This window comes from Anomaloglossus baeobatrachus, chromosome 4 (genome assembly GCF_048569485.1).
Source record: "Anomaloglossus baeobatrachus isolate aAnoBae1 chromosome 4, aAnoBae1.hap1, whole genome shotgun sequence".
NCBI lineage: Eukaryota > Metazoa > Chordata > Amphibia > Anura > Aromobatidae > Anomaloglossus > Anomaloglossus baeobatrachus.
Window position 1 is genome coordinate 438760653 of NC_134356.1, and position 72089 is coordinate 438832741.

At 45.5% G+C, this 72089-nt stretch overlaps 1 protein-coding gene across 1 annotated transcript; it reads right to left on the reverse strand.

The window, feature by feature from the left end:
• Nucleotides 1–399: 399 nt before the first annotated feature.
• Nucleotides 400–48471, reverse strand: LOC142302490 (uncharacterized). The gene is made up of 7 exons (XM_075343562.1): nt 48359–48471; nt 42109–42198; nt 28699–28864; nt 27178–27243; nt 24666–24800; nt 8513–9241; nt 400–593 (listed from the first exon to the last, which is right to left on the reverse strand). The coding sequence occupies exons 1-7, from the start codon at nt 48469–48471 to the stop codon at nt 549–551; spliced, it is 1344 nt and encodes a 447-aa protein (XP_075199677.1). The 3' UTR covers nt 400–548.
• Nucleotides 48472–72089: the final 23618 nt, after the last annotated feature.

Sequence of the window (72089 nt, forward strand, 5' to 3'; positions counted from 1 at the left end):
CCATGGATAACGGTGGACAAAAACTATGGCAAAATGCTAAAATAAAACATCCAGTGGTCTATCAGGATTCTGTTGAGCTTTTCAATTGACTTGTATTTGAGATTACACAGTGTCTTCCAAGCAGAATCGCTGGAAAAACGAACATATAACTAAGACGTTCAAATAAACTGAACATATGCACAGCAAGTCGTTTTTACATGGAAGTGCTTATTTACCTTCTTTGAAACTTTTTTGATCGTTTTTTTTTCATGCGGTTTCCACAGCGGAATCCACCTGAAATTGACGTTGTGCGCACATATCTATATACTGTGAATAAAATCATTGAGAATCAGAGAAGCAGCCAAGATTAATTTGTGTTTCAGTCAGCCTTTATTTTAATAGCTAACACATTTTATCTGCTATATATTTACATTATTACGAGTCCTCATTGGTTGTGTATGGGTTGTTTTTTTTTTTTTTCTTTTCCTTGAGTAAAGTTCTCATTTTAATGATACATTACTAATATTTTCAAAGAGAAATGATGAACAACTCTACTTTGGACAAAAATATTATTTCTTCTTGTCCCCAAAAAAGAATCTTTTTTGTTTTTCAACCTGTACAACAATAAACAAAAATAATATTAGTTTGTCTGTTTTTCGCACATAAACATACTTTTTCTAATATTCTCTGACTTTCGCTGCTTCTTTTTATCACATTTTTTTATGCGTTTTTGAGTGCAAATTTGTCACAAAGTGTCATCTACACGTTGCTTATTTGTGAGTTACAGATTTGGTGCAGAAAATAATGTGAAGCGTGCCAATTCTTTCAGCGGTTTTGCAGCATTTTTTTTACCCATTTACTTCAATAAAGTCAGATAAAAATGATTGTGAATTTGCTGCAGATTTTCTGCGTTTTTGTAGCGTTTTTGCCAGCGTCTGTAGACAGCAGTGAATGCTATAGATATAGATAATAAAAACCTAATTGGCCTCCATGTCAATATGAGTGTCACGTGCCCCTTGGCATCCCTGGGGCACATTCATATGGTAACTATCCTCCTGCATTGTTTACAGATGTATTAAACATATGATCATGGTTATGTGTAGTTATTTGATTTTACACCTTGGTCTGCTCATTTGTTAGCCCTGGCTTATTCTCCCTTTGTGAGACTCTTATACTTGGGGTGATTAGTCAAACGCACTCTGCTTAATTTCTTTTTCTCTTATGTTTATCTATTTACTCTATGCATCACACTACCATTCATTCTTGTTATTTATTTTCTATGTGTGTATACTTTTCAATCTTATATTTACAACCAATGTGGTGGTTTGGTTCAGACAACAATGTTTTTATATTGTGCCCTGCTTCTGATTTTTGCATCCTACACATTCCCCTATTTTCTCTTTTGAAATTGATTTATATGTATATCTGTCACTCTAGGTACAGGGAAGTACCAAATGAACGGCGAAAGGGAAGGGAAGTGAAACCCTGTGTCTAGGGGAGGGGTAGATGGTGACCCCTGATCAAGTTTACAACTGTTCCCTGGGCTCCTTCACCGTCCTAGAAAGGTTCTACACCTATGCACCGAGCCGGATACCTGGCCCTAGGCTGAGCCTGGTTGGGCCTTAGGTACAGGGCGAAGGGAATGAGCTTTTAGTCAACCCCAATAGGCGCTAAAGTGCACACAGGGATAACAAACAAGGGAAAACCACAAACAACTTGTCTCCAGTAGACTCAGAGAGAGAAACTGCAACAACCACCAAGATTCTCCAGATGAATGCAAACCAACTGCTAGCACTGAGGACTTGATAAAGCTATATGAAATATCACCAGCACCAAGTAATAGGAAGTGAGGGTATATAAAGACAAGGGAATTACTGACGAACAGCAGCTGATAGGCTAAGGAAATCCATCGGGTCCTGGGAAAGGAATGACAACAAAGCAGAAATAATAGAAAGTCAAGGGAGCAGTTTGCACAGCAAACACTGTGACCTGCTATAGCTGGACACCAGATATGACAGGTTTTTATGGTCTATGATTACGGTAATGAGATGGACTGCCCCCTCCAACCAACTACGCCACTCCTTGAAAGCCAACTTAATCACCAAGAGTTCTTAATTGCCAACATCACAGTTTCTCTAGGCTGAAGACAATTTCTTGGAAAAAAAGCTCATGCACCCCATTTACCAGGAGACTGACCTTGTGACAAGCCCAACCCCCACCTCTGATCCATCAACCTCCACAATAAAAGGCTTTGAAACATCAGGCTGAAAGAGTATAGGTGCTGTGGCAAAACATCTCTTTTAAAGAGAAAAAAGCTTGCTGCGTGGAGTCCGACACATTAGCGAAATCCGACCCTTTTTAGTTATGTTACTGAGAGGTTCACAATAACCGAATAATTCTGAATTAATTTCCATCAAAAGTTGGTAAACCCCAGAAAATGCTGCAATGCTTTCGGGTTTTCTGGACGATTCCAGTCAAGTATCGCACAAACCTTCTCTGGAAACCCTGATGACGACAACAGATACCCTTAAAATTGTACCTCTTGGACAGAAAAAAAACACTTCTCCAGTTTGGCATACAGTTTGTTATCTCTTAAAATCTGTAGTACCTGTTTTACATGTATTTGTTTTGTCTCCATATTGGGTGAGTAGAGCAAGATATAATCCACGTAAACCACCACAAACCTGAAACCTACCCATCAAATGGTGAAAAATATCATTCAAAAAATGTTTGAAAATGGCAGGGGCATTAGTGAGACCAAATGGCATATACCAGAATTTCAAAACACCCCGCAGGTGTATTGGAAACTGTTATCCATTCACCCCCTTCTCTGATTCTAATCAGATGGTAAGACCCCCTTAAGTCCAACTTTGAGAACCATTTAGCTCCCACAATCTGGTTGAATAGATCTGTAATAAGAGGAAGAGGATATGGGTCTCGGATGGCAATCGAATTCAATTCCCAAAAATCCAAACAAAGGCAGAAACCCCCATCTTTCTTCTTAACGAAGAAGAACCCTGCTGCCACCGGCAAAGAGGAGAGCCTGATATGTCCCTTCTCTAGACAATCAGCAATGTAATCTTTCATGGCTTGTCTCTCTGGACCAGAAAGATTATACAGTCTGGATTTGGGTAGTTTAGCTCCAGAAAGCAGATTAATGGGACAATCATATACACGATGGGGCAGCAAATCTTGACACCCCCTCTCTGAAAATACATCCTCAAAACTTGACAAAAATGCAGGTAAGGCCTCCGTAATGACCGCAGAGAAGTGTTGAGGCAATTATCAAGACAGTAATTTTCCCACTCCACAATTTCCCTGGATTGCCAATCTACCACAGGATTATGTTTCACCATTCAGGGTAGACCCAGTACTATAGGAGTAGGAAGGATCTCCAAGACATCACAGGAAATTACTACACAATGCAGGGGTCTTACTCTCAGGATTATATCATGTACCATCTGTGACACGCATCCCTGAGCAAGCAGAGCAGAGTCGATAGCATAGATGGAGTTGGGGTTAGCCAACATACGGCAGTTAAGCCCATGAGTCTTAAAAAACAGAGCATCCACCATGCTGAGTCGTGCTCCACAGTCCACCAAACAGAAAATTTCTCAGTCCTGCTCTACAGCGCCACCTCTGCTGTCATGACAAACTGAGAATTACATGTAAAAGACAAACACACACTCCGATTGTCCACCCCCTCCACCACCAAGGATCAGCTGAGCCCCAGATGTTTATTTTTGAGTAGGAATCGAGGGGCAGCCTCCAATAAAATTATATTCTTTACCACAAAAAAAACCCCCTTTTTTTATAGCGTATCTCAGTGGAAACATATTGAGTAGTGGCTCCCCCTAACTGCATGGGCTCCTCCAAACCCATGAATGATGGTTCTCCCATAGATTTCTCCCTCAACAATGGAGTGCTGCCCCGAGGTAGGGCCTCCGGTGAAAGAGGTCTAATCATTCTTTCTCAGCAGCATCTAGCCGCCACATAGCCAAGGACATGGTGGCCTCCAAGGTCTCAGGGGTTTCATAAATAACTAAGGCATCTTTCAACCTCTCAGAAAGTTCCCGACAGAACTTCTAAGAGGCGGGTCGTTCTACTTAGTGTCGCTTCCCCATCTACGAAATTCAGTTTGTCTCTGCCGACCATCTCCCCTGCTGGAGGCGACGCAGCCTTTACTCTGCCAAAAAGACTCGGTCAGAATCGTCATATATGAGACCCAAGACCTCAAAAAATCCATCCACTGACTGGAGGCAACCAGAGTAATTTGACAAAGAGAAAGCCCAGTATTGTGGATCCTCCTGTAAAAGCGAGATCACAATCCCCACCTGCTGCTCCTCCTCCCCAGAGGAGTAAATACAATCTACAGGCCTCCTTGAACACTAAGCATTTATCGCTACCCCCTGAAAACCTGACAGGGAGAGCAATCTTGAGCTCTGAGCTTGCAGAATCTCCAAAATCGGGAGTCTGTGATGGCTGTTGCTGCACAGCTAACTTAAGGTCTGCAACCTCCAGGGACAGACCCTGCAGCCGCTGAGCCAGGACAGTGATGGGTTCCATGGGGAACAAAAACCCACAACAACCAAACAACAAACAAACCCAGAGTGTTAGTTCTTTGGGATTTTTTAATATCTTTTTCTTTTTTTGTGTGTGTGTGTAGCTGGTGATAATGTACGGGGAAGTACCAAGCAAACAGCAAAAGGGAAGGGAAATCCTGTGTCTAGGAAAAGGGGAGATGGTGACTCCTAACCAAGCCTAGCACTGGGACCTGGGTTCCTTCACCGCCCAAGATAGGTTCCGCACCTATGCTGGATACATGGCCCTAGGCTGAACCTGATCTGGGCCCTAGGTAGGGAGGGGATGGGATGAGCTCTTCGTCAACCCCACTAGCCGCTAAGGGGCCCTTTGCACACTACGACATCGCAGGTGCGATGTCAGTGGGGGTCAAATCGAAAGTGACGCACTTCTGGCATCGCTCTCGACATCGTAGTGTGTAAATCGTTTTAACTACGATTACCGAGCGCAAAAGTGTCGGTATCGTATGATCGGTGTAGTGTCGGTCATTTTCATTATTTTGGCTGCAGCTACGGTACAATATTGTTCCTCGTTCCTGCGGCAGCACACATCGCTCTGTATGAAGTCGCAGGAGCGAGGAACATCTTCTACCTGCGTCCCGACGGCAATGCGGAAGGAAAGAGGTGGGCGGGATGTTTACGTCCCGCTCATCTCCGCCCCTCCGCCTCTATTGGCCGCCTGCCGTGTGACGTCGCTGTGATGCCACACGACCCACCCCCTTAGGAAGGAGGCGGGTCGCCGGCCAGAGCGACGTCGCAGGGCAGGTAAGTGCATGTGAAGCTGCCGTAGCGATAATATTCGCTACGGCAGCTATCACAAGATATCGCAGCTGTGACAGGGGCGGGAACTATCACGCTCGGCATCGCAGCATCGGCTTGCGATGTCGTAGTGTGCAAAGGGCCCCTAACGAACACACAGAGATAACAAGGGAAAACAACACAACCTATCTCCAGTAGACTGAGGGAGAGCAACTGAAACAACCATTAAGATTCTCCAGATGAATGCAAACTGACTGCTAGCCCTGAGGACTTGATAAAAATATCTGAAATATCACCAGCACTGAGTAATAGGAAGGGAAGTTATATAAAGACAATGGGAGTACTGATGAACAGCAGCTGACAGGCTGAGGAAATCCGCAGGGCCCTAAAGGGTGAGGGATAAAAACCAAGCAGAAATAATAGGACAGGGAGCAGTTTGCACAGCTAAACGCTGTGACCTTCTATAGCCAGATACCACAGGACTGTCTGTCATCCCTGACACACCTGTGACAATATCCCTTTGAATTAATGTGATGCACCACTTCTGGGGCAGCTGTAGGCTGGTATTTTAAGGGAAAGGGATCAAAGGGATGAAAACCAAGCAGAAATAATAGAAGGACAGGGACCAGCTTGTGCAGCTAAATGCTGTGACCTTCTATAGCTGGAAAGCACAGGACTGTCTGTCACCCATGACACACCCGTGACAATATCCTTTTGAATTGATGTGATGCACCACTTCTGGGGCAGCTGTCAGCTTGTATTTTTAGGGAAAGGGTTGAAAGGGATGAAAATCAAGCACAAATAATAGAAAGAAAGGGAGCAGTTTGCACAGCTAAACGCAATGACCTTCTATAACCGGACACCACAGGACTGTCTGTCACCCATGACACACCCGTGACAATATCCCTTTGAACTGATAAAATGTGCCACTTCTGAGACAGCTGTGGGCTGGTATTTTTAGGAAAAAGGATGAAAGGGATGAAAACCAGCACTAAGTTATAGGAAGTGAAGTTATATAAAGACAAGGGGAGTACTGATGAGCAGCATTTAACAGGTTGAGGAAATCCGCAGATTTCTAAAGGGAATGGAATAAAAACCAAGCAGAAATAATAGAATGACAGGGAGCAGTTTACGCAGCTAAACGCTGTGACCTTCTATAACCGGACAACACAGGACTGTCTGTCACCCATGACACACCTGTGACATTATCCCTTTGAATAGATGTGATGCACCACTTCTGGGGCAGCTGTGGGCTGGTATTTTTAGGTATTTTTAAGAAAAGGAATGAAAACTAAGCAGAAATAAAAGAAAAGGAGCAGTTTGTGCAGCTAAATGTTGTGACCTTCTATAGCCGGACACCACAGGACTGTCTGTCACCCATGACACAATGACACACCCATGACAATATCCTTTTGAATTGATGTGCCACTTCTGAGGCAACTGTGAGCTGGTATTTTTAGGCTGGGAAGGGCCCAATAACCAAGAACCTTCCCAGACTGATAATATCAGCTCTCAGCTGTCTGCTTTACCCTGACTGAATATCAAAAATAGAGAGGACCTCACATTGTTTTTTTCATGTATCTATTTTGTTATATGTCAGGTGGTTGTGTAATTATATACAGTATTTATATGTCTGCCTGTCTGTCTATATCTTTATTTATTATTTATCTCTAGCTATTATGTATCTCTGTAGCATTCATTTCTGTTCAAAACTCTAGAAAAATGCATTGAAAACAATGAAAAAACACACGTGTTTGCAGCTGTATTTTTTTCTGCCAAGAGATTCAGAAATGGTGCAGTCATTTCTGCATCTAAATGCTCAACGTCTTCACATACCCTATGGTTTAAGTTACACAGATAGACCAAAGTACAGTAAATGATGCGCACTGAGTGATCTATACTACATCACTCATATGCACATATGTGCACATATGTCGCCATTGTTCTTGGCAGTGCGAGTTCTGTATACACAGGACAATGCACCGCCAAGAACGATGATCTTTTATGTTGTTTAAAAGATAATTTCACCTGATGAACAAACATTTTGCTCGTTCATTTGGTGACTGTTAGGCTATGTGTTTACGCTGCGGATTTACTGCGGATTTTACCGCGGATTTGCTGCAAAAAATGGGTGTAACATTTCTGCAGTCATTCCCCAGCAAAACCTAGGTACCTGCAGTTTTTGCCATAGATAATGGTAAAAATCTGCAGTGACCAACCTGCAGAAAAACCGCGGCAAATCCGCACCAAAACTGCAACAAACAGTGGCATAACCGCATGCGGATTTCGTTGCGTTTTTTTACCGCAGGTGCGGGATTCTTTCAGAGGGTCCGGATTTTCGTTAAGAAATAGTCAATTTCTAGTGCGCACATGGCCTTAGCCTGTTTTTACAGCAAGATACTCGTGAAACAAGCAGTTTTAACAATGCTCTTTCACAATAATCTTGCAGCCTAAATGCCCTTTAACTAATTAAGAGAAGTTTTAATAAATACATGATTCTATGTAAATCTTTTTCTTTTGAGGTCACTTTTTCTTGTGGAACTGTATGGCATTGCTTATTTTAAAGATTGACAACATTGTGAATGTTCAGAACAACAAAAAGTGATCCAGGCACCATATCTACTGCTATAACAAATAATCAAGGTCTTTCTTCAATATAAAGATAAATGGCAGTCTAAAGTACACAGGAGTTTGGGCACCATCAGTCAAGCTTCCCATGTAATTATAACCCAATGTTAAAGAGGTTGGTCACTACTTTTACAATTATTGCTTATCCTTGGGATAGGTCATCAATGTCTGATCAGCTGGGGTCCGACACCCTGCACACATACTGATCAGCTGTACTCGGTCCCGGCGGTGGCAGCAGGCAGACGAAAATGCTTCCGGAGCCAGCCCATCAAATGTAGGCGGTCGGGTAATGCACATCCGCCTCCTACTCAAATCAATAAGAGGCTGATGTGCAGTACCCGGCCGCCACCACTATCAGAAAACGGGGGCAGATCCGGAACTAACTATTCTTGTCTTCCTGCTACCACTGCCAGGACAGGGAACAGCTGATCAGTGGGGTGCCGGGTGTCAGACCCCAAACCATACATTGATGACCTATCCTAAGGATAGGCCATCAATGTAAAAGTTGTTGCCAATCTCTTTAAGAACATAAGGTCATTTTTAAAGAAAATTAGGAATAAACATACCTTTGCAGCATTCTGTTTCCTCACAGCTAGCTTTGAAATATCTCTTGAGATAGTTTCATATGCATTGTCTTGTGCAGGACTGGCCACTTTCTTGTTAATTTCTCTAGAAGTCATTTCTTTGGACGTCCGAGTGGAAATATGATCAAATGTGTTTGTAGTGCACATAGAGAAGTTTGACATCTTGTCCACTGTATGGTATTCATTGGTGTAATGGGGATCTCTAAAGGGTATTTGTGCATAGGTTTCCTCATCATCACAGTTGGACATAGCAGTAGGAAGCAAAAATGAGCTGTCAGGACTTTCGGGTCTAGCATGTAAGAACGATGTTTTACTGTTAACTGTCTGAATTGATGTTGCAAACCTCATTTCCAGAACTTCACATTCAGAAAGTTCATTTAAGCTTGAAATCAGTCTGGGTTTTCTACTTTCTGCTGATAATTTTAGTCCTTCTTGATTTAAGAACTGGGATGAGCCCTGTAAATGTGCCAGGGCTGAGGGCAGGCTATGGTCTAATCTAACTTCAGAATAAAGCACATTTTGTGGATTGGTTTTCACCATATTCTTCTTATTGATTTGTGTTTCTTTTACATGGGAATAATGAACATCTTTGTTAGTACTCGGAGAATATGGATTTCCACTTGTCTCTCTTTTAGGCTTTGCATAGATTTGCTCATCAGCATCATCTTCGTCAAGATAACTATTTCTCTCTGGCAATGGTGGTGCAGTGTCCTACAACGATTTATACAATATATTTGTTGTTAGTCATAGTACCACTTGTACTGGCTATAAAAAAAAATGCCTGCTCTCCTCATATTTCTTGTTGTTACAGAGTAAAGGGGGCTTTACACGCTGCGATATGGCTAACGATCTATCGTCGGGGTCACGGTATTTGTGACACACATCCGGCGCCGTTAGCGACATCGCAGCGTGTGACACGTACGAGCGACCTTCTATGATCGCAAAAGTGGTAAAAATCATTTGTATTGGAGAGGTCGTCCAAAAACTAAATATCGTTGTCTGGTGAGTAGCGATGTTGTTCGTCATTCCTGCGGCACCACACATCGCTATGTGTGACACCGCAGGAGCGACGAACATTTCCTTACCTGGGTCCACCGGAAAAGAAGGAAGGAAGGAGGTGGGCGGGATGTTACATCCCGCTCATCTCCGCCCCTCTGCTGCTATTGGCCGGCCACTTAGTGACGCCGCAGTGACGTCGCTATGACGCCGAACGCACCTCCCCCTTGAGGGAGGGATTGTTCGGCGGTCACAGCGACGTCGCTGACAAGGTATGTGCGTGTGACGCTGCCGTAACAATAATGTTCGCTATGGCAGCGATCAACACATATCGCACATACGACGAGGGCGATGTCGCAGCGTGTAAAGCACCCTTAACTCAATTTTTTATTTAATTATTCTCCAAGTAATGCAAAGTTATTCATTTTTGTAAATAACCTCTTTATCTTATTTATGTTCATGCCCCTTCGTGCACCTTTCATTTCACAGTTTTCAGCTCATTGCCTAGTTTGCCGGACATCTGTACAGTGGTTGGTTTCCTAGGCATGGAGCCCGTGCTTCTACGTTGTTTGCTATACAGTTTGCTAGCGTTGCCCAGAAGCTGGCTGGATTGCTGGACCCAGACCCCCTGTGCTCCACCGATGTTGCAGACAAAGCTAACTCTACTATAAGCACTGGAGAGCACACAGTTCGGGCCAGTGACACAGCCATATGACAGCCCGATGTGTCAATTTTTAGGAGCTCAAAGCACCCTGTTAAGCAGGAAGCTAGGAGGCAATGGAGAGGTGCACTCTTGAAGAACAAACATGAAACAAACCATTGAAAGGGAGCCTGTCACCAGATTTGTCCCCAAAAGCTGCAGCAACCACCAGTAAACCCTTATATACAGCATTCTAGGATGCTGTATGTGTTCAGGTCAATCTATATAAAGTAAAAAACAGCTTTTATTATAAAAGTAAAAAACAGCTGTCCGGTCTGATGGGCATCGCTTGTCTCGCTCTGGTGCCTCATCTATTTTTACAATCGCTGTCCTACCTTTTTTGTGTGAATAACACGTCCTACACAGGGGCGTAACGATCGCGGTCGCAGAGGTCGCCACTGCGACCGGGCCCGCAGGGTTATAGGGGCCCGGCAGCCGCTCTGCAGAGCCGGCTGCCGGGCCCCTATGTGTAGTGCCACTATGTAGTGGCCGACTGCGCGACCGTTAGGGGACCGGCCTGTGAGTCAGGGGGGTCCAGTGTCTGCAGGGGGCAGAGGGGCCCCTGACCTGGAGAGGCCACCAGGCGTTCCTGACCTGCTGCAGAGGAGATGTGCTCCTGCACGGCAGACGGAAACCATCCCTACCAGGACCTGCGATGACGTCACGCCCATGTGACTGTGTGGGCGGAGACACAGGATGCCGGGGAGAAAGCAGGAGAAGATACTTCGAACACATGAGTGGTAATGAGAAAAGAGGGGACATGAGGGGAGGGGCTGCAGGGTGAGTGGGATATTAGGGCTACAGACTGTGACAGAAGCATGTGAAGGGTGCAGAGTGTTTGAGAGGGGTAAGTTGGGGTACGGGCAGGGTGAGATATGTGGGTCAGGGTGTGTGTGTGATATGGGGTGCAGGCTGTATAGGGAGCAGGGTGTGTGACATATGGGGGCAGGGGCGTAACTACCGCAGTCGCAGGGGTCAGAAGGAGCTGAGAGGTACTTGTTTTTTTATTTTGCTGGCTGCATGACACATGGAGGCCCTGGGGGGGCTGGCTGCATGACACATAGAGGCCCTGGGGGGGGGGGGGCTGGCTGCATGACACATAGAGGCCCTGGGAAGCTGCCTGCATGACACATGGAGACCCTGGGGGGGCTGGCTGCATGACACATAGAGGCCCTGGGGGGGGGGCTGGCTGCATGACGCATAGAGGCCCTGGGGGGGCTAGCTGCATGACGCATAGAGGCCCTGGGGGGGCTGGCTGCATGACACATATAGGTCCGGGGGAAGCTGGCTGCATTACACATGGAGGCCCTGGTGGGGCTGGCTGCATGACACCTGGTGGGGCTGGCTGCATGACACATGGAGGCCCTGGTGGGACTGGCTGCATAATACATGGAGGCCTTGGGGTGCTGGCTGCATGATACATGGAGGTCTATGGGACTGCATAATAAACATGAAGGACACCTTATACATAGACTATAGCAGTGCATTATACATGGAGGTCTATGGGTCTGCATTATAATACATATAGGACTATGGGGGCTCCTGAGGAAGTGGTGATGGCCAACTCACTGAATGAATTTAAGAGAGGAATGGATGCATTTCTTGTTAGCAAAAGTATAGAAGGTTATAAATAGCATAATCTTACAGGTAGATAGAAGAGCGACCTAGATTATTAGAGGAATGGAGGGGGCTGCAATACCAAGACAGGTTATTAAACTTGGGGTTATTTAGTTTGGAAAAACAAAGGCTTAGGGGGATCTAATCACAATGTATAAATATATGAGGGGACAGTACAGAGACCTTTCCAAAGATCTTTTTACACCTAGGCCTGCGACTGGAACACGGGGGCATCCGCTACGTCTTGAGGAAAGAAGGTTTAATCATAATCACAGACGAGGATTCTTTACTGTACGAGCAGTGAGACTATGGAGCTCTCTGCCGTATGATGTTGTAATGAGGGATTCACTAGTAAAATTTAAGCAGAGCCTGAACGCATTTCTTGAAAAATATAATATTACCAGTTATGTATATTAGATTTTATGACAGGGTATTGATCCAGGGAACTAGTCTGATTGCCGGATGTGGAGTCAGGAAGGAATTTTTTTCCCCATTGGAGCTTATTTGACACATTGGGTTTTTTTTGCCTTCCTCTGGATCAACATGTTAGGCTAAGGCTATGTCCGCACGTTGCTTTTTACCTGCTTTTTACCTGCTTTTTTGCTGCTTTTTCAACTGCAGCGTTTAATGCCAAAATGGTTGTGTTCTGCTTTTCAAGCAAAGTCTATGGGAATTTGGGTTTCTTGTCCGCACTATGCAGTTCAAACTGCAGCCTTTTTGTTGCAGAACTTTGGTCAAAAACTCAGCTTTGCAGTGCAAAACCCAAATGGCAAAAACAATTCACATGTCAATTGTTTTTGCCATTTGGGTTTTGCACTGCAAAGCTGAGTTTTTGACCAAAGTTCTGCAACAAAAAGGCTGCAGTTTGAACTGCATAGTGCGGACAAGAAACCCAAATTCCCATAGACTTTGCTTGAAAAGCAGAACACAACCATTTTGGCATTAAACGCTGCAGTTGAAAAAGCAGCAAAAAAGCAGGTAAAAAGCAACGTGCGGACATAGCCTAAGGGTTGAACTAGATGGACTTAGAGTCTCCCTTCAACCTTAAAAACTATGAAACTATGAAACATTATAATATATGGAGGACTATGGAGGCTACCTTACACATGGTCTGTAGGGGTGCATTATAAAGCATGGGGGACTGTGGTGCAGTATAAAATATGGAGAACTATGGGAAATGCATTATAATACATGGATGACTATGGGGGTGCATTCTAATATATAAAGGGTTATGTGGGACCCTTTATACTATATGGAAGGCTATGTGGGGGCCATTATAGTATTTGGAGAACTATATACAAGGGGGACAAAGATACAAGTATGGGATGGGAATGTTTTGTGCTGAGGGAAAAGGGCTCTTTCCCATGCTCTGCTATACATCTCTCAGCACCCGGCTTTCCCATGCTCTGCTATACATCTCTCAGCACCCAGCTTCCCCATACTCTGCTATACATCTCTCAGCACCCAGCTTTCCCATGCTCTGCTATACATCTCTCAGCACCCAGCTTTCCCATGCTCTGCTGTACATCTCTCAGCACCCAGCTTTCCCATGCTCTGCTGTACATCTTCTCTCAGCACCCAGCTTTCCCATGCTCTGCTATACATCTCTCAGCACCCAGCTTCCCCATGCTCTGCTATACATCTCTCAGCACCCAGCTTTCCCATGCTCTGCTATACATCTCTCAGCACCCAGCTTTCCCATGCTCTGCTATACATCTCTCAGCACCCAGCTTTCCCATGCTCTGCTATACATCTCTCAGCACCCACCTTTCCCATGCTCTGCTGTACATCTCTCAGCACCCAGCTTTCCCATGCTCTGCTATACATCTCTCAGCACCCAGCTTCCCCATGCTCTGCTATACATCTCTCAGCACCCAGCTTCCCCATGCTCTGCTATACATCTCTCAGCACCCAGCTTTCCCATGCTCTGCTATACATCTCTCAGCACCCAGCTTTCCCATGCTCTGCTATACATCTCTCAGCACCCACCTTTCCCATGCTCTGCTGTACATCTCTCAGCACCCAGCTTTCCCATGCTCTGCTATACATCTCTCAGCACCCAGCTTCCCCATGCTCTGCTATACATCTCTCAGCACCCAGCTTTTCCATGCTCTGCTATACATCTCTCAGCACCCAGCTTTCCCATGCTCTGCTGTACATCTCTCAGCACCCAGCTTTCCCATGCTCTGCTATACATCTCTCAGCACCCAGCTTTCCCATGCTCTGCTATACATCTCTCAGCACCCAGCTTTCCCATGCTCTGCTGTACATCTCTCAGCACCCAGCTTTCCCATGCTCTGCTGTACATCTCTCAGCACCCAGCTTCCCCATGCTCTGCTATACATCTCTCAGCACCCAGCTTTCCCATGCTCTGCTATACATCTCTCAGCACCCAGCTTTCCCATGCTCTGCTATACATCTCTCAGCACCCAGCTTTCCCATGCTCTGATATGGGAAAGCTGGGTGCTGAGGGAAAGATGTATGACAGAGCATGGGAAAGCAGGGTGCTGATAAAGGTATTTTAGATCATGGGAAACCTGGGTGCTGTGGGTAAAAGCCAAGTGTCAGCATCATTATCCCGTACCCTAAGTGTTGTGTACATGGAGGGGGGCCCCGGTCCAAAGTTTGCACCAGGGCCCATCAAACTCTAGTTACGCCACTGGTCCTACATCATCTGCACAAAGTCCACCATTGTGCTTCTGTGTACTTCTCTCTGCCCTGCTGAAGGCAGAGCAAAGTGCTGAAATATACAGGTATGGAGAAAGGTCAAAGACCGTATGCACATGTGCACTATAATACTTTGATCTGCCCTCCGCAGGGCAGAGAGAAGTGCGGATGCGCAAGAACGCAATAAAGGACTCTGTGTGGATGACGTAGGACGCATTATCCACACAAATCAAGAAGGAGGACGGCAATTGCAATAAGATAGGAGGCGCTGGACAGAGACCAGTGTTGCCCATCGGACCTGACCGACAGGTGAGCATAATAAAAGCTCTTTTTTACATTCTATAGATCAGCCAGGGCTCTTATACACAGTATTCTAGAATTCTGTATATAAGAGCTCACTGGTGGTGGCCACAGCTCATAAGGAACAAAACTGGTGACCGGTTCCCTTTAATGTCATGTAATGTAAAGAACATTAAAGTTTGTATTTTATCAAATCGATAAAAGTAATGTCCAACTTTAAGAACAACCCTTTAAAACCCTTTTAACGTTTTTAATCATGTCACCATTTTTCTTCATATTTAAAGGGGCAGTCCCATCTCCAAGATCCTATCCCAATATGAAGTAGATGTAATAGGAATATTAGCAAATACCTCCAATTAGAAATGTAGTATAGTTCTCTTGAAAAGCTATGTCACTTGCCTCATGTGCAGGCATGGCAGGAGCTTAGGTATCCATGGTTACGACCACTAACAACTTACTTCTTTATATGCGTGGCCATAACCTTAGTTACCTAAGCTACTGTAAGACCCTGGACATGAGGCAAGTGACATACCTTTTCAGAAGAACTATACTACATTTCTAACTGGAGGTACAGTACCTTGTGAAAGTATTCCTCTCCCTTGAATTTTTCAACCTTTTCCCACATTTCAGGCTTCAAACATAAAGATAAAAATTTTAATGTTATGGTAAAGAATCAACAACAAGTGGGACACAATTGTGAAGTTGAGTAAAATTTATTTTAAACATTTAAAAAAAAATAACAGAAAATTGGGGCGTGCAATATTATTCGTTCCCTTTAAGTTAATACTTTGTAGCGCCACCTTTTGCTGCTATTACAGCTGCAAGTCGCTTGGGGTATGTTTCTATCAGTTTTGCACATTGACAGACTGAAATTCTTGCCCATTCTTCCTTTGCAAATAGCTTGAACTAAGTGAGGTTGGATGGAGAGCGTTTGTGAACAGCAGTTTTCAGCTCTTTCCACAGATTCTCGATTGGATTTAGGTTTGGACTTTGACTTGGCCATTCTAACACCTGGATACGTTTATTTGTGAACCATTCCATTGTAGATTTTGCTTTATGTTTGGGATCATTGTCTTGTTGGAAGACAAATCTCCGTCCCAGTCTCAGGTCTTTTGCAGACTCCAACAGGTTTTCTTCAAGAATGGTCCTGTATTTGATTCCATCGATCTTCCTATCAATTTTAATCATCTTCCCTGTCCCTCAAACCATGATGCCACCACCACCATGTTTGACAGTGGGGATGGTGTGTTCAGGGTGATGAGCTGTTGTTACGGGGGGACCGGCAGATTAGGACCAGGGGGTATATATCCTAATCGCCAGTCGGGGCCCACCATGCTCCAGATGACAAAGGAGCTGCTGGCACCTGAGGGTTAGGCGGAGACTATAGAGCTGGATGGCTCTGAGATAACCCAGAAACTCTGGGAACCGGTCACGTGTGTTGGGACACGTCAGACCGGACGACAACCCGATTAGCATTTTGGTGCACCTAGCGCTACACCAACCACGTGTGCAGGAAACACGTCAGGCCGGGTGGTAACCAGGTAGCGTTGACCGGAAGACCGCCACGAAAGCGCCCTGTCGGCCACGTGTGTAGGACACGTCAGGCCGAGCGGTCCTCCGATTAGCGTTTCTGGCCACCTCTCGCCTGGCCACGTGTGTGTAGGACACGTCAGGCCAGATGGGTACACCAGTAGCGTTGACCGGGAAGCCGAGGAGGATAAGGAACACCCGGTTAACTCCACAGGGGTCCTGGGGTACGCTGTCCGTGCGCGTAGGGGGCACAACCGGACAGGTGGCGCAGCAGGTGCGTTGTCCGTGTGCGTAGGGGGCACAATCGGACAGGTGGCGCAGCAGGTGCGTTGTCCGTGTGCGTAGGGGGCACAATCGGACAGGTGGCGCAGCAGGTGTGTTGTCCGTGTGCGTAGGGGGCACAATCGGACAGGAAGCACAGCAGCCGCAGCCCAGTTAACGCCACTGGGCTGCTATAGCAAGACTATAACGGCAGGAGGGAAGCACGGCGCCTGACCCTGATGTGCCGAGCCACAAATCTTGGCGTGACAGGCACCGTTCGCCTAACCCTACCTACCGCTTCCCAACATAGGCTTATGCCGCAATGAGGCTCTAACATGGAGGTGTGCTCTGACTGAGCAAAAGTGAAGACTGCGCACCTCCATGTTGTCTCCAGCCCCTTTTATAACCTGGGTCCGCCTCAAACCCAGGGTGGAACCACCAAGGTCCAATAGCAGAGTGCCATGTCATCAGTGACGTCACATGTGACCTATCCGGAACCGCCACGTCATTGATGACCTCATGGCAGCCACGCCCCAAACACTTCACCAGTCATCGTCTGACGACCAATACTGAGGTGCCAGATCATAGGGGCGGGCCTCTGCGAGCCAGTCCGGAGTTGCCACGTCATCAGGACACCTGACACCCTCTGCCCTATCAGGACCTGCCACCTCACGGACATACTCAGTGAGGTCCTTACCGGACCTAGCCTCTGATGCACTAAGTGCCTGAGAATGCTCAGTAGCCTGAGCCACAGGCTTAGAAAGCAGACTATCAGTTTGAGCATGCTCAGTAGCCTGAACTGAGGACTTAGTCTCAGACATAACACAAACAGGCTGAGCATGCTCACTATGCAAAACACCGGGCTTAAACTCTGGCTGGGGTAAATCGGCGCACGCATGCGCACTAGCCGCCTCTCCACACTTAGACGTGGTGGAAGGAACAGCCAACTGGACGACCCGAGGCACGGCCAAGAATGGCAGCCGGCGCCTGGGCGCAACAGGAACCGCAGCAGGCTGCTTGCGGCTATGGCGGCGCCGGTACGTAACAGTACCCCCCCCTCTAGCGGCCCTCCCACTCGAATGGTCTATAGTCGCCACAGATACCACTGAGCGACGGGCAGAAGATGGAGACATGCAGTGGGAGCTACAAGACTCGCTCCACCGCGTAATCACCCCAGACGACCAGTCGATATGTGGGGAATGCCGCTTCAACCAAGGAATACCCAGCAGGATATCATCTGCACCCTTAGGGAGAACCAGAAATGAAATGGTCTCCCTATGCCCAGATGACATGGCAAGGGTAATGGGCACTGTCCGCTGGTGAATTACCTTGGGCAACAAGGACCCATCCACCACACGGACTCTCACTGGCCTTGGCATTTGCACCAGCGGGATGGCATGCCACCGGGCAAAAGAGGAGGAGATGAAACTATCCCCAGCACCTGTGTCCACACTTGCCCTTGTGGACCATGTTGACCCCTTAAAGGAAATGGACGCGGGAAACGTCACCCTAATGGATGACGCAGAGTCCAGTCTACTTCCAGCTATGGTCACCAATCGTGGTCGCTTATCCTGACGCTTTGGGCAACGGTTGGCATAATGACCATACTGCCCACAAGCGAAACAGGAAATGCCCTTGCGACTCGAAGACCTAGCAACACCAACCCTAGCGATGTCCATAGGGACAGAGATGTCCTCTAAGGGAGGTGCAGTAGGAGAGACCACTACAGTGGCTGAACAACCCTCTGACCTGCGCTCCAGCTGACGTTCGGAGGTCCGCAGGTCAATGCAGGTAGCCAGAGTCATGAGGCCCTCAAGGGTAGTTGGTACCTCACGCGACACTAATGCGTCCTTCACGTGCGAGGATAATCCCCTCCAGAACAGTGGAATGAGAGTCCTCTCTGACCACCCCAGTTCTGCAGCAAGTGTCCTGAAACTCACAGCATATTGACTTGAGGAGGTACGCCCCTGCTCCAAAGTCAGTAGCTGTAGGGCCGAGTCATGAGTGACCTGAGGCCCCAGGAACACTTGTCGCAAGGACTCCAAAAACTCCTTAGAGTCCTGTACTACGGGGTCATTCCTCTCCCACAATGGTGTAGCCCACTCCAGTGCTCTATCAGAGAGCAAGGAGATTATAAACCCCACCTTCGACCTCTCTGTAGGAAACCGTGCAGCCAACAGCTCTAGATGGACTGAGCACTGGTTCACGAATCCCCTACATGCCTTGCTGTTCCCCGTAAACTTGTTGGGCAGCGAGAGGTGAGGGAGGGTTGGAGTAGGCTTGGTGACTGACACCATTGCAGCCGCTTGAGCCACCACATCATCCATATCAGCAGCAAGAGCAGACTTCTCCAGAGACCTCACTCTGGCATCAAGCTGCAGCATGAACTGACGTAGCTGCTCCATCTCCGCCATGCCAGCCAGACCCTGGCGCAGTCTTACTGTTACGGGGGGACCGGCAGATTAGGACCAGGGGGTAGATATCCTAATCGCCAGTCGGGGCCCACCATGCTCCAGATGACAAAGGAGCTGCTGGCACCTGAGGGTTAGGCGGAGACTATAGAGCTGGATGGCTCTGAGATAACCCAGGAACTCTGGGAACCGGTCACGTGTGTTGGGACACGTCAGACCGGACGACAACCCGATTAGCGTTTTGGTGCACCTAGCGCTACACCAACCACGTGTGCAGGAAACACGTCAGGCCGGGTGGTAACCAGGTAGCGTTGACCGGAAGACCGCCACGAAAGCGCCCTGTCGGCCACGTGTGTAGGACACGTCAGGCCGAGCGGTCCTCCGATTAGCGTTTCTGGCCACCTCTCGCCTGGCCACGTGTGTGTAGGACACGTCAGGCCAGATGGGTACACCAGTAGCGTTGACCGGGAAGCCGAGGAGGATAAGGAACACCCTGTTAACTCCACAGGGGTCCTGGGGTACGCTGTCCGTGCGCGTAGGGGGCACAACCGGACAGGTGGCGCAGCAGGTGCGTTGTCCGTGTGCGTAGGGGGCACAATCGGACAGGTGGCGCAGCAGGTGCGTTGTCCGTGTGCGTAGGGGGCACAATCGGACAGGAAGCACAGCAGGTGCGTTGTCCGTGTGCGTAGGGGGCACAATCGGACAGGTGGCGCAGCAGGTGCGTTGTCCGTGTGCGTAGGGGGCACAATCGGACAGGAAGCACAGCAGCCGCAGCCCAGTTAACGCCACTGGGCTGCTATAGCAAGACTGTAACGGCAGGAGGGAAGCACGGCGCCTGACCCTGATGTGCCGAGCCACAAATCTTGGCGTGACAGGCACCGTTCGCCTAACCCTACCTACCGCTTCCCAACATAGGCTTATGCCACAATGAGGCTCTAACATGGAGGTGTGCTCTGACTGAGCAAAAGTGAAAACTGCGCACCTCCATGTTGTCTCCAGCCCCTTTTATAACCTGGGTCCGCCTCAAACCCAGGGTGGAACCACCAAGGTCCAATAGCAGAGTGCCATGTCATCAGTGACGTCACATGCGACCTATCCGGAACCGCCACGTCATTGATGACCTCATGACAGCCACGCCCCAAACACTTCACCAGTCATCGTCTGACGACCAATACTGAGGTGCCAGATCATAGGGGCGGGCCTCTGCGAGCCAGTCCGGAGTTGCCACGTCATCAGGACACCTGACACCCTCTGCCCTATCAGGACCTGCCACCTCACGGACATGCTCAGTGAGGTCCTTACCGGACCTAGCCTCTGATGCACTAAGTGCCTGAGAATGCTCAGTAGCCTGAGCCACAGGCTTAGAAAGCAGACTATCAGTTTGAGCATGCTCAGTAGCCTGAACTGAGGACTTAGTCTCAGACATAACACAAACAGGCTGAGCATGCTCACTATGCAAAACACCGGGCTTAAACTCTGGCTGGGGTAAATCGGCGCACACATGCGCACTAGCCGCCTCTCCACACTTAGACGTGGTGGAAGGAACAGCCAACTGGACGACCCGAGGCACGGCCAAGAATGGCAGCCGGCGCCTGGGCGCAACAGGAACCGCAGCAGGCTGCTTGCGGCTATGGCGGCGCCGGTTCGTAACAGTTGTGTTGCTTTTACGCCGAACATATCATTTGGCATTGTGCCCAAATAGTTAGATTTTGGTTTAATTTGACCAGAGCACCTTCTTCCACATGTTTGGTGTGTCTCCCAGGTGGCTTGTGGCAAACTTTAAAGGACACTTTTTATAAATATCTTTGATAAATGGCTTTCTCCTTGCCACTCTTCCATAAAGGCAAAATATGTGCAGTGTACGACTGATTGTTATCCTTTGGACAGACTCTCCCACCTCAGCTGTAGATCTCTGCAGTTCATCCAGAGTGATCATGGGCCTCTTGGCTGCATCTCTGATCAGTCTTCTCCTTGTTTGATATGAAAGTTTTGATGGACGGCCAGGTCTTGGTAGATTTGCAGTGGTATGATACTCCTATTTCAATATGATCGCTTGCACAGTGCTCCTTGGAATGTTTAACGTTTTGGAAATCTTTTATAACCAAATCTGGCTTTAAACTTCTCCACAACAGTATCACGGACCTGCCTGTTGTGTTCCTTGGTCTTCATGATGCTATCTGCACTTTAAACAGAACACTGAGACTATCACAGAGCAGGTGCATACGGAGACTAGATTACACACAGGTGGCTTATATTTATCATCATCAGTCATTTAGGACAACATTGGATCATTCAGAGATCCTCAGTGAACTTCTGGAGTGAGTTTGCTGCACTGAAAGTAAAGGGGACAAATAATATTGCACGCCCCACTTTTCAGTTATTTATTTATTTATTTTTTTAAAGTTTAAAATAAGCAATACATTTTGTCCAACTTCAAAATTGTGTCCCACTTGTTGATTTTTCACTATAACATTAAAATTTTTATCTTTATGTTTGAAGCCTGAAATGTGGGAAGAGGTTGAAAAATTCAAGGGAGCCAAATACTTTCGCAAGCCACTGTATTTGCTAATATTATTATTATTATTATTATTATTATTATTACACTTACTATATATTGGGATAGGATCTTGGAGATGGGAATACCCCTTTAAATCCACTTTGTGCTGAGTTTCCTGATTTTTTTAATGGAATTTAGTCTTAAAGAGGGGGTTCACTACTCTGCAATAGTGGCCACATCCCTTTAACACTGATAGGGAAGGCTTTTTCTAAATACCTTGTTCAGCCAATTTTGCCTCTAAGCGGTGCTATTGTGGCCGCTTATCCCCATCATGTGACCCCCGAACTCCATGACCTCTGAGATCCGGTGATGTCAGGTCAACTTCCAGTTGACCTGACATCACCACGGCTGACCCCAGTCTTCCTGAGTGACTGGGCTGTGGGTGGCGTTTCACCGCTCATCACAGCCCAGCATCGATTATGCTTGTGGCGCTCTGCAATGAAGGAGAGAGAAGGGAGATGCTGGGCTGTGATGAGCGGTGATACGCCGCCCATAGCCCAGTCACTTAGGAAGACTGGGGCCAGGCTGGGTGATGTCGGGTCAACTAAAAGTTGAAGTGACATCACCAGATCTCAGAGGTCACGGACCCCAAGGGGTCACTTTATGGAGAAGAGCGGACTGCAATAGCACCGCTCAGAGGCAAAATTGGCTGAACAAGGTATTTATAAAAAGCCTTCTAAGGCCAGTTTTACAGGTAGGTGGCCACTATTGCAGAGTAGGGAACCACCCCTTTAAGCAACAAGTACTGGTTCAGTTACATTTTCTACACTTCAGTTATATGGCGGAAGAAGCGAGATTTAAAGGGAACCAATCACCAGGATTTTCGTATATAATCTAAAGCCAGTGCCATACTGTCACTATCAGGCTGATTCTTTACATACCTGTAATGGTCAGCTCGAATGTTTAGGTTTTGAAATCCAAGAATGTAAAGTTTTTTAAAATCGGCAGCTTCTTGAGTGACAGCAGCTGAGGATCAGATAATATCTGTGGGGGAATTCATAGTTATCCCTTCCCCCTGTTAGAATTAGCATTATTCCATCGATTCACTTTTTCACTAGCAGGACCTTTGTGAGGTCATACCCATGTGACCAGAAGGGGCACGGCCACAGCCAACAGAAAAATGTTGCTTGGTGGTATCAGCTTTGTTTGCTGAGGCCCCGCCCCTTCTGGCCACATGGGTATGACCTCAGCACAGGTCCTGCAAGTGAAAAAGTGAATCGATTGTATAATACTTTTGCTAATTCTAACAGGGGGAGGGGATAAGTATGAATGTTACATAGTTACATAGTTACTTAGGTTGAAAAAAGACCTAGGTCCATCTAGTTCAACCTTCCTCCACCAGTTCTACATTTAGTCACTAAGTCATTTATAACCAACAATGTTTTGTGTACTGAGGAAATCATCCAGCCCTTTTTTAAAAGCTGTTATAGTATCTGCCATTACTACCTCTTGTGGTAGTGTATTCCACAGTCTGACCGAGACTGTCACCCTGTGACGACTATCAGGTCGTCACAGGGTATTGTGCAATCTGACCTCCTGTGCAATATCCACCTCCTCCTTGGTTATGGGACCCAACTATATGGTGTTGCCTACAACAGCTAGGTAAAATCCTAGGTACACTCTGCACCACACCCACCAGACACACCAGTGGACGGCCTGAGTCGAATAGGGTTGCCCACTTGGGAGGGTTGGTAAGGGGAGGTCAGAAGTGTCAGGAGTCAGTCAGAGAAAGGGTGAGTGAAGTGTAGGAGGTAAAGGAGAGAGGAAGTTAGGAGTCGGGCTCCTTGGAAGCAACTAGGTAGCAGACGGTGGTCTGGGCCTAGTAGTAGGAGCTGGACCCCCGGTTGCAGGGGATCGTGAAAAGGGGCACGGAACTGTCGAGGAGGACAGCCGGTGGCCTTGTACCATCACCGGGCTGGGACCAGGGAACGACAGGGTACGTGGACCCTAAGTCAGGGAGTAGCTTCAGGCAACCTGACAATTTACCCGACGAGAACGAAGCCTTCAATATCCACTCCAGAATCGGGGTACTAGCGCAACGAGGGTAATAGGACTTTCCACTAAAACGGTCCAGAAAATCCCAAGCGTGAACCCTGAGAGCAAGCTCCCTCACTTCGCCAGAGTGGGGAGCGGGACCCGACTAGTTCTACACTACCGGACCAACTGACAAGTGAACTTAGTGCCAGAGGAAGGTCATGGATTACCAGGCAACCCCAGTGGGGACGGGACCCAAACTAGCTCCCCTCAGCAGCAGCGGTGTCCAGAACTTTGGTTTACCAAGTTGTCAGTGTCAGCTTCGACTGAGTGAGTACACAACTGACCCTTCCACCCCTCAACGGCATTTCTGAACCCCATCACCGAGTCCCGGGGCATCCACCCTACCCGCGGAGGGTTGCAACACCTGGCTGCCCCTGTCATCATCCCAGGTACTCCCCAACGGCAGCGGTGGTACTCCAACCTTACCACACACCACGGGTGGCGTCACGAACTGTAGATACACCATTCCCTGTAAATATCCCCTTCATTTGAGTGGTCGCACGACCCCCGAGTCCGGACGCCCCTCGAACCACCGCAGATCTGGATCCAAGCAGCCCAGCTGCTGACACGGGGGGCGGCACATGAATACTCCCCCAGATATTACCTGATCCTCAGCTGCTGTCACTCAAGAATTTGACGATTTTATAAACTTTACTTTTTTGGATTTCAAAACCAAATCATCCGAGCTCACCACTAGTGGTATGTATAGAATCAGCCTGGTAGTGCCAGTATAGCACTGGCTTTAGGTTATATACGAAAATCCTGGTGATTGGTTCCCTTTAAGTAAATTTGCACATAAAAAAAATCACCGTTCTATGAATGTGGATATTTACGTCAAACTATTGTTATATGTAGGCTGTATTTTAACATATCAAGGCAAGGGGCATTAGCTGTGCCACAGAACTTTCCACTCAACAACTAATTTGTGGCCGTATGTATGAATCTGGCTTTGGTCACTATGTAAACTTGAATTTGAAAACATGAGAAGACTATAAGCAAATACAAGGATGTCGTTGGAAAAGCCTTTGTGATTGCTACTATGGTAAATATGAAATGTACCTGTGTACTTTCCTCTGTTTGCTTCTTTTGTCCATTCCCACCTTTTTTAGGAAGTCCTGCTTTATGCTTTGAAACAGATTTTTCTGCCTTTGAATTTGGTCCCTGAATGTTGTCGTACTTGTTATTTTCCGAAAACTGTAGAACAATTTTTTTTTATTAAATTTATAATATTATTTTTGATTAGTAAACTTGTCCAAAAATGAACATAAATAATATAATAAAATGTGTGATCCCTAACCACAAAGTGCTGAGGAATGTAATCATACATAATGAATCTGTTATTTTTTTAAGTCAGTTTTCTCTAAAAGAAGACTGTTGCTATTGAAAAACAGAAAAAAAAAAAATAGTGGTATTACTTATACTTTAATTATGTGTTATGTGATCCTGTAGGTCCAGACACTGAGACCCCCATGGCTTCAACAACTATGGTGTCACTGTTCTTGAGAGTAGGGGGAATCATAATACACCGTGTGCAGAATTATTAGGCAAGTTGTATTTTAGAGGATTTTTTTTATTATTGATCAACAACTATGTTCTCAATCAACCCAAAAGACTCATAAATATCAAAGCTTAATATTTTTGGAAGTTGGAGTGGGGCTTTATTAGATTTGGCTATCTTAGGAGGATATCGGTTTGTGCACGTAACTATTACTGTGCACAATTATTAGGCAACTTAATAAAAACCAAATATATTCTCATCTCACGTGTTTATTTTCACCAGGTAAATCAATATAACTGCACAAAATTTAGAAATAAATATTTCTGACATGCAAAAACAAAACCCAAAAAAATTAGTGACCAATATTTCTTTATGATGACACTCAACAGCCTACCATCCATAGATTCTGTCAGTTGCTTGATCTGTTTACGATCAACATTGCGTGCAGCAGCCACCACAGCCTCCCAGACACTGTTCCGAGAGGTGTACTGTTTTCCCTCCCTGTAGATCTCACATTTTATGAGGGACCACGAGTTCTCTATGGGGTTCAGATCAGGTGAACAAGGGGGCCATGTCATTACTTTTTCATCTTTTAGACCTTTACAGGCCAGCCACGCTGTGGAGTAGTTGGATGCATGTGATGGAGCATTGTCTTCCATGAAAACCATGTTTTTCTTGAACGATAACGACTTCTTCTTGTACCACTGCTTGAAGAAGTTGTCTACCAGAAACTGGCAGTAGGTCTGGGAGTTGAGCTTCACTCCATCCTCAATCCGAAAAGGTCCCACAAGTTCATCTTTGATGATACCAGCCCATACCAGTACCCCACCTCCACCTTGCTGGCGTCTGAGTCGGAGTGGAGCTCTCTGCCCTTTACTGATCCAGTCTCTGGCCCATCCATCTGGCCCATCAAGAGTCACTCTCATTTCATCAATCCATAAAACCTTTGAAAAATCAGTCTTAAGATATTTCTTGGCCCAATCTTGACGTTTTATCTTATGTTCTTTGTTCAAAGGTGGTCATTTTTCAGCCTTCCTTACCTTAGCCATGTCCATGAGTATGGCACACCTTGTGCTTTTTGATATTCCAGTAACGTTGCAGCTCTGAAATATGGCCAAACTGGTGGCAAATGGCATCTTGGCAGCTTCACACTTGATTTTCCTCAAGTCATGGGCAGTTATTTGCGCCTTTTTTGCCCAACACGCTTCTTGCGACCTTGTTGGCTATTTGCCATGAAACGCTTGATTGTTCGGTGATCACGATTCAAAAGTTTGGCAACTTCAAGACTGCTGCATCCCTCTGCAAGACATCTCACAATTTTGGACTTTTCAGAACCCATAAAATCTCTCTTCTGACCCATTTTGCCAAAGGAAAGGAAGTTGCCTAATAATTAAGCACACCTTATATAGGGTGTTGATGTCATTACACCACACCCCTCCTCATTACAAAGATGCACATCACCTGAACCTGATTTACTTAATTTTTGCCTAATAATTCTGCACACAGTGTAGCTTATTTAGCTTTTACAAGACACAGCACCACCTACACTATATGTGTAGTTTCTGCAAGTTAAAGACGTTTCGCTACAGACAAAGTACTGTATTAGGTAAAAGTCAAGAAAACTTTGGTCTCCATCAAGCAAATGGCCTCTTTAGGTAACCATGCACATTACATGAACTTACACTGAACGAACTCAACACAGCAGAGTTGGGAGGCGATCTACAGTATATCACAAAAGTGAGTACACCCCACACATTTTTTGTAAATATTTAAAAAATTTTATTATATATTTTCATGGGACAAAACTGGAGATATGACACTTTGATACAATGTAAAGCAGTCAGTGTACAGCTTGTATAACAGTGTACATTTGGTGTGCCCTCTAAATAACTCAATACACAGCCATTAATGTCTAAACCACTGGCAACAAAAGTGAGTACATCCCTAAGGGAAAATGGCAAAATTGTGCCCAATTAGCAATTTTCCCTCTCTGGTGTCATGTGACTCATTAGTGTTTCAAAGTTTCATGGGTGAATGGGGTGCAAGTTTGTTAAATTTGGTGTTATCACTTACACATCTTTCATACTGGGTCACTGGAAGTTCAACATGGCATTTTAAGGCACAGAATTCTCTCAGGATCTGATAAAATGAATTGTTGATCTACATAAAGATGGCCTAAGCTATAAGAAGATTGCCAACACCCTGAAACTGAGCTACAGCACAGTGGCCAAGACCATACAGTGGTTTAACAAGGCAGGTTCCAATCAGAACAGGCCTCGTCATGGTCAACCAAAGAGATTGAGTGCATGTGCTCAGTGTCATATCTAGAGGTTGCCTTTTCAAAATAGATGTATGCGTCCTGCCAGAATTGCTGTAGAAGTTAAAAGGGTGGGAGATAAGACTGTCAAGGCTCAGACCATACGCCACACATTGTATCAAATTGGTCTGCATGGCTGGTGTCCAAGAAGGAAACCTCTTCTAAAGTGGATGCAAAAGGAAGACCACAGTTTACTGAAGACAGGCAGACTAAGGACATGGATTACTGGAACCATGTCATGTGGTCTGATGAGACCAAGATAAACTCATTTGGTTCAGATGGTGTCAAGCGTGTGTGGCAGCAACCAGGTGAGGAGTATAAAGCCAAGTGTGTCTTGTCTACAGTGAAGTATGGTGATGGGAGTGTCATGGTTTGAGGCAGCATGAGTACTGCCAGCTGTGGGGAGCAACAGTTCATTGAGGGAACCATGAATGCCCACATGTACTGTGACATACTGATGCAGACCATGATCCCCTCTCTTCATAAACATGGCCACAGGGCAGTATTTCAACATGAAATACACCTTCAAGATGACCACTGTCTTGCTAAAAAAAACTAAGGCTAAAGTTGCTGGACTGGCCAAGCATGTCTCCGGACCTAAACCCTATTGAGCATCTGTGGGGCATCCTCAAACAGAAGGTGGAGGAGCGCAAGGTCTTTAACATCCACCAGCTCTGTGATGTCATCATGGAGGATGGAAGAGGATCCAGTGGCTACTGTCATGCTCTGGTGATCTACATGTCCGAGAGAGTTAAGGCAGTGCTTGATCACAATGGTGACCACACAAAATATTGACACTTTGGGTACAATTTAACCGTTTTCTCCTAGGAGTGTACTTATTTTTGTTGCCAGTGTTTTAGACATTAATAGCTGTCTGTTGAATTATTTAGAGCGCACATCAAATTTACACTATTATACTCGTACAAGCTGGAAACTGACTACTTTTCATTGTATCAAAGTGTTAAATCTTCAATGTTGTCTCATGAAAAGATATAATAAAATATTTATAAAAATGAGAGGGGTGTACTCACTTTTGTGATATACTGTATATGGTGGTATCACAACACTCCCAGAATGGCATATGTCAAGAGAAAGAAGGGTTGGTCGTGGTGGATTTCAAAATTATTTTTTGTTCCATCTCCTCATGTGCAGGCATAAGAAGTCAGGAGAAATCGGTCAGTTCACAATAATGGTACAGTCAACTTAAGTGAAAACACCATTGTAATGTATAGTTAAGAGGAAAGGGAAACAGGTTTTATATTGTTTTGATAACATACCTTAATATAATATTGTGACAGCTTCTCTCCAAAAGGCTCAATGGGTGTACTTTGGTAATAGGATATCAGAGCAGGTAAACTTTCATGGCAATAACAATCCCCCGATACTACCAACTCTCCATTTGACAACTGGTTAATAACAAAATGTCGGCATCTGTCTCTACCCCTGTAAGAAAGAAAAAAATCAATGTATTTTATCCTCTAAGTATAGAATCCTTATCTACAAATATTTTCCAGATGAGCATTTACAATTCTCCCAGTTTGTTCATAACAATCAATTATTGGCAGTATGTGACCGTTAAAACAAATAAAACTTACTAAACGATTTTGTGGCCTCCTTAGCGCTCTATTAGACCATGGTTCACCTTTATTGATACCTATTTCCCCCTTCCAGGGTTCATGGCAAGAGCTGCTTAAACGGAGGCTTCATCAAAACCAGGATCTTTTGGACGCCTAATCCCTCCACTAACCCGCGGCTGGATCAGGCTTACAGGAATCCGTCTCCCTGGAAGGATCTCAAGGATTTCACGGATAATCCTCCTGACAGCGGAACAATACACTCATGTCTAACACCATGGTTGTGCGAGGGCTGCACAACCACTCTAGGTGAGCAGTTTTAATTACCGGTCTCACCGTTACTCTTGTCCTGAGACTCTTCACATGCGCTCCCTGTTTTGACTTTTTTCATCCACTTTTACTGAGTCGGATTTCTTTAGAGCAGCTGAGATACTCTGCTGCGCAATGCCGTGTTTTTCGGATTATAAACATTTGGGAGGAAAATGAGGGGTGCATCTTAAAATCCGAATATAGCTTACCGGGAGGTGGAGAATTGGCGCGGGGTTCCTTATTTGTGGGCTGTCGGGTGCCTCCCTGTGCGAGGGGCTCTCTCTGCAGCTGGCTGTCTTTACGGGCGGCCGGGTGCCTCTCTGTGTGGGCGGCCGGCTGCCTCTCCGTGCAGGCGACCGGATGGCTGGCTGCCTCACTGTGCGGCGGTTGGCTGACCATGCGGACTGTAATGGCTGTAGTGGCAGCAGAAGCTACGGTGTCTGTGTGGTGGGTGTCCCAGATCCTCTGACTTCAAATGATGGCGCCCGGAATCAGTGCGTGTGCAGATGGCTCTCTTGGCTGAGAACACCATCTGCGCATGTGCCACTCCTGGCGCCATTTCTTTGAAGCCCGGACCACCAACAGAGCATCTGGGACACCCGCCGCACAGGCCTGCTCTACACAGCCACTTCAGCTTCCGCTGCCAGCACAGACCCCACCAGCACTGCCCCTGCCTCCTGTGACTCTATACCACCACCGCTGTCGCTGCCCCTCCGGACAAACAACACCGGAGTATAAGATGGAAACCATTTTTTTACCTATTTTTGTCTCTAAATTTGGTGTGCGCCTTAAAATCTGGTGCGTCTTATAAAACAAAAAATACGGAAATTCTGAAACTGGATCTACATGGTAGCTCGTATATGCAGGAAAAACACTTATGGTAAAAAATATGTATTCAGTGCCTTGCGAAAGTATTCGGCTCCCTTGAATTTGTCAACCTTTTCCCACATTTCAGGCTTCAAACATAAAAATAAAAATGTTATTGTTATGGTGAAGAAACAACAACAAGTGGGACACAATTGTGAAGTTGAAAGAAATTTATTGCTTATTTTAAACTTTTAAAAAAAATAAATTACTGAAAAGTGGGGCGTGCAATATTATTCTTCCCCTTTAAGTTAATACTTTGTAGCGCAACCTTTTGCTGCGATTACAGCTGCAAGTCGCTTGAGGTATGTCTCTATCAGTTTTGCACATCGAGAGACTGAAATTCTTGCCCATTCTTCCTTTGCAAATAGCTCGAGCTTAGTGAAGTTGGATGGAGAGCGTTTGTGAACAGCAGTTTTCAGCTCTTTCCACAGATTCTCGATTGGTATCAGGTCTGGACTTTGATTTGGCCATTCTAACACCTGGATACGTTTATTTGTGAACCATTCCACTGTAGATTTTGCTTTATGTTTGGGATCATTGTCTTGTTGGAAGACAAATCTCCGTCCCAGTCTCAGGTCTTTTGCAGACTCCAACAGGTTTTCTTCAAGAATGGTCCTGTATTTAGCTCCATCCATCTTCCCATCAATTTTAACCATCTTCCTTGTCCCTGCTGAAGAAAAGCAGGCCCAAACCATGATGCTGCCACCACCATGCTGAATACTTTCGCAAGGCACTGTAGTTCTTGTTAAACGTGAAATCCTTTGATATTCACTACAATGAGTTCGAACGAGGAGAAGTAAAATAAGGTTCTGTGCAAATTTGTATCAAAGCGTTTGTTGTTACATTTTCAGGCTACAGTATGCTCTGTTTTGACTATCTTTCTCATCTTTCTGAGGAAGTAAGCAGGAGGACTCTGCTTATAATTTATGAAGAATGGGAACAACACAGGCTAAGGTAAATTTTACTTGTTTGGCACCATGGTCCAGTCATCTTTTATAAAATAACATAATACACTAAAGCTGTATAAGCTAGTTACCATCAAGTATATGTTTGTGCACAGATATAAAGTGCTATTGTGTGTATGGTGTGTGTAGGGGGAGGGGGTGACTGTTGGATGAAGGGATCAGGTTTTGAGGAAAATTATCGAAGAGGGATAAATATAAAAGACTTAAATTAGGAAATGTGATAGGCCACCCTAAAAGTTTTCATAGTAAGCTGTATGACGCGCCCTCGGGGTCTGTGGGTTACCCGTCACCGGGACGCGGTGCTTCTACTGGGTCGCCGCGGTGGCCTTACCTTGTTTTGTGACCCCGGCGGGGTCAGTAAAGCTGAGGATGGAGATGATGGGGGTAGTTGTTCATGATGTCACCTGTGGTGTGTGGCCAATTATTAGCCGCCGCGGTGGGACTTCTCTCTTCTGGGGCGGATGGTAACGCAGCTCGGGTGTCACAGCTCTCCATAGGCAGAGTTTGGCCCCAGGGAAGATGATAGGCGTAGTAGTCTATGGCGCCATAGACTGCATGGGCCTCAGCCGATCCTGGATAGTTCAGAAGCCAGAACCGGTACTGTGGATTGTGAGCCCTTCCTCCTTGCGCTGTGTTTGATGGATAAAATTTAATCCAGCTCACCCTCGCCTGACATCCAAATGCTGAGCACGGAAACCGGTCCTGCCACGGCCGTTCAAACATCCAAATGAAAAATATATATTCCGGCGCCAAGCAATGGATACATTTTTATTTTCTTTAGAAGTGCAATACAAACATAAAGGCAGTGATACCAGCGAGGTACCATGTTCTCCTGCATCTCACATTTTCCCTGTCTGTGACTGTTCTGTGTGAGTGTATGTGTGTTTTAACTCCCCAGTTTGTAGCTCCACCCCCCAGGTGCTGACCAGTGAGTGGAAAGTCACGTTTCCATGACGGCCACCTCTAGCCCAGTCCTAGTGGTTGGCTAGTAAGTATGTTGTATGTTGTATGTAATGTGATAAACACCGGTGAATAACCTCCTCCCTACCCAGAATGACTACCGCACCTTAAATGAGGTGCCGTACCCTGTGGGGACTGAAGCCTCAGGGGTGCCACATGTATACTGTAGATAATGAAAATTACTCTGCTGGCACATGTTGAGTTGCCAATGAGTGCATGATACCAGCACAATATTAAAATTCTTATGTAGATGCATTGTAGCAGAACTAGTGAAAATACCGGCTGATGAGGCGCTCCCGATACCTCTAGTGGTACCTGTAGGTACCTGTAGGTGTATGCTTAGAAGGAACCTGTTATCAGGTTCCTTATAAGCATACATCTAAACAAGTCAGATACACAACAGGTTTTCTGTCCTGAAAATCCACAATATATTACTGTACGTTCATTGTGGATGAGAATTTTACAAAGTCTCGTCACCCTGGAGAATGTTAGTAGCAGTAATTGACAGCACTGCATTTGACATCTACAGTTTGCAAATTTATGCTGTGAATGTTTACCCTTATTTTTACCTTTTGTGCTGCAAAGGATAATATATGAATATATGCCTTAAATCTCCAGTAATTACCCAGCAAAATCCACTCAAATTGGTGCGTATTTTGCCAATTTGCAAATAAGTTGCCTGAAGACAGACAGTAAAGGGGGCTTTACATGCTGTGATATCGGTATCGATATCGCTAGCGAGCGTACCTGCCCCCGTCGGTTGTGCGTCACAGGCAAATCGCTGACTGTGGCGCACAACATCGCTTACACCCGTCACACGGACTTACCTTCCCTGCGACGACGCTGTGGCCGGCGATCTGTCTCCTTTGTAAGGGGGCGGTTCTTGCGGCGTCACATCAACGTCACACGGCAGCCGTCCAATAGCAGAGGTGGGGAGAAGATGAGGGGCCCGGAACATGACGCGCACCTCCTTCCTTCCTCATTGCCGGTGGACGTAGGTAAGGAGATGTTCGTTGTTCCTGCGGTGTCAAACATAGCAATGTGTGATGCCACAGAAACGATGAACAACCTGCGGCATGTCCCACCAACGATATTATGAAAAGGAGCGACATGTCAACGATCAACGATTTTTTGATGTTTTTGCGACCGTTGATTGTCGCTCCTTGATGTCAAACGCTGCGATGTCGCTAACAACGCCGGATGTGCGTCACTAACGACGTGACCCCAATGATATATCGTTAGCGATGTCACAGCGTGTAAAGCCCTCTTAAGACTATGTTCACGTGTGTTTTTACAGTTTTTTTTCTTTGTGTGTTTTTTTGTGTGTTTACAGTATCAGCAAAGTAAATTAGACTTCAAAAATTTAATTCAGAAGCTGTGTTTTTTTTTCCCTTAAGTTTTTTGAGCTGCCGGGCGTTTGTTTGTTTTTTAATCGGCAGCAGGTCATTTCTTTCAGCAGTTTTGTACTGTTTTTCCTTTAGTTGAAAGGATATGACAAAAAGCAAGTAAAAATAAACTGCCCCTCCACACACACATTTTTCCTGTCATTAGTTTGGATAACCTGCAGCTAAAATGGTACATGTGAATAAACCCTGGTTTTCGGAGAATGTAAATAAATTACCATAGAAATGATAAATTCCTGCAGCTCCAGCACCAATATTCCAGAAGCCCCTTGTGGCTCTACCTTGTGTTAGAGCTGCAAATTAAATAATGACCAGCAGGGACATTGGAGCATAGCATTAAAGAAAGAGGGGATTTAGCAGGGTAGTTTGAGGGACATATGTTTTGTTTTTCCCATTGCCATTTTTCTGCTTTTTGTGAGGTAGGATGTGCAAAAACACAGCAATTCTGCCAATATTTTCTATTATTTGACTGTTGCAGTGTTGTTACTGGAATATTTCAGGATTGGGGGCCACACTTTGAATATCCTTGGGCCACAATATGTCTAATACTAGCCCCGGTTGCATTAGTGCTCCTGGTGTCGGGAAGCTACATTTCATTAATGGTATCAGGAATTCACAGATATACTGCTCTATATTGAAAGAGAAGATGCTCCCATCACTCCATGCCCTTGGTAGACGTGCACTGTTCCAACATGATAATGATCCAAAACACACATCTGTTGCATTTCTGAAGAACAATGTGAAAGTGATTCAGTAGCTAAGGAGGATATCTCCTGATCTGAACCCAATCCAACAACTGTGGGGAAATCTGAAGAGACAAGTTATTATGTCTCTGCCTCCAGCATCCAGGCTCCAAAAGAGGTCGTCCTTGAAGAATGGAAAAATATAGATGTTACAATATGTGTTCAACTTTTTCATTCCATGCCTAACAGACTTTCTGACGGGGTCATACAGAATGCTAGATGTAGTTCTTTTCGATGAGGGGTGTATATATTTTTTGACTCAACTAATTTGAGTAAGGGTGGCTTTACATGCTGCGATATCCGGCCCGATATCGCTAGCATGACACCCGCCCCCATCGTTTGTGCGCAACGGGCATATTGCTGCCTGTCGCGCACAATATCGCGCACCCCCGTCACACATAGTTACCTGTCCTTCAACGTCGCTGTGACCGGCGAACCGCCTCCTTTCTAAGGGGGCGGTCCGTTCGGCGTCACAGTGACGTCACTAAGCGGCCGCCCAATGTAAGCGGAGGGGTGGAGATGAGCGGGACGTAACATCCCGCCAATCTCCTTCCTTCCGCATTGTGGCCGGATTCAGGTAAGGAGATGTTCCTCGTTCCTGCGGCGTCACATGTAGCGATTTGTGCTGCCGCAGGAACGAGGAACAACTTCGCCCCTGCGACAGTAGCGATAACTGGCAGCGGACCCCCATGTCAACGAGGAGAGATTTTGGACGTTTTTGCAACGATCCAAAATCGCTCCTAGGAGTCACACGCTATGACATCGCTACAGCGGCCGGATGTGCGTCACAAAATCCGTGACCCCAATGAGATCGCTGTAGCGAAATCGTAGTGTGTAAAGCCCGCTTAAGGCTATGTGCCCACGTTGTGTTTTTATGTGCAGAAAATCTGCACATAAAAACACAAGTTTTGGCAAGAAAAAAAGAGTCTATTTTTTATTGCATTTGCATGTTTTTTTTTCCATGTTTCTTTTTGTACATTTTTTAGTCATGGTGATGGCAGGGGTTCAGGCGCCGTACCTCCTCGGTCGCCGCTGAGTCACAGGCTGATCTTACAGCCTGGACCCGACTCTCGCTGCCATGAGTAGTGCCCGCATCGCTCCCAGCAGTTTAACCCCCTATATGTTGCAGTCAGTGCAATCGTAGCATTCGTGATCACAGGGACCCGATCGCTGCCATAGTAATCATGGGTCGTCACCATGACGACCCCGGGTTACCGAAGTACGGATCGCCTCACAGACCAGGGCACCTACATCACCAGAGTTCCCTGCAACAAGGTCCCACAGTAAAGACCGCGAGGCTTAGGTGCAGGGAACCCAAGGTGATGTCACAAGGTGAACCGAGTTCATGATGGCGGATCTGTAGGAGACCCAGGTGATCTGCTGGCATAAACTTGTCACGTCACCGGAGATCCCTGCAGCAAGGTCCTGCGGTAAAGACCACGAGATAAGGAAATGGCTGCAGGGAACCCCACCGACATAAAAAAAGCACATAAAAACGCACAAAAGAGAAACTTGTGCATTACACATGCGTTTTTCCTGCGTTTTTCACTGACTCCATTGAAGTCAATTGGTGAAAAAAGCAGGAAAAAAACGCAGGATCAATTGGCATGTTGCTTCTTTTTTCAGCAGCAAAAACTGCAAGGAAAAAAGAAGCAACTGTGCACAAGTCAGGATTCTCATAAATTTTGTTGGGATGCTTTTTCCTTGCTTTCATTGATTTAAAGAAACAAGGAAAAAAGGATAAAAAAAAGCATGAATAAAACATGAAAAAAGCAACGTGGGCACAAGGGCAAAACTGAAGCTTTTGTAATGAAAGTTAGATTTATTAACCTTACTTTCATATTATGGGTTAAAAAGAGTTCTGTGAAACTCAGTATCGTCAAAATTTGGGCAATTGTTCTTGAGTTCAGTGAGATATTGATTAAAATCTTACTTTTCAAAGGGAATGTACATATTAATACTGAGCACTGTATATACTGTATATGTACTGCATAGGTAATGTCACCTTCTATGTCTATAATGTCTCTAGGGTATAGGCGATATTATTATATTGGGAGGAATGCTTCTTAGACTGGTAAGGTGGCCTCTCCATTGAGGCGCCAGCTAGGTAGTGAGGCACAGATGGGGAAGCTGTTTTCATAGAGGTGATCGTATGCTCATGACAGCCTGAGTGTCTCCTCCATCACTGATATTATCATTCTCCAAACCATTAGCAACTGAGAACAGAATTATATTAGAGTAATCCTGAGAGAGCAGGAAGTTTGCAAGAAAAAAAACAAGCAGGAAAATTGCATAGAAATCACATTACATATAACATCAATTTAAAATGTGTTGAAGTTAAAGCATTTACTGAAATGCTTTCCAAGGATATAACAATATCCAGCTCTGGCAAAAATTAAGAGACCACTGCAACATTTTCAGTTTTTCAGATTTTTCTCTTTATAGGTATATTTTTGAGTAAAATGTAAATTGTTCTTTTTAATCTATAAAGTACTGACAACACGTCTCCGAATTTCCAACCAATAAATTTTGTATTTATTTTCTGAAAATAAGAAATAGTCAAAATAACAAAACAATGCATTGCTTTCAGACCTCAAATAATGCAAAAAAAAAATCAAGTTCATAATCATTTAGAAACAACAATACTAATAATGTTTTAACTCAGGAAGAGTTCACAAATCAATATTTTGTGGAATAACCATGATTTTTAATCACAGCTTTCATGCGTCTTGGCCTGTTTTCCACCAGTCTTTCACACTGCTTTTGGGTGAACTTATGCCACTCCTAGTGCAAAAATGTAGATCAAAGTGGAGAAGGAGAAGGGGTTAAACCCGCGCAATCCGCCAGATAAATTCAGAGGAGATGTTGATAATTCAGAACATTCTTTTATTCCATGGGTCTACGCGTTTCAAGGTCTGTGACCTCTTCTTCAGGACCAGTAAATCAACACTACATGTACATACAAATGAAGCTCTTTTATACCTGTGGTAACCACAAAGTACCGCCTCCCGGCACTTTGAAAAAAGTCAGAAGGGAAAGAAAAAAAAAAAATAAATCTGCATGCATGATACAGCGTTTTTCACAGATATCATATACTTTGTAGAATGCTATTATACTGGTCATAAAAACAATTTATATGAGAAATACACATTCATAAAATGGAAAATTATAAAATAAAAAGAAAAGGAAAGAAAAAAAGTCAAAAATCAGGACACGAACTCCAAGAAAGTTGCCCATAAGGTAGCCTTTGATTTTTGTGGTGTACGCCACCAGTAGTTCTCAAAAATCTGTGTATCCCTAAAGTTATGTTCACAAGGTTGTGATATATGTGTACAATTAAATAAAACATATGTTTAATAAATATATTAAAAACATTTCAATATAGAAAAAATGATAAAGGAAAGAGATGAAATAAAATGATAATAAAAATGCATAATTTTCTGTGAACTTTTTATACAGAATAAAAATTCTTTCACCCAGGAGTACAAAGTGATGTGTATATAAATATATGTGAATAAAAATTTATAATATAATGTGTGCTATATTCTTTGTTTGTGTGTTAAAGAGGATGTGATATTTACTTTTTCTTTTTCAAAGAGGATCATAGTATCAACGAGCTTAAGGTTATTAGCGGGCATAAGCGTGGGAAAAAATATATATATGTGTGCGCATGCTCTTGACCCTACCATGAGGACACATAGTACAGCGGTACGGAGTAGATGCCAGAACTGGGACCGTGGGAATAAAATCTAAGGCGCCTGGGCCAGGGATATAGCTGGTTCAAGGTGGCTGTGTATGCAGTTATTTAAATTCTGAAGAGCGACATATAAATTAATAGATTTAAAAACATAATATAAACAGTTGTTTCTCTAAAAAATATATATATATATATACATAGAGCCTATAAAAAGGGGACAATAATAAAAGGAGTCAGACTGAATAAAAACTCCCAAATGGCACAACAGATCAATAAAACAGGTCAGTTACTTCATTAAGTCCAGTTGGTTTCAATGTATCCAATCTATAAATCCAAAAAGTCTCTTTTTTATTTAAAACCTCTATTCTATTAGGAGTATCAATAGGGATTTGTTCAATTGGTGTTATAATGATGTCTGCCTTTTTTCCATGTACCAAAGTGCAATGTCGGGACAATCCATGTAAGAGGAACCCTTTCTTGATGTTATGTCTATGGGAATTTAATCTGTTATGTAGGGGCTGTCTAGTCCTTCCTACATATTTTTTACCGCATGCACAATCAATGAGATACACCACAAAATCAGAATGGCATGTGAGATGTCCCTTGATCGTATATTTATCTGGTTCCTCAGCTGTACCAAAAGTCTTTCTTTTGTGTGCAATGGATGTACAGCATAGACAATTTTTGCTGTAGCATTTTGAGACCCCAATAGAGCGTTCCTCTTCTTTAGAATTAATAGGAACTCTCAACCTACTGGGTCAAGGGACATCTCACATGCCATTCTGATTTTGTGGTGTATCTCATTGATTGTGCATGCGGTAAAAAATATGTAGGAAGGACTAGACAGCCCCTACATAACAGATTAAATTCCCATAGACATAACATCAAGAAAGGGTTCCTCTTACGTGGATTGTCCCGACATTGCACTTTGGTACATGGAAAAAAGGCAGACATCATTATAACACCAATTGAACAAATCCCTATTGATACTCCTAATAGAATAGAGGTTTTAAATAAAAAAGAGACTTTTTGGATTTATAGATTGGATACATTGAAACCAACTGGACTTAATGAAGTAACTGACCTGTTTTATTGATCTGTTGTGCCATTTGGGAGTTTTTATTCAGTCTGACTCCTTTTATTATTGTCCCCTTTTTATAGGCTCTATGTATATATATATATTTTTTAGAGAAACAACTGTTTATATTATGTTTTTATATCTATTAATTTATATGTTGCTCTTCAGAATTTAAATAACTGCATACACAGCCACCTTGAACCAGCTATATCCCTGGCCCAGGCGCCTTAGATTTTATTCCCACAGTCCCAGTTCTGGCATCTACTCCGTACCGCTGTACTATGTGTCCTCATGGTAGGGTCAAGAGCATGCGCACACATATATATATTTTTTCCCACGCTTATGCCCGCTAATAACCTTAAGCTCGTTGATACTATGATCCTCTTTGAAAAAGAAAAAGTAAATATCACATCCTCTTTAACACACAAACAAAGAATATAGCACACATTATATTATAAATTTTTATTCACATATATTTATATACACATCACTTTGTACTCCTGGGTGAAAGAATTTTTATTCTGTATAAAAAGTTCACAGAAAATTATGCATTTTTATTATCATTTTATTTCATCTCTTTCCTTTATCATTTTTTCTATATTGAAATGTTTTTAATATATTTATTAAACATATGTTTTGTTTAATTGTACGCATATATCACAACCTTGTGAACATAACTTTAGGGATACACAGATTTTTGAGAACTACTGGTGGCGTACACCACAAAAATCAAAGGCTACCTTATGGGCAACTTTCTTGGAGTTCGTGTCCTGATTTTTGACTTTTTTTCTTTCCTTTTCTTTTTATTTTATAATTTTCCATTTTATGAATGTGTATTTCTCATATAAATTGTTTTTATGACCAGTATAATAGCATTCTACAAAGTATATGATATCTGTGAAAAACGCTGTATCATGCATGCAGATTTTTTTTTTTTCTTTCCCTTCTGACTTTTTTCAAAGTGCCGGGAGGCGGTACTTTGTGGTTACCACAGGTATAAAAGAGCTTCATTTGTATGTACATGTAGTGTTGATTTACTGGTCCTGAAGAAGAGGTCACAGACCTTGAAACGCGTAGACCCATGGAATAAAAGAATGTTCTGAATTATCAACATCTCCTCTGAATTTATCTGGCGGATTGCGCGGGTTTAACCCCTTCTCCTTCTCCACTTTGATCTGCAAACACGTGGGGCCGCTGCAGCCGCCATTATCTGATGCTATCTATGGTGGTTGTGACCTCTCACAACCTGAATCGGTGAGTGTATTTTGATATATGCTAAACCGTATGTGTAATCTGGTAAAACCCTATCAGCGCTTCTCTTTTCTAGTTTCCATAGTGCAAAAATGTAAGCAGTTCTTTTTCCTCTTGATTACATTCCAGAGGTTTTCAATGGGGCTCAGGTCTGGAGATTGGGCTGGACATGACAGGGTTTTGATTGACCTAGCTGTGGCATGGCTCATTGTCCTGCTGGAAAAAACAGTCCTCAGAGTTGGGGAACATTGCCTGAGCAAAAGGAAGCAACTGTTTTTCTAGGATAACCTTGTATGCGGCTTGATTCATACGTCCTTTGCAAAGTTTAATCTGCCCAATTCCAGTCTTGCTGAAGCATCCACAGATCATCACCGATCCTCCACCAAATTTCACAGTGGATGCAAGTCACTGTGGCTTGTACGCCTCTCCAGATCTCAGTCTAACCATTAGACGACCAGGTGTTGAGCAAAGCTGAAAGTTAGACTCATCAGAGAAGATTACCTTACTCCAGTCCAATATGGTCCAATCCCTATGGACTTTGACAAACTTCAGCCGGGCTCTCCTGTGCTTCTCATTGATGAAAGGCTTTTTTTTCTAGCTTTACCTGACTTGAGCCCTGCCACTAGGAGCTTGTTACAGACTGTTTTTGCCATGCACTTCACCCCAGCTGCCACTTGCCATTCCTTTTGTAGGTCACTTAATGTCATCCTGCGGCTGCTGAGTGACATTCGAATAAGATGACGGTCATCCCGGTCAGTGGGGAGTCGCTTTCGCCCTCTGCCGGTCTGTACTCTGGTTGGAATTCAACTGACACTGGAATGGAACGGCTGTTTGTTGAGAAGCTGATTTTTATAAAAATGTGCAGTGCTCTCTTAATTTTTGCTACCGCTGTATATAATATATATTTCCTTATTTTATGTTAGCTAGTAGCTAGAAAAAAAAAATAAAAATGGATAGCTCTCAAAAGATATAACAACACAATTGAGACACAGGGTATGTGTCCACAATCAGGACTCACTGTGTCTTGGACGCAGCGGGTCCTGGCCTGCGGGGCCGTGAGCCTCCTCCGCAGGAGAACGCAGGAGAACACAGCTGCTTGTACCGACGATCAGGCTTCAATGCGCTGCGGTCTCTTATTTGTGTTCTTCCTATGGAGGACACATGTGAATCCACAGCAAACAATTGACATGCTGCAGTCTGGAAAGACGCACCGCAGGTCAGTGTTTGCTGCGGAAAAAACAAGCACAGTGGGCACAGGATTTCTCTAAATTCCATCCACTGTGCTTGTACTGTACAATGCAGCGTTTTGGACGCAGCGAAAACACGCTACATCCAAAACGCTGCAAACACTGATCATGGTCATGCACCCATATACTTGTAGAGAGGAAGTCCTCCCTGAGAAGATATATAATACAAGTGCATCTCAATAAATTAGAATAGCATCAAAACGTTAATTTATTTCAGTAATTCAATACAAAAAGGGAAACTCATATATTATATGGAGTCATTACACACAGAGTGATCTATTTCAAGTATTTATTTCTGTTAATGTTTATGATTATGGCGTTTCCCTTTTTGTAATGAATTACTGAAACAAATTAATTTTTTTATGGTATTCTTATTTATTGAGATCCACTTGTATATGGTGGAAATGAAAATCTGTAGCATGACACTTGGTCTAGATAAAGGGATGGTTTTCTCCAGAAGGTGTTTTTTGAAAGAGATTTAACTGTACCAATTAGTCCACTATCTGTCGTATCTAATTATATTGTGATTATTACACTGACTAAAAAGATGGAGTACGTCCAAATCATTATTGTGTTTTTCATATTAAACTCACTTGTATGACAGAATGTATCCAAATGTTCTCTCGCTTAGTCTAATAATAAAGTGTCCAAGCTCCTTGTTTTTCAGAAGTTCTTCACATTCTCTGAAATAAAATTTAATGAGTTTACATAAATAAGTTGAAAAGCATTTGTGTAATACATGTAGTTATTCCCTATAAAAATGTACATTCTTAGAATAGAACAGTGTTGTCAAAAATATATAGAATTTTGTGTACTGTAAGATGCACCTAGGTTTTAGAGGCGGAAAATAGGAAAAAAAAATTGAAGCAAAAAATGTGGTCATGATGCACTGTTAATGGGGGGATATGCTGCTGACACTGTTATAAAGGTAATGTCCCTCAATTCTGTACTAATGTCCCCCATCCTGGGCACTTTCCAGATATATACAGTATGTCCCTCATCCTGGTATATATGTTCCTCATCCTGGTATATATGTCCCTAATCCTGGTATATATCCCTCATCCTGGTATATATGTTCTCCATCCTGGTATAAATTTCTCTCATCTTGGTATGTATATCCCGCATCCTCTTATATATGATCTCCATCATGGTCGTATCCTGGTATATAAGTGCCCCATCCTAGTATACAGTCCCTGACAAAAGTTCTGTCGCTTATCCATGTTATGTAAATAAAAGCTTATAACCTGACTTTAAATTCATCCATTAGTTTCATAAATTACTCTTTTGAAAGATGAAACCCTCCCAAATTTGGTTTAGGTTATGAAAATAAAGTTGCTGCAAAGCTGAAATATTGATCATTTAATGAACACAGAAAGGTCAGATTTTCGCAAGACAAAAGTTTTGTCACCCACAGAAAGTAATGTGAAATTCAAACAAATAATTACCTTCTAATACAAAGATATTTTGCATAACATTGGTGAATGAAGTTGAGGTGCTATTAGAGCCATATTTAATATTTGTGTGACTTCCATGAGCTTGAAGGACTACATCCATGCGGTTCAACAATGATTCATACAATTTATTGATGAAGTCATCAGGAATAGCAAAGAATGCAGTCTTACATGCCTCCCTGAATTCACCTAGATTCTTTTGGTTTCTCTTCCAAGCTTCCTCTTTCATCCTACCCCAAACATGCTCAATGATGTTCATGTCTGGTGACTGAGCTGGCCAGTCCTTGAGCACCTTGATCTTCTTTGCCAGGAGGAACTTTGTTGTAGAGATGGGTGTATGAGATTGAGCACCATCATACTGTAGAATTTGACCCTTTTATGATTGGGAATGTAAGAGGTAGCTAATACTTCTTGATATTTTAAGCTATTGATATTGCCTTCCACCTTGCAAATGTTTTGCACACCCTCATACTGACTGTAACCCCAGACCATGATCTTTCCACCACCAAATGTAACTGTTTTCTGGATACATACGAGCTCCAGTAGTTCTGGAGTATTTGTGGTGGCTGTGGTGTAATTCAACTGAAGATTCATCAGAGAAATCTACCTTCTGCCACTTTTCCAGCATCCTTCTGTTTAGCAGGCTGTGGGACTTGCCAAATGCCACATGGTTTTTTAATTGCCTTTTGTTTAATGCTGGCTTGTGGGCACTGATTTGACCATGGAGGCCATTTCGAGACAGAATCCTACAAACTGTTCTAGTTGACACAGGTACTTGAAGTGACCGGGCCTTTTGGAGCTCTGCTGCAGGGGAAGAGGGGCTGGCTTTGGATTTTTTAACCAACAAACATTCCTCCTGAGCAGTTGTCTTGCGGGGTCTGCGGGACCTGGGCTTGTCAAAAACTTCTCCATCTCTTCAAATCTTTTTTTAATTCTTTGTACTTGACGCTGACACACATTAAAGGTGCCAGCCACCTCTGCAGTGGATCTGGTCTTCAGCCTCTTGATAATCAAGGCTTTGGTTGCAGGGTGGATTTTTGGCATGTTGTCAGAGGTCAAGTTGCAGTTCAACTGAAGGTCTGGAGTGCGGGGTTTCTTTTTATATACATCCACTAATTAACCGATCATTTAGTGAGCACAGGTGAGGATGTAAACTAGGATTGGGTGCATTATATGACAAGGCGACAAAACTTTTGTCTTGCCAAAATCTGACCTTTCTGTGTTCATTAAATGATCAATATTTCAGCTTTGCAGCAACTTTATTTTCATAACCTAAACCAAATTTGGGAGGGTTTCAGCTTTCAAAAGAGTAATTTATGAAACCAATGGATGAATTTAAAGTCAGGTTATAAGCTTTTATTGACATTACATGGATAAGCGACAGAACTTTTGTCAGGGACTGTATATGTCCCTCCTCCTGGAATATATGTCCCCCATCCTCTTATATATGATCCCCATCATGGTCGTATCATGCTATATAAGTGCCCCATCCTAGTATACAGTTAGGTCCAGAAATATTTGGACAGTGACACAAGTTTTGTTATTTTAGCTGTTAACATGTTCAGAAATACAATTATATATATATAATATGGGCTGAAAGTGCACACTCCCAGCTGCAATATGAGAGTTTTCTCATCCAAATCGGAGAAAGGGTTTAGGAATCATAGCTCTGTAATGCATGGCCTCCTCTTTTTCAAGGGACCAAAAGTAATTGGACAAGGGACTCTAAGGGCTGCAATTAACTCTGAAGGCGTCTCCCTCGTTAACCTGTAATCAATGAAGTAGTTAAAAGGTCTGGGGTTGATTACAGGTGTGTGGTTTTGCATTTGGAAGCTGTTGCTGTGACCAGACAACATGCGGTCTAAGGAACTCTCAATTGAGGTGAAGCAGAACATCCTGAGGCTGAAAAAAAAGAAAAAATCCATCAGAGAGATAGCAGACATGCTTGGAGTAGCAAAATCAACAGTCGGGTACATTCTGAGAAAAAAGGAATTGACTGGTGAGCTTGGGAACTCAAAAAGGCCTGGGCGTCCACGGATGACAACAGTGGTGGATGATCGCCGCATACTTTCTTTGGTGAAGAAGAACCCGTTCACAACATCAACTGAAGTCCAGAACACCCTCAGTGAAGTAGGTGTATCTGTCTCTAAGTCAACAGTAAAGAGAAGACTCCATGAAAGTAAATACAAAGGGTTCACATCTAGATGCAAACCATTCATCAATTCCAAAAATAGACAGGCCAGAGTTAAATTTGCTGAAAAATACCTCATGAAGCCAGCTCAGTTCTGGAAAAGTATTCTATGGACAGATGAGACAAAGATCAACCTGTACCAGAATGATGGGAAGAAAAAAGTTTGGAGAAGAAAGGGAACGGCACATGATCCAAGGCACACCACATTCTCTGTAAAACATGGTGGAGGCAACGTGATGGCATGGGCATGCATGGCTTTCAATGGCACTGGGTCACTTGTGTTTATTGATGACATAACAGCAGACAAGAGTAGCCGGATGAATTCTGAAGTGTACCGGGATATACTTTCAGCCCAGATTCAGCCAAATGCCGCAAAGTTGATCGGACGGCGCTTCATAGTACAGATGGACAATGACCCCAAGCATACAGCCAAAGCTACCCAGGAGTTCATGAGTGCAAAAAAGTGGAATATTCTGCAATGGTCAAGTCAATCACCAGATCTTAACCCAATTGAGCATGCATTTCACTTGCTCAAATCCAGACTTAAGATGGAAAGACCCACAAACAAGCAAGACCTGAAGGCTGCGGCTGTAAAGGCCTGGCAAAGCATTAAGAAGGAGGAAACCCAGCGTTTGGTGATGTCCATGGGTTCCAGACTTTTGGCAGTGATTGCCTCCAAAGGATTCGCAACAAAATATTGAAAATAAAAATATTTTGTTTGGGTTTGGTTTATTTGTCCAATTACTTTTGACCTCCTAAAATGTGGAGTGTTTGTAAAGAAATGTGTACAATTCCTACAATTTCTATCAGATATTTTTGTTCAAACCTTCAAATTAAACGTTACAATCTGCACTTGAATTCTGTTGTAGAGGTTTCATTTCAAATCCAATGTGGTGGCATGCAGAGCCCAACTCGCGAAAATTGTGTCACTGTCCAAATATTTCTGGACCTAACTGTATATGTCCCTCATCCTGGTATATATCTTCCCCATCCTCTTATAATACTGTATGATCTCCATCATGGGCCCATCCTGGTATATATGCCTCCCATTATGCCACACACATAAAAAAAAAATAAACGATTCTACTCAACTTCCATCTGCTCCTCCAGTGAGCAGCGTCCTCTTCTGATACCAGCAACTGACTTCGGCAGGATTATGGGCATAGAAAGCAATAAATATACATTTTCTTTAATAGTGGACATGTGATCTCCCCAGTTGCTGCAGTAAGCCGGCGACTAAGGTATCTAAGCACATCAATAACAGATACTGTAAGGGCCTGTGCCGAATTTGCAGTCCAAGTGCTAGCTGTCAAAAAATCAAATCGCTCTTGGACCAATGTTATTCAATGAAGCAGAGCATATGCCAGATTTTTTCATTGGACCGAGTGGGCCGAGGACAAAAATAGCAACATACACTATTTGCTTCTGAGAATTGGATGGTACTCGTCCATTCAAATTTATGGATTCTAGAAAAAAATGGGATTGCACTTGGATGACATCTGATTGTGGTCTGATTTTCACGGACTGACATAATGGAAAAGGTGAGAAAGCGGAGGAATGTTTTTTATTTTTATTTTTTCTCCCAACCTCTGAGAAAAACTCATCCCACTGTGATTAGCTTCATCAGACTATTTTTCTCAGACGAAAAGTAAATGATCGTGTGCACCTACCCTATCAGTGACATTTATAATGCTCTTGTAACAGACCTAATCACAGTGCCCCAGAATAGTGGCAATCACCCTATTCCCATATAAAAGAGAATAAAACATCGCCTCCAAAATAGCCACAGGGTATATGGCAATGATTACTGCTGTGCCAACGACATCAGTGCCCATATAAAAAGAATAGCTAATCCAAAATGGCAACAACCACAGTGCCCACTAATAGTAATCCACAGTACCCCAATGTGTATAAGGGAATGTGTTACCTAACCTGCATTCTTGATACTGTGACCACCCTCATTGCTCAGGCTGACCTCTGCCTATGCCCCTGAATTATATTCTGCGATGACTGAGCGTGTGACCACAGGAATTCTCAGAGGAAATCTCTTTTTATTTGTTGTCTCTGGAATTTCCTCTGCTATCAGATGTTCTCTTGACTATTTTTTTTCTCTTTTTTTAAGCAGTGATCATTGTTACAGGTCATCTAGAAGGGACTGTAGTGACTGATCGAGCATTGTTGATTGTTGGGGACATTAGGGATACTTGTCCAGTATTCGGGCAGAGATTATAGGTGTCCAGTAGGTGAGATTATAGGTGAGATTAGTACCTAAATGCATCAACTTTAGTTTGTTTGCATGTCAACACACAGCAGAAAAAAGGCTTTTAGTGCAGCTGTTTCCAGAGCTTTTCTACAGAGTACTGCCGAGCCCTAGATTCAATCCATTATATTTTTTACGATACATTATGGTTCATTGAGACATATTCAGTACATTTTGTTATTTCTTAGAAATCAGTATTATATAAATTGGCATACGTTGTGGGCAATTTGTCAGTGTTTTTATCAGAAAAATATTGTAAATCGCTTTGAAAAGTTACGGAATGGTACAAATAACGATTGCGTTTTGACTTTTTCGTTCTAATTTTAAGCAGCGCCGCCAAAATAAGTGGAGCTCATCATTAGCCATGCCATGGCTATTCCTTCCCATCAAAGTCAACTCAACACAAGTACCTGTGTCCTTTATGCCAGAAATGTTACTCCAGTCCCTGGTGAGACGAATGCCACTGAGAAGATGTGCCAAATTCAATGAGTGGCGTGCACCTCTTTGGTCCACCTCATCAGTGGACCCTTCATTAAGACTGGCATGAGCAACGCTAGTCTTAATGACTTGGCCCCATTGAATTACCTTTAGTAATGCAGTCAAGCAGAAGGAGCTGGTCTCTCGATAAGCCTTGTTTCATAAAGCTGTGTATGTATGTAAAAATGTCTGATATTTTGTTACCTATAAGTACACAAAATTTGAAAATAATATTCACTGTAACTAGGTAACTACAGTGAAATTCCAATAATTTGGTATCTGAAGACTTTTAAAATTCCAATCAATAAACATACATATGGATTCATATACACATACTGTACATTATAGTTTTCTTTCTTTTTGCATTTGGGTTTCTTTTTTGGGGGGGGGAATGGGGAGGAAGGGAAGTCTGGTCCATTTTTCCAAGGGTAAAATATTCCCCTTTGTATCTCTTACGTACTCACCTTCTTGACATTATGCCATGAAACCAGTCGGGAAGACCATCATCTGAACCCTGCATCACTGGTAGTTCCATTGGACTTCTTCCTAATGTCCCTTTTGAGTCATTTTTTGACATTCCTGGATGAGTTTATTTTCTGTGCAAGAATGCCAAGACTGGTAATGTGTCCTATATATACACTATGGGGACAGATAATTTGCCTATTTTCCTTCAATATCTAAATGGATCTATTGTTTTAGAAACAGACCATGAATCTATTCATAGAAGACTTGTCTCCCTCTACTCATATTACGTTGGGTTCCGTAGAACAACACTGAACAGTATCCAAAGTGCACATACTGTACTTCATTGTATCAGAGTTTATGAGTACATAATGATTTTCATGTATGCAAATATTTCCAAAAATGCACAAAACTGTGTAACATAACTTTGTACAACAACAGAGGAACATCTTTTCATTTACTCTGTAGCTGCTATGTTTGAATAGCTGATGTTATTTCTTCAGACCACTAAAACTTCACATAAACAGTCATTTTGCTAATTAGGGGAATATGGAAAATTTATCCACCAATATCTAATGTCATAAAACTCTAAAAGAATGAGCCTTTAATATGAGTTGGTATACATGCAAATTCTAAGCACATGTGTACACTGGCCAATAAACAAACAAACCCTAAGATAAAATAATATGGACATATATTATGCTGTAAATACGTAAAAAGCAATGGTGCATATAAATAACATAGAATACTTAGTTAATACTGTTTCTGACCCAAAAGTGTAAAGCCATCCCACTGTGACAAGTTCACAAGTCCCAAATCGAGACGGTATCTACACATTTTACACTTTTTTTATAAAAAAACGTCATTTACTAAGTACGCTATATTTTTTATTTATATGCACTATTGCTTTTTACTTATTTACAGCATAATATACAAGTGCATTTCAATAAATTAGAATACCATCAAAAAGTTTATTTATTTCAGTGATTCAGTACAAAAATAAAAACTCATATATAGCGTCATTACACACAGCGTGATCTATTTCAAGTGTTTATTTCTGTTAATGTTGATGATTATGGCTTACAGCCAATGAAAACCCAAAAGTCATTATCTCAGAAAATTAGAATATTATATAAGACCAACTGAAAAAATTATTTTAAATTCAGAAATGTTGGCGCCTACTGAAAAGTCTGTACAGTAAATGCACTCAATACTTGGTCGGGGCTCCTTTTGCATGAATTACTGCAGCAATGCGGCGTGGCATGGAGGCGATCAGCCTGTGCCACTGCTGAGGTGTTATGGAAGCCCTGGTTGCTTTGATAGCAGCCTTCAGCTCGTCTGCATTGTTGGGTCTGGTGTGTCTCATCTTCCTCTTGACAATATCGCAAAAGATTCTCTATGGGGTTTAGGTCAGTCTAGTTTGCTGGCCAATCAAGCACAGTGATACTGTGGTTTTTAAACCAGGTATTGGTACATTTGGCAGTGTGGACAGATGCCAAGTTCTGATGGAAAATGAAATATCCATCTACAAAAAGCTTGTCGGCAGAGGGTAGCATAAAGTGCTCTAAAATTTCCTGGTAGACGGCTGCGCTGACTTTGGTCTTGATAAAACACCGTGGACCTACACCAACAGATGACATGGCTTCCCAAACCATCACTGATTGTGGAAACTTCCCACTAGACCTCAAGCAGCTTGGATTGTGGCCTCACCACTTTTCCTCCAGACTCTGGGACCTTGATTTCCAAATGAAATGCAAAATTTACTTTCATCCGAAAACAACACCGTGGAGCACTGAGCAACAGACCAGTTCTTTTTCTCCTTGGCTCAGGTAAGATGCTTCTGGTGTTGTCTATTGGTCATGAGTGGCTTGACACAAGGAATGCGACAGTTGCAGCTCATGTCCTGAATACGTCTGTGTGTGGTGGCTCTTGAAGCACTTACTCCAGCAGCAGTGCACTCCTTGTGACTCTCTTCCAATTTTTGAATGGCCTTTTCTTAACAATCCTATCAAGGCTGTGCTTATCTTGCGTGCTTGTGCACCTTTTTTTTACCACACTTTTTCCTCCCACTCAACTTTCCATTAATATGCTTGGATACAGCCCTCTGTGAACAGCCAACTTCTTTAGCAATGACCTTTTGTGGCTTACCCTCCTTGTGGAGTGTGTCAATAACTGCCTTCTGGACATCTATCAAGTCAGCAGTCTTCTCCATGATTGTGTAGCCTACTAAACCAGACTAAAGGACCATTTTAAACACTTAGGAAGCCTTTGCAGGTGTTTTGTGGTAATTATTCTAATTATCTGAGATAATGACTTTTGGGCTTTCATTGGCTGTAAGCCATAGTCATCAACATTAACAAAATAAAAACTTGAAATAGATCACTGTGTGTAATGACTCTATATATTGTATGGGTTTCCCTATATGTATTAAATTACTGAAATAAATTAACTTTTGATGATATTCTAATTTATTGAGATGTACTTGTTTGTTTATATTATTTTTATCTTAGGTTTTCTTTATTTATTGGCCAGTATGAATATGCGCTTAAATTTGCATGTATACCAACGCATACTCCGGCTCATTCTTTTGGTTTTGCTTTAGTCTCTTGTATAAATAGGGTGTAGCCCCCTTTTCACTGACCTGGGCATTTCATTTATCATGCTTCCCATGGCTGTGTGTCCATGTCAGGACCCAGTCACTCTCTATTCATATTGAGGTCTGTTCTGACACATGGTGAGGCTTTAACATTAGAGAGTGTAGGTACCTTCCTGATTTGGCTACACCTTGTTGTGGTGGGATGGCTTTACCCTTTTTTGATCAAGAACAGTGTTTACTAATTACCCTGTGTTGTTTATGTATAAGCACAATTGTTTTTTACTTATTTACAGCAGGGTAAATGTCCACATGATTTTATCTTAGGTTTTGTTTGTTTATTGGCCAGTTTGAACATGCACTTTTAATTTGCATGTATAAAAACTCATACTCTGGCTCATTCCTTTTCTCATTCGTTTTGCTTTAGTTTTTTGGACTCAGTACAAATGTGTGACAAGCTTTTCACGGAGCTCGGCATTTCATTTAGGCTGGAGTCACATTAGCGTATGGCATCCAATGCGTGAGCATCGGATGCGATATGCTAATTACCTTCGGCTCCTGCTCTACAACGAGCATGAGAAGAGTGTCATGTAACTGTGATACGATCTTGCGATCGGATAACAGCTACAAAGGAGTGGGGGGGATCAATCTCTCCATCTCCGCCATTGTCAGCCTGTGCATATATCGCACTGCACTTGGATGACATCCGAGTGCAGTCCGATGTTTCTCTCTCAGCCATAGACTTGTATGGGTGCGAGTGATAGGGAGATTCGCAGGAAATCGCAGGATGCTGCAATTATTTTCCTCAGTCCAATTAAGGCCTCTTTCACACGTCAGTGATTCTGGTACGTTTGTGCTTTTTTTTAAACGTACCAGAATCACTGACATACACAGACCCATTATAATGAATGGGTCTGCTCACACATCAGTGATTTTTCACTGACCATGTCTCCATGCAGCGTTCACGCGTGTCCGTGATTGCCGCACGGAGACATGTCCATTTTTTTCTGGCATCACTGATGTCCCACGGACCACGCAGTGGTGTGATCCGTGAGACACGTGCCAGAAAAAAAACGTGCTTTTAAAATAAAAATCATTTTTACTCACCCGGCTTCAGCGACGCCCTGTGCAGCCTGTGCTGCCTGCTGCTTCTGAGCCGGCTCATTACTGTCGCGCATATTCATGATGCACGACACGGCCGACCCGGAAGCAGCTGCTGCGGGGGTCAGCGCCGGCCGGATGCTGCACCGCGGGAGCGATCAGCACCATGGAGAGCGGGAGCGCGCACAGGTGAGTTAATCTCTAAGTGCAATCACGGGCCACGGAGAACGGAGCCCGGATTGCACTTAGACAACCCACGTGTGCCGTGATTCACGGAACACGGAGGGACATGTGCGTGTTTTACACACCAGTGAAAAACGTCAGTGTTTTTCACTGACGTGTGAAAGGGGCCTCAGGCTGAGGAAAAACTCGCAGATCTGAGCTGCAGTATTGTCTTAGGCCTGAAACACACATCCGTGAAACACGTGCGTGTTTGGTCCGTTTCCGTGTATACTGGAGACACGGCCAAACGTGCACCAATTTTATTGTATGATAAAAGCTCCACGTGCGTTTTTGATGCATGTCCGTTTGTCCGTGTCCGTGATCCGTACCTGTGTGCGTTTTGCATGGAAGCATGTCCGTTTTCTGCATGCAACACGCAGCACGGACACAATGAAAGTCAATGGGTCTGTGCGCACGTCCGAGTGACACGGACGCATCTCTGTTTGCTCCCTGTACGTTTTGTGCTTTTTTCATGTGATGTCGGTCTTTTTTCTTTTTCTGTTTTGTTCTCTCCCTCAGTCCGTCGGTCGGTCTCTGTCTGTCGGTCGGTCTCTCTGTCTTATCTGTCCCTCTTGCTGTCTGTCGGTCAGTTCCCCCCCTCTCTCATACTTACCGTTCCCCGATCTCCGGTGCGGCGCTGCACGGCTGTTATAAAAACTATTATGAAAAAGCCGGCCGCCCATTAATCAATCTCGTATTCCCTGCTTTACCCGCCCACCGGCGCCTGTGATTGGTTGCAGTCACACACGCCCACCATGCTGAGTGACAGCTGTGTCACTGCAACCAATCACAGCAGCCGGTGGGCGTGTCTATACTGTGCAGTAAAATAAATAAATAAATAATTTAAAAAAACGGCGTGCGGTCCCCCCCCATTTTAATACCAGCCAGATAAAGCCATACGGCTGAAGGCTGGTATTCTCAGGATGGGGAGCCCCACGTTATGGGGAGCCCCCCAGCCTAACAATATCAGTCAGCAGCAGCACAGAATTGCCGCATACATTATATGCGACAGTTCTGGGGCTGTACCCGGCTCTTCCCGATTTGCCCTGGTGTGTTGGCAAATCGGGGTAATAAAGAGTTATTGGCAGCCCATAGCTGCCAATAAGTCCTAGATTAATCATGTCAGGCGTCTCCCCGAGATGCCTTCCATGATTAATCTGCAAGTGACAGTTAAAAAACACACACACCAGAAAAAATAATTTATTAGAAATAAAAAACACTAACAAAGTCCCTCATCACCAATTAATTAACCCCGACAAAGCCCTCCATGTCCGGCGTAATCCACTGACCTCCAGCGTCGCATCCAGCTGTGCTGCATGGAGGTGACCGGAGCAACAGAAGACAAAGCCGCTCCTGTCAGCTCCACGCAACAAATGAGGTGAGTAGCGCGATCAGCTGCTGTCAGTCAGGTAACTCGCGGCCACCGCTGGATCCAGCGGTGGCCGCGGGTAACCTCAGTGACAGCTCAGCTGATCGCGCTACTCACCTCAGTTGCTGCGTGGAGCTGACAGGAGCGGCGGTGTCTTCTGCTGCTCCGGTCACCTCCATGCAGCATAGCTGGAAGCGACGCTGGAGGTCCGTGGCTTACGCCGGACATGGAGGGCTTTGTCGGAGTTAATAAATTGGTGATGAGGGACTTTGTTAGTGTTTTTTATTTCTAATAAATTATTTTTTCAGGTGTGTGTGTTTTTTAACTGTCACTTACAGATTAATCATGGAAGGTATCTCGGGGAGACGCCTGACATGATTAATCTAGGACTTATTGGCAGCTATGGGCTGCCAATAACTCCTTATTACCCCAATTTGCCAACGCACCAGGGCAAATCGGGAAGAGCCGGGTACAGCCCCAGAACTGTCGAATATAATGTATGCGGCAATTCTGGGCGGCTGCTGACTGATATTGTTAGGCTCTGGGGCTCCCCATAACGTGGAGCTCCCCATCCTGAGAATACCAGCCTTCAGCCGTATGGCTTTATCTGGCTGGTATTAAAATGGGGGGGACCGCACGCCGTTTTTTTAAATTATTTATTATTTATTTCTATACTCCATAGTGACACGCCCACCGGCTGCTGTGATTGGGTGCAGTGAGACACCTGTCACTCAGCGTGGGGGCGTGTCTCACTACAACCAATCATAGGCGCCGGTGGGGGGAGAAAGCAGGGAATACGAGATTGTTTAATGAGCGGCCGGCTTTTTCAAATAAGAAAAAGCCGCCAGAGCAGTGTGAACGCCGTGCAGCGCCGGTGATCGGGGATCGGTGAGTATGAGAGAGGGGGGGAAACTTCAGTCACTCGGGGGATTAGCGGTCACCGTTGAATCCTTCTCAGGTGACCGCTAATCAGTACACGGCACAGACAGAGCCGCAGCATGACAATGAAGTCGGGTGAAGTTCACCCGAGTTCATTCTCATCCCGCTACTCTGTCTTCCGACATGTAGTAACGACATTTTGCATCACACACGTACATTTCACTAGGACAACACACACACATGTCAGTTATTTCACTCACGCACACACGGACATTCCACACACACATACGGCTAGCATACGGGATACACACGCAGGCCACACATACCATAAAAACGGACCTAAAAAACGGAAAACGGACCCGAAAAACGGCCCGTATCACACGTGCGTGGTTTTCTAGGACGTGTGTTTTAGGCCTTACATGGGATCGAGTACAATGCAAGATTTTTTCGCATTGCACTCGTGCGGGTCATATACCAGTGTGACTCTGCTTTTATAATGCTTTCCATGGCTGTGTGCCTATAGTCGGGACCCAGCAACTCTCTCCCTTATTCACATTGAGGTCTGTTTTGACACATGGTAAGGTTTTAACATTAGAGAGTGTTAGGTACTGTCCTGATTTGGGTACACCTTGTCGCGGTGGAATGGCTTTATACTTTTTTTTATCAAAAACAGTGTTAACTAAGTACCCTATGTTATTTATATACACTATTGCCTTTTACTTACAGGGTATATGTCCATATTATCTTTATCTAGCTTTTGTTTGTCATGAAACTCTGTACTTTATGGGACAGAACTAATTTTTCCAAAATTTAGGTATGCTACCATTGTACTGTATTACTGCTGTCATAAAGACAAAAAAATGGACTACCCATGAAATGTACTTATACTTTCAGGTTTCTAAATTAATTAGATTACCTATTCCCAGCCTGCATTTTTCACTATCACATCCTTTTGGTCAGTTAAAGGGAATCTGTCACAAAGATTTTGCTACCCCATCTTAGAGCAGCAAGACGTAGGGGCAGAAATCCTGATTCCAGCAATACAGTATATCACTTAATGACTACTTGCTGCAATTTTGATAGAATTACTGTTTAATCTGCTGCAGAACTGCCAGTTCTTTGAATTCTGAACTGTGTATAGCCCCGCCCATACTACACTGTGCATAGGCAAGAAACTGCAAATCACTGGTGGCAGCGGGGTTACACAGAGCAAAACAACTACAACAGGTTTAATAGTCATATAGTGATAATCTCCTGCTTCTAAAATAGTGATTTTATCAAAACTACACTAAGCAGCCCAGTAAGTTACACATCACAGGAATCAGGATATCTGCCCCTACATTATGCTGCTCACAGATTACATGGCAAAAACATGGTGACAGATTCCCTTTAATAAGTAATAAAGTTCAGATATTCTTCTAGTTCAATTAAATGGGAATTTCAAAAGAATGGATGCACTGACAACACTAATAGACATATACCCACATAATAGCCATGGTATATTGGTCTTTGTTATATGAGGAGCCAAGGGTTTATGCTAAGCATGGGCGCTATAGTTTGATGAGATCACCTCATGATGCTGCAGACATCAATGCAGAGCACCGTATAGGAGGAGACTAGGCGGTCGCAGTTAAATGCTCAAAGGGCCAAAGATTCAGGGGGGCTTTTACTGTACTCTGGGGGTAAGGGAGGCCTAAAAAGTGAGGAATAGTGCAAGGGATAAAATTGAGGGAGAACAGTGTAGAGAACTTAGTGTGAAGACATGGTAGAATGGAGATCTCAATATGGAGAAGAGCAACATGGGGGGACTCCGTATCAAGAATGGGACGGCATGGGGAGCTTAGAATAGAGATGGGCGTGGGGGCTCAGTATGGTGAAAGGGCACTATGGGGGCCAAATATGGAGAGGGGTAGTGTTGGGGGGCATAGTATGGAGATAGGCAGCCTGGGGGACATAGCATGGAAATGGGCAGTGTGGGAGAGGCCCAGCATAGAGATGGGCAATGTGGGGGGCTCAGTATGGAGAAGGGACAGCGTGGGAGCCCAATATGGCGAGTAGTAATGTGGGGCCCAGTATGGCAAGGGATGTGTGTGATGCCAAATATAGAGAAGGGGAAGCCTGAGGTGCTCAGTATGTAAAGAGGCAGCATGGGGTGCCCAGTATGGAGATGGGAAGCGTAGGGAGCTCAATATAGAAAGAGACAACCGGGCTCAGTAAGCAGAGGCACAGCGTGGGTGTTTTTTTTTTTTTTTGTTTTTTATATTCAGCGGCATTATAATAATGACGTGCTGACGTAGACCAGAGAAGAGGGAAGTCTGAAGAAATGGGCTCTGTCTGTGAAAAATCCTAATGGCATCAAGTCCTAATACAGAAGAAAGGGATTAGTACAACTACAAATCACAGAAGACGTCACCTACTGTGTAGGATACGTCTGGATCTAAGTGTACTGTACATTTTAGAATCATGGCCTTAAAATGAACTGCTGACCCGATATAGCGAGCCAATCGGCAATCATTTATAAGCCTGTTTAGACATGCTGACTGCCCCTATTGTTCTGTGCACATAAAATAGCATTGCCCTTGGCATCATATGTTTACAGAGGACAATCTGCTGATGAGACTGATGATATTTAAGCAACGGGTATGTATTGGGTAACTTGTAGCCTTTTAGATAATTGAGAATAAAATGTGAAAATGTATATTAGAGAGTAAGTATACTGGGGAGCCTTTTAACGTGCTTTTAGGCACGTTAATCCTTCCTGAGCAGATCAGTGGGGGACCTGGTCCTGACACCACTCAATTGCTCAGAAAACCTCTTAGGGCGGCGTTACACGGGACGATATATCGTGCGATCGCATGAGCGATCGCACCCACACCCGTCGTTTGTGCGTCACGGGCAATTTGTCGTTAACCCCAGTCGTTAACCCCTGTCACACGTACTTACCTCCCGAACGGCCTCGCGGTGAGCGGCGAACATCCTCTTCCTGAAGGGGGAGGGACGTTCGGCGTCACAGCGACGTCACACAGAGGCCGCCCAATAGAAGTGGAGGGGCGGAGATGAGTGGGCGGAACGTAACATTCCGCCCACCTCCTTCCTTCCGCATTGCCGGCGGGACGCAGGTAAGCTGTGTTCGTCAGTCCCGGGGTGTCACACTGAGCGATGTGTGCTGCCACGGGAACGACAAACAACCGGCGTGCAGAAGGAGGAACGACTTTATGAAAATGAACGACGTGGCAACGATAAAGTGAGTATTTTTGCTCGTTCACAGTCGTTCGCAGCTGTCACAAACTACGATATCTCTAACGATGCCGGATGTGCGTCACGGAATCCGTGACCCCAACGACATATCACCTGATATATCGTAGCGTGTGACGCCGCCCTTAGGCTATGTGCGCACGGTGCATTTTTTGCTGCGTTTTTGCTCGTTTTTCAGGTGCGTTTTTGGTCTTAAAACTGCATGACTTTGCTTCCCCAGGAAAGTGTATGAGTTTTCATTTTTGCAGTGCAATTTTGTTTTAGGTGCATTTATGTAGTGACCACAAAGATGCAGCATGTCAATTTTTTCTGCGTTTTTTATAACATTTTTCACCCATGCAATCAGTGGTGTAGCAAAGGGGAGGCGGAGAGGGTGGTTCACCCTGGGCGGCACGTGCCAGGGAGACAGCATTTTGGGCAGGGCTGGCGTCACCACCCGGCAAACCCGGGCAAATGCCGGGGCCCTGGACAGCTGGGAGGTCCATTCGCCTTCGTCAGTTCTGCTGCTCCCGGGCCGGGTTCACTCACCTTCAGTTCTGCTGCCACCAAGCCGAGTTTCGGGGACCGCAGTCCTCGGCAGGAAACTGTGGCTGCCATCTCTTTAAGGTGCGCAGACCACAGCGTTCGCTGCGTCCTCCTGGTTTCAGCTTCATCTGTGGGCGGAGCTATTGCGTGGCGTCCTGCTCAGTCCCACAGATGAAGGAGGTGTAGTGCCAGCCAGTGACCCCCAGCACAGCGCTTCCCTCTGCCGCTGTGTGGGCCCCCTCTCCTCCGTGACCGAGCGGTATGTGCTACACCCTTCCCCCCCACTCGATCTGTATGTTCACTCCCAGCCACCCGGTTTAACGTTTTTATTTACAAGATACTTCCCACATTAGGGAGGCTGGGTACTTAAACGTTGCTTAACTTTAGAGTTCATTATTCCAACGATGGAACGCTATCGGTTTAGTTAGAAGCGGAGGCTCAACCTGCTCCATTGCAGCCTCTTCCTGCAACAGTCCAGTCCCAATGTCTCAGATCCCATCAACCCGCCACCCAAACAACCTGACCCGCTGCATACCTATTGTGGGTTCGTGACCAGGTTAACGTCCCGGGTGTTGTAATAGACGACTCTGGTAACAGTCCTGAGCAACCTGGTAGCCATTGCCCATTGCGCAGACTGCACCGTCCAAGGCCCTGGTGGCCTTTTTCCTGGAACAAAGGGTGGAAAAAGGTTCAACAAGGAGGGTGCAGTCTATTTGTAGCAGAAAGTTTCTGTCACCTTCCATCAGGAACCCTTCAGCCGGTCCCCAACAGCCTCCTCCTTTTAGAACACTGGAGAATGTTCAACAAAGGTGACATTCCACACACAACTTTAAAACTTGCAAGTTCCGGTCCCTTTAACGTCGGGCACCTCCTGTGCACACTCTCGAAAAGTGCCCTGGTAAACCACAGCGACGACATATGGACACCACATCCATGGTACTGACCGAGTTCTCTTCATCCGAAGTGGACTCTGCTTCCACCTCCATTATCTCCAACGCCCTTAGTGCTTGTGATGACAGAGACATCTGACAGCCGTTTCCTCCAAAACGTGGCACCCATGCAGCTTCTGGGGTACTGGAACCTGAATCGCCTTCCTCCATCTCCTCCGGTTCCGAGTCCACGGTAACCAGGTCAATCTGGTCAGAAGCCGCGTACTGGTCATCTCCATCAGGGGTCGAGGGATCCGCTGCCAGTGTTGCGGGCATCGCCTCAGGGTCAGTCATAGTAGAGGGCAGAGGCGACGGTAGCTGCGTGATTGCTGTGAGCGGGGGCGGCTCGGATCCCACAGCCGCATCGGCTAGATTAGTGAAATCAACTGGGACTGGGTGACCACTTACCCGCTCCTCTCGTGGCACTCCAATCTCACGGGTTTGCACCGCCGCAGCCACCCTCCGCATCTCGATCCATGTCGCCGATCCAGGAGCTGTATCTTCTGCTGAACAGCCGCGCCTCTCTGCCATATTGACTCTGCGCTGTCCAGGAACGTTATGGCAGAGTCCTGGCGTCCCTGCTTCTCTTCCGCTGCTGTTACATGCCGTCATGCCCCCTCGGTTTTCAATCAGCACTCTCTCACTGCTGTGGCCCTCTGGGAACTTCCCGTTTCCGGGCTCACTCTCAGGACGAAGGGCGGGGCTTCTGCTTCGCGCGCTTTTGTGGAAAAGACGGCGTTTTGGCGCCGGAAGATGGCGGAATTGGCGGGAAAGGGGATCTTGACTCGCGGTTTCGACTTCTACGGCGCACGTCACCCAGGTAAGTGGGTACTGCTCGTATCCTGTTTGTGACGCCAGGAATTTGAGGTGTGCCGCCTCCGTGCCAGCAGCCGGGCTGCTCGGATCCGGGGTAGCTCAATGGCTGTCCGGACCCGGGAGTCATGCGGCCACTCAAATGAAGGGGGTATTTACAGGGGATTGTGTTTAGAGTTCGTGACGCCACCCGTAGTATGTGGTAATTTGGAGTACCACCGCTGCGGTTGGGAGTACCTGGGGGTGATGAAATGGGGCAGCCAGATGTTAGGAACCTCCACGGGTAGGGGGGATGCATCAGGACTCGGTATTGGTGCTGGAGAGTGCCGTCGGGGGTGAATTGGGTCACTTGCATACCCACTCAGTCCATAAAGCTGGCACCGAGAACTGGATAAACTGGACACCGCTGCCGCTGAGGGGAGCTAGTTCGGGTCCCGTCCCCGATGGTGTTGCCTGGTGATATGTGACTTTCCTCCTGGCACTAAGTTCACTTCTTTGTTGGTCACGGTAGTATGGAACTAGTCGGGTCCTGCTCCCCAGTATGGCTAACTGTAGGAGCTTGCTCTCAGGGTTCACGCTTGGGATTTTCTGGACCGTTTTAGTGGAAAGTCCTATCCCCCTTGTTGCGCTAGTACCCAGATTTTGGAGCGGGTGGAGAGCGGATCTTGATGGCTCCATTCTCGTCGGGTAAATTGTCAGGTTGCCTGAAGCTACTCCCTGACCTAGGGTCCACGTACCCCGTCGTACCCTGGTCCCAGCCCGGTGATGGTACAAGGCCGCCGGCTGTCCTCCTCGACAGTTCCATGCCCCTTGTCATGATCCCCTGCGACAGGGGGTCCAGCTCCTACTAGGCCCAGACCACCGTCTCCTACCTAGATGCTTCCAAGAAACCCGGCTCCTGACCTCCTTTCTCCTTCGCTTCTGTGACGCCCTGGACTGTCCAGGTCGTCCCAGGTAGACACAACATCACTACACCCCCCCCTTCCCAGTTAGGTAACAGCAGTCAAACTAAAAGCCTTGTCACCGCCCTCCAGTTTTGATGTCCACACCAGGGGGGGTGGAGCCAGGCAGTTGGCTCCACCCACCGAGGAGTTCACAGGCCTGGAGGCGGGAACCTTGTAGTCAAGTCCAAGTGAGTTGAGAGAGTGGTTTTGACAGTGAAGGAGGGAGGTTGTGTCCAGAAGCAGACCTGTGCTCAGGCCTGCCAAAGACTACTGTGGTGGCTGGGTCAGAGCCCAGTCACCATTGGCAACGAGGCAGATGGTAGTGGCCGCCTGCAGGAGACCGGGAAGATGACCGGTGGAACCGTAAGGGACCGGGATAGGGTAGTGGCCCGCCGGAACCGAACCTGTGAGCCAACTGGATACTGGAGCACCAGGCAGGGTACTCAGACCCCGAACTAGGCTAGAAGCCACCACCATAGTCAAATTAACTGTTTGTGGTCTGGACCTCAGGGGTTCATTCCCACCTAAGTCCCGATTGAAGGCAACAGCCCAACCATTCCGGATAAGTGCCACCGCCAAGGGCCAGAGATCCAAAGGGCCAGCGTCTGCGGGCAAACAGGCTCCTACGACAGATACACGTCGGGGAGCGGACTACCGGTGCCTAGCCACAGGAGTCAAGATTCACATACAGAGGTGCAGGAGAAAAGCGGACATTACCAACCTAACCTGGGAAAAGCTGCAGCCGACTGCGGGCCCCATTCATCACTCTGTTTGGTTTACCAGTGACTCCGGTGTCTTGTGTCAGAGTGAGTACACCAGTGCCATCAGGCACCGCGCCGCCACTACACCCTGCACCCGGGGCCCAGCCCACCGGACCCCGGGACCAACATCCCCTACACACAGAGGGGTCAACACCTAGCTGCACTACTACACCGCTCCCGGGGGCCCCTACACCTTCACCGCAGCGGTGGTGTCCACAATCACCACAACCCGTGGGTGGCGTCATGAACTATCACCTCAAATCCAAACACCCAAAACCCCCGTGTGTAGTGCCAACTCCCTTGCAGAGTGACGTGACCCCCGGGTCTGTGAGAGGCTCGAGCCACCACCCGCAGTGCGAGCACGGATCTGAACGGCTCGGCGGTCGCAGCCGAGCCCGCGGGGCGGTACACTTCCAACACTTCACTCTTCTACTTCTGATACTCTTGACCTCCCCTTAACCAACCCCCCAAGTGGGCGACCCTATTCCACTCAGGCCGTCCACTGGTGTGTCTGGTGGGTGTGGTGCAGAGTGTACCTAGGATTTTAATAGCTGTTGTAGGCAACACCGTGTAGTTGGAGACCCATAACCAAGGAGGAGGTGGATATTGTAGGGGAGGGCAGAGTGTACAATACCCAGTGACGACCTGATAGTCCAGGGGCGTCACACACGAGCGGAAACACCACTTTTCTTAAAAGGCCATTATGCCCTGACCTGGAAGTGCCTCTTAGCTTTTTTGAGAGGTATCAGGTATTTAAGGCACCTTCCTCTTAAGGGAGGTGCCTGGGCAGCAAGTTTTATATGTTGCTAGTTTTTAGGTCCCTAGTGCTGCTGCTGCTGCTGTTATTATGCTGTGTGCTGATTCCGATCTGTGTTTCAGTGCATTACAAGTCTGCTGCACCTATCCCCACCGTCCATCTCCTACAATGTCCGCAGCCACTGCTGCAAGTATCCACGCCGGCTGCGTTCTATGATATTTGCTGCTGCAAGTATCTTCGCCGCTCACCTCCTACAATATCCACTGCTGCATCCATCTCGGCCAAATCCACGACACCGGCTGCTGCTTCTCCAACCATAGACTGTTTCTATCAGTGGCGCCAGCTGGCGAGATACTGATGATCCTCTGAGGCTGTCCTCTGTCGGCTACCTACCAGCGTGTGTGCCTATCGCCACCTCCAGTGGCTTCAGTGAAGACTTGGTGACTGATTCACTTCGCTCCTCCAGGCCAGTGATTGGTGCTTTTGGTCCAGTGGATCCACTAACCCCGTGCTCGCCTGGGGAACATAACAGTTTGCCCATGCCATGGATCCCACAGGCCCCAGTCCAGTTCAATTCACCAGCCTGCACAAAGAGTTGGTCTGGCAATGTGAACAACAGAACCAGATGCTGACTCATCTTCGGTCACTAGACATCAGCTTTCAAGCCATGTCTCTGTTGAACGCGGTACCGGTTGCAGTTCCTACTCCGGCAACAAATCTGGCTCCAAGTTCCGGTCCTCGTTTGTTATCTCCTCAGGGACAGGAAAGTGGACATACTGCTGATAGCACACCTACAAGTAGAGATCGTTGGGCATGTGAAACTGTGCCTGCTGTATGAGCACAACAGAAACGCTCATCCACGAGCCCTACCTTACTGTACCACTTAGCAGGGGTGTACCAGACAACACTCCTGAAGGCCGAACAGTGCCAACAAGTTGTTGCTTGAATGGCAGATGTTTTTAAAATTATCACAGAACTATAGTGCCGGCATCCCTGCAGGGACGCCAACTTACTCACCATCCTGGCTGGGTTGCGTCCTTCCCTGCTGCTCTGTGGCCATCCATGTGTGCTCCTGCTCTCTCCTCCCCCAGGCCTGTGTACACCACACCGGCTCCCCGGGACTGCACTTGGAGCACATGCGTGCACACACTGGCCCCCCCTCTTAAAGGGCTGGTGTGCCATTTCCCAGAAATGCCTCTCAGCCTATGGCTGAGAGCCACTATGTATTTTTGGTACCCTCTCACTAGGGGAGGTGCTGGTGCAACGTCCTTAATTAGTCAGTCTTCCAGTCTGCTACCTCGTTGTCAGGTCCCGTAGTTCCTGTGTCCGTCACCTGTACCTCTGCCTGCCTTCCCATACCTATCTGTCTTTGTGCCCACCATACCTGTTCGTACCTTCCTCCCTGTCTACCTCAGCCATCCTGGCTGTACCTGCTTGCACCTGTGTCTGTACCTGAGTCCAACTCCTTTCCTGGGGGTCAGCTGCCACAGTCCAGGTCACTGCCTGGAAGTGGTACCTTGTGTCCGCCTCAGGGCAGGCGCTTAGTTAAGCCCTTCCCACTAAAGGGTGAGCTTGGGTCCCCCGTGTGGTCCTGTGGGTCCACTCCTGCTCGCCGCTTCAACACAAGAATTTAATTAGAGACCTTCCTCTGCGTCTCTTGCTGCGTGTACGATGCCTCCTTAAAAATCTAGATAGTCCTTGCAATGAGTGCATAGGATGTACCAGGGTAGGAGTCTGAATCTTTTTAGAATTGACACAAAATGTAGTCAGAGGCTCTCCTCTCCATCTCTTTCTGCGTGTATTACAATTTGTCCTTGGAATTCTAGCTGGGTCTTGCACTGAGTATATAGCCTTTGCCAGGAGTCAGATTCTTTGTAATATTGTACCATAATTGAATCAGAGTCTCTCCTCTACATCTCTTGCTGTCTATATTCCAGTCACTTATCTACTTTTTGGCAGCCCTTGCACTTAGCGCATAGCCTTTACCAGTTTAGTAGTCCTACTCCTTAAAAATGGTTATAAAATGTTGTCTGAGGTCCTCCTCTACTTATCTTCAGGGGGTATTGCAGTTTCTTATTCTAATTTTTGTCAGCCCTTGCACGTAGTGCATAGCCTTTATGAGTGTACCAGTCCCACTAGCAAACAATTTTAACAGATTGTGTATAAAGCTATCGTTAATGTCTAATTTAGGTTGTATTAGAGTCTCTCTTCTTACTAATTTTTGGCATTTCTTGCATTGTCTGCATGGGCTTTGTGAGTTTCAGAGTCCCTCCTTCATATATTAAACAGGTTGTGTCTATCAATGTGTCACACACCACATGCCCAAACCAGGCAGTAAAATTACATTTCATTTACTGGTGACTACTAGTGGGTGTAGTTTTACTTACCCCTACACTATGTCTTGTACTGTAGTTAGAAGTAACGGGGCAATACAGTGAGCAATGGCTCGGCTATTAATGCTATGTTCATGTACCGCCCTGGGGCTCGGCCGGCTGCTCGGATCCGTGTTCGTCGGTGGGTGGCTCGAGCTCTCCACGGACCCGGAGGTCACGTCACTCTGAAAGGGGGTTGGAGCTACACGTAGGGACTTCGGTGGGGTGGTCCACGGCCGGAGCCGCAGTGGTTTGCAGGGGATTTAAGTTTGTGACGCCACCCATGGGTTGTGGTGAATGGATGGACACCACCGCTGCCGTTGACTAGGCTCCCGGGGACGGTGTTGCGCAGCTTGGTGTTGACCCCCTCCATGGGTAGGGGGATGATGGTCCCGGGGGCCCAAGGGAGGTGCTGAGGCGACGGGATGGATGCGTACTGGGGTGTCGGTGCGGTGCGGCGCGGTGCGCGGCCCGAAGGCACTGGTGTACTCACTATGATAAACACGCTGGAGTCTCTGGTAAACCAAACAAGATGGTGAATGGTGCCCGCAGCCGGCTGCAGTTTCCCCTTAACAGGTTTGTGGTTTCCGCCTTTCTCCTTCACCTCTCTTGTGTAAAAGTTGCGACTCTTATGCCTAAGCAACAGTAGTCCGCTCCCCGGCGTGCTATGTGTCGGGAGAGCCCTGTTTGCCCGCAGACGCTGGCCCCTTGGATCTCTATGCCTTGGCGGTGGCTTTACCCTAATGGTTGGGCTGTTGTCTTCAGTCGGGTCTTGTGTGGGACAGGTCCTAAAGTCCAGTCCTCAATCAGTTGATTTGACTTAGCCTAGTTGTTTCTGGGCCTGGTACTGGTTCTGAGTACCCTCCTGGTGCTCCGGTTTCCAGTCGGTTCCCCGGTTCGGTACCGGGGGGCCACCGCCCGTCCCCGGTCCCTACGGTTCCACCGGCTGTAATCTCAGCTCCTGTAGGCACCCACCGCCATCTGCCTCTTTGCCAGAGGTGACTGGGCTCCAACCCAGACACCTGGTGTAGACTTTGGCAGGCCTGAGCACAGGTCTGCCCTTGAACTTGACTCCACTTCACTCCACTGTCAAAGCTAATCTACTGTTTTTCCCGCCTCCGGACCTGTGAACTCCTCGGTGGGCAGAGCCAACCGCCTGGCTCCGCCCCCTGGTGTGAACATCAAAACCGGAGGGTGATTACAAAGGTTTTGAAGTTTGGCTGCTGTCACCTTACTAGGGGGAGGGGGGGTGTGTGCATAGGACTACCTGGGACGACCTGACTAGTCCAGGGCGTCACATTCACATGTTGCATTTCTGCAGCATTTATTGGCAGCATTTTTAATGAGTTTAATGCAAAAAGCTGATTTTACAGTCTCAGCAAATGCTATGAGATTTCATAAAGCTAACGACACTCTAAAATACGTACAAAAAAACACATTTTATAGAGATTAAAGATAGTGTTTAATACTAAAAACAATAAAAAATAAATATAAAATGAATATAAAACACTAATATAAGGAATAAGTACCGTATTTTTCGGACCATAAGACGCACTTTTTTTCCCCCAAATGTTGGGGGAAAGTGGGGGGGGTGCGTCTTATGGTCTGAATGTAGGGCTGCGGGGAATGAGGGTGCTGCGGTGGAGCGGGTCATCAGGGGCATGAGCAGGCTGCAGCAGCGCCTACCGTGACCACGTGGACCCGCTCATTTAATATGCTCGCCCATCCTCCCGCCCATCATCTCTCAGCGCTGACAGGTGGGCGGGATGATGGGCGAGGGACAAACAGCTGGCCCATATGATCACCCCTCTGGCAAATACAGCCTACAGTGATCATGTGCAGCTGTATTCACTGCCCCCCGTGCATCATCATCAGCGCGGGGTGCAGTGAATCAGTACACTCACCTGTCACCGTTCCCCTGCAGTAGCGCGATCTCCTCTTGGCTGCCGGCGGACGCTGAGTGGAGCCATCCCCGTTCCCCTGCAGCACCGCGATATCCTCCTGTCTGTGCGGTGGCTGCTGAGTGGAGCCGCAAACCGCAGGGGAACGGGGACGGCCTAGTTCTCCTCTCCACACTGGGCATAAAGGGTTAACCATGTAAGAGATGGTCAGCATGGGAACGAGTCCCTGGATATAGCCAGCCTGGTGGGAGGGGTCAGCAGTCAGTCAGAGGTAGTCTGAAGAAGGGAACACACAGGACACGTGTGCGGACGTGTCTGAGCTGGGTCCGTGTAACTGTGATCCCGGGGCACAGGAGAGAGGTCGCCAGGACGGGTACCGAGATATCGCTGGGACCAGAGCACGAACGGGGCACAGGGCCCTAGGTCAAATGTCAAGTTTCAATCGGTTTAATAAATATCTGCATGGTGAAGATACCTTCACGGACTTCATCGAACCAAATAATTCAGGGCATCAGCAGTAAACTAGGATCGGAGTTCGGACACTTACCTCTCCGCAGGGTCCGCACTGTCCGCCGTACGGAGAAGGAGACTGTACCCCAAAAGGGACAGTCGGGGCCCCCAAACGCTTTAAGCTACGGGGACTCAATCTACAGAGAGTGCCGGGAACAGAGCAACCTGGGTCACTACATTGGCACTGATACTCCTGGGACCGGAACCAGCAGGCCGAGGGTCCATGTGAGTAGAGACTGTTAAAGTTAACTTGGTGTGGTCTCCATCATTATATACCATACATCTCCCAGGCACAGCCCTACCTGTGGAGGGCCTACCACCACAGCTGCCACTACCACCATCCCTGGGAGTACCCACGTTGAGCAGCAGCGGTTCTCCATTCTTAACCACAACCTGCAAGTGGCGTCACGAACATTAACTCTATTATTCCCTGGACATACTCCCTTTTGATCAAGCGTCCCCAGGGTACGGGACCAGGCAATGGCCACCAGAGTGACATTCCCAACTGCAACTGCCTGGGACCGAGTACCCCTTTCCCTGGGCAACACAGCTTAAATTTGGCGTCATGAACAGGATACGGACAAAGCCTGTTAACATGGGTGACGTGTGCCTTAAAGAACTGTATTATATGGACTGTTTGTGTAAAGACTGTTGCCATCTTGAATGCTGAAAAAGCTGCTGCGCCATCACTGTAACCAAAATAGCGTGAAACTGCAAAAGCACGCAAACGTAAGCCCCGCCAATGAACACTGAGCATGGGCGGAAGTCGGCAGTAACCGGACCCGGAAGCTCTCAGTGTTCCCCAGTCCCCGCGAGAGTGCTGAGAAATGACCAAGGGGGACTGGTGAGACAGAGGCTCGGGGAGCCGAAAAGTGTTCGCACGCCTGTGACCGGCAAGATGTCTGCCCCTCCAGTCCGCGAGCACAGACAGCTTGGCCGCGGAGGTGGAGGTCCAACGGCTGTACTGGACCCTGAGGACGGGAACCTGCGGCGAATCACAGAATGGGAAGCGAAGATGATGGGGGTAGTGGCAGCCATGCGGGCTCGAGAGAGTGGAGCGCTGCCTGACCAGGCTGCATCGACCCAGACCCCAGGATCCCTCCTTGACCAGGCAGCATCCCCGCTGGTGAAGGAGCATGCATCAGTTCCTGATTCAGGGTCAGCAATCCAGGCCCCGTTGGAGTCGGGAGTCACAGGGAAGTTTGCCGCTGATGCTGATGACCAGATCATCCACAAGTAAAGGGAATGGCGGATCTGATCCCAAAGCTAGAATGGGTGATGCATGCAGGGGGCGAGTTCGTCCGCGTTGTTCTAAAGCGATATACGGTGTCTGATATGGAGGCCCTAAAGCCAGAAGAGTCTGTACACCAACCTGCTGCGGTGCCCTTTCAAGCCTCTGTACCTGCGACAGCACCGACATCCCAGCGGCCGCTTGGGGGCGGTAGAGATGTGTGCACCCAGTGCACCCAGACATCGAGTGCTGACCTTAGGAGGCCAGGCGATCCAGCTGGCCCCCTTATTCAATGGTGGTAGCTGAACCAGGCTACCCCAGAAGTTGTTACCGTTATACTGTTGAAATGTTATTGTAACGCCCTGGCAAAACCAGGTAGTCACAAAAGTGTACATCCTCCTTGCTACCACCAGAAACCCACAGTTAGGCATAACACACAGCCATTAAACCCTAGCCACCCCCTCGTGATAATAGGGACACACCAGTGGTTGGAATCAGGCGGATGAGAACGCCCACCTAGGGGTCCTGAGGTGTCAGAGGCGGGAACACAGAAGATAAGTGGAGGAGTTGAAGTGTAGTGGAAGTCAAGTGCAGACTGTGCAATGTAGTCAGGGGTAGGAGCCCTTGGACTACCCGGCTAGGTGGCAGACGGTGAACAGGGCCACAGGCGACGGAGATCCGGTCACGGGAAACCTTAAGTGGACCGGGGCTGTGCACAGTCGGGGTGCCTGGACCCTAGGGTGAGGAAGGTTGCAAGCCCCTCTCCAATTAACCAGCTGGGGACAAGGTTCCAGACTTTGTCCCACCAACTGCCCAGATAGTGCGAAACAGAAGCCCAACGCGGAGAATAGGGTGTCCGTCAAAACCCACTGAGATCCCAAGTGTCAGCTTTCGCGGGCCACAGCTCCCAACACAGAACCGAGAGTGGACTTCCCCGTTCCATGCAAAGTCGTCCAAAAGGAAAGACAAACACAGAGTGTAGGAGGAAGGAGCACCTGTTCATCAACCTGGGTGTGGGACCCGAGTGCACCCTCCTAAGGCAGCCAGCCACTGGCAACTTAGATCTTTGGTCTTTGATCTTTTAAGAAATTTGTCTTTATTATTAATAACATAAAGCTCTTGTATTAACACAACGCGTTTCTCAGGTGTAACAAGAGCACTTCACACACATTAAATTTATAGATAAAATGTAACAACCCCACAAGTGAGACTCATGGGTGTGTCATACAATCAGGTTATTTAACCCTTTAAATGCTAAAACTTTTATAATGGATTAAAAGTCGGATAAAAACTTATTAAAAACATATAAAAAAACCACATGGGACATTATCATCTAAAAATCGATATCTATACAACCATTTCATAAATAAATAAATAAATAAATAGTTGGGATTAAATTCATTAAAATAGAATTTACCATTTATAATTTTCTATGAGGACTACTTTTAGTGAAAAAATGTATTATCAGGATTTTTTGCCCCCATTTGGCTTAATGGATGTCACAGTGATACTAAAATCTTTTAGTTAGGAAACCTTTTTAGTATTATTTCTTTAGTAAAAATGTTCCCTTTTTTTTTCCCGTTTTTCTTCTCTTTTTTTTTTTTTCCTTTTTCCCCTTCTTCTTTCATTTCTCCTTTCCTTTTCCTTTTCTGAACCCAATTTATCCGATGCACATAAATCAATAATAAAATGCACATATATAGGGGCACTTAACACTTCAGCATATATATGCATACATGCATAAATATACATATACGCTCACATACGTACAATCAGATATGACTCTATCAGGTAAACCTTGTCATATTAATGTTTGGCGACATTATCTAGCATTACATTATGTCCTTCTGGGCCTAGTGTACCCAATTTGAAGATCCAATAGCTTTCTTTTTTGATGAGTTTATTTAATGATTGTGGATCTTTACTATCTATAGTGTCTATAATGGTAAGTGTCATTTTTGGGTCCCTATTGTGCACATGATTGTAATGTCTTGATACACTATGTAGTGGATAGCCACTTTTTATGTTGTGTCGGTGTTTATTCAATCGTGCATGCATTTCTTGTATTGTTCTACCTACATATTGGACACCACAAGGGCATTCCAGTAGATAGACTACATATGTGGAATGACAATCAAATGTATGTTTTATTATATAGGTTTCTCTTGTGGTCAATTGATAAGGGAATTATTAATCCTACCCCCATTGGATAATAGCTTACTCCTCACATTGGATGTCTGTTCATTATACAATAATATAACACATACTAGGGGCCTATTAGCCATAGAAGAAATACGAGCAAAGGATTCAGAAATTTCAGCGCCACAAAGGAATTTTTTATTAACGGCAATAAAATTCATATTAGAGAACAATGTGTTCACATTTGAGGGCTCATACTTCAAACAAACCAAGGGATGTGCGATGGGGACGCGATTCGCACCAAGTTACGCTAATATCTTTATGGGTGCGTTCGAGTCTGTCTCCATCACACAATCCAAATATAAGGAACACATAGTTCTCTACCGTCGGTTCATTGATGACCTCTTCCTGATATGGAGAGGCCCCTTGGGGATAGCACAAGAATTCATAGAGGATCTCAATAAGAATGAATGGGGTATATCCTTTACGGCCACTCATTCAAATAAAACCATTCAATATTTAGACCTGCAAATTAATTTGAATGAAACAGGGAGGATTACAACATCCACACACTTCAAACCCGTGGATGTAAATAGTTATTTAAAATATAACAGTGGACATCTACCAAGATGGATCCGGAACATTCCATATGGACAGTACAGAAGGATGAGAAAAAACTGTACAGTGGATACGGACTATGCGAAAGAATCCAAAATTCTTAAACACAGATTCCTGGAGAAGGGATACCCCAAAAAAACTGTTACAAGATGCCTACAATAAAACAAATCCCCTCACCCAGGAAACATGTATACAACCAAAACAAGCGAATATTCTAAACAATGAAGGAAAAATCAAATTATCCAAATGGAGTCTTGTCACTACTTACTGTCAACCTAGAACCCATATTGAAAAACTACTCAATAAATATTGGTTTATATTAAAAGGTGATCCTATACTATCAGACCACATACCTCACAGACCCATCATTATTTATAAGAAAAATAGGAGTCTAGGTAATATGGTCGCACCCAGTAACACCTCTTTAAAACCATCAATAGTCAAGGTTAACAACCCAAATCAATGGGGATGTTACCCATGTCAAACACCAAAATGTCTATGCTGTCAGGTGATAACTAAAGGAGCAAAAACCTTTACGTCCAAGACCACAAGAGAAACCTATATAATAAAACATACATTTGATTGTCATTCCACATATGTAGTCTATCTACTGGAATGCCCTTGTGGTGTCCAATATGTAGGTAGAACAATACAAGAAATGCATGCACGATTGAATAAACACCGACACAACATAAAAAGTGGCTATCCACTACATAGTGTATCAAGACATTACAATCATGTGCACAATAGGGACCCAAAAATGACACTTACCATTATAGACACTATAGATAGTAAAGATCCACAATCATTAAAT

What these genes read in the sequence shown, in the direction of transcription:
- LOC142302490 (XM_075343562.1), bottom strand. Translation starts at nt 48,471, where the DNA reads ATGTCAAAAAATGACTCAAAAGGGACATTAGGAAGAAGTCCAATGGAA. An exon ending in AAACAGAGGAAAGTACACAG is followed by an intron (nt 9,242 to 24,665) that starts GTACATTTCATA and finishes AAATCGTTGTAG; the next exon opens with GACACTGCACCACCATTGCC. An exon ending in GGAAACAGAATGCTGCAAAG is followed by an intron (nt 594 to 8,512) that starts GTATGTTTATTC and finishes ATTGTTGTACAG; the next exon opens with GTTGAAAAACAAAAAAGATT.